Here is a 72089-nt window from a genome sequence, read left to right on the forward strand (position 1 = left end):
CAGCTAACATGTACGCGTCGTTCTTCCATTCGCTGTATCTCTTAGTTTGATATGTCTCCATCATCCTCTTGCCATGGTATGCTACGTTTGCATCATTAAGACAATTGTAAATATCAATTCATGACAATTAAAGATCCACGAAATTAGGAATTTAATGTGCGCACTTATTAACATTACAGCTCCAATCTCATATCCTATGGACTTGTGTGAACGTCTTTGGGTTGTTGATCGCTTGGAAAGGCTTGGAATATCTCATTATTTTCAGTCTGAAATTGAAGAATATATGAATTATGTTTACAGGTATAGTTATTTGAATAATAGACTGTATGAGGTTAATTAAGCCGGTTTCGGTAGCACGTAATAGTAATCAAAAGTTTCATTGGATCATCAAGACATTGGACTGAAAATGGCATTGGTTGGGCACGCAACTCGGAAGTTCCTGATCTGGATGATACTGCCATGGCATTTAGGATTCTAAGGTTACGTGGACGCGATGTCTCTTCGGGTAACTATATAACACAAGATAATAAGAATCTGCAAACAATTCAATTGATTAACTAGCAGATTATTCTTAAACAAATTATTCTGTAATTTAACAGAAGTTTTTCGGCATTTTGAGAAAAATGGCGAGTTTTCATGTTTCTATGGACAATCAAACGAAGGAGTTACCGTTATGTTTAACCTACTTAGAGCATCCCAAGTATCATTCTCTGGAGAAACCATTTTAAAACAAGCTAAACAGTTTTCGTCCAAATTTCTACGCAATAAACAAGCTGTCAACCAACTTGCTGACAAATGGGTAATTGCCAAGGACTTGCCTAGTGAGGTACGTCCAACCAAAAGTGGTTCTCATTTGAAATTTTATTTTTGAAAAAAGTTACTACAACAAAAATACGAACTTATTTTCGTTGAAATTATCGTTCTTAGGTTGGATATGCACTAGACATTCCATGGTATGCTAGTTTACCTCGTATTGAAACAAGATTATACTTGGAACAATATGGAGGGGAAAACGATGTTTGGATTGGAAAAACACTCTACAGGATGCCAAATGTGAGTAATAACACTTACTTAGAGCTTGCAAAATTGGACTATAACAAATGCCAGGAATTGCACCAGATCGAGTGGCTTAATGTTCAGAAGTAATTGACCAAATATTTTTTTTGCAAAGCGCTGTAAATTCGCGAAAGGCAAATTTTGTTCCCTGACAACATAATTTTGTTTTATTTTTCATGTGCAGGTGGTATGCAGAGTGTAACCTTGGATTACTAAGTGTGGATAACGAAAAAGGGCTGCTCCAGGCATATTTTCTGGCTACATCTTGCATATTTGAGCCAGATAGGTCAGCGGAGCGCCTTGCATGGACGAAAAGCGCTGTCCTAATCGGGGCAATTACAACGTGTTTTGAGGGGATCTCAAACGAGCACCACAAAACATTTGTCCAGGATTTTATCAACAAGATTGATCCAAACACATCAAGCATTTCGCAAGAAAATGGGGATCATCATTTACTAGTTCTGATGGAAGCTCTAGTCTGTACTCTAGACCACATGTCATTAGAAGTACTTGTTAATCACGGAAGAGACATCCACCACCAGTTATGGCACGCTGTAAGTTACCGAAATTGATCAATTGATTTATCAATCAGACGATTATTCTAAAATATAACCCTTTTGTCTTTGGGGTGGATACTGCGTGCAGTGGGAGAAATTCTTACTACTAGATAGCAAAGAAGAGAGCCAACACTATGAAGCATACCTTTTAGTACAGACGATAACGCTGTGCACCAGCCACTCACTTCTATACCTGGAGGAAGATCGGATCTTATTGTCTAATCCTAAGTATGAATGCCTTGTCTCCCTCGCCAACTCTGTCTGTTACCGCTTGCTGCGGAGATGTAGTCAGCAGAGTCTCACCCATGAAAAAGGTACCAACGGCACAATTGTCTATGAAGAAGAGGAAGATGAGTTAGATGCAATAGAATCTGGAACGCAGGAACTCGTAAAGTACGCCTTCCAAAATTCCGAGTCTGACAGCATCACTGACCGTGAAATCAAACAAACATTCCTTAAAGTCGTCAAGAGCTACTTTTATGTTACACACTGCTTGCCTGAGACTATTGATCTTCACATTGCCAAAGTGCTCTTTGAGAAAGTAATTTGATGCATGCGTCTACAATATTGGTTGCGAGTCTTGTGACCATGGTGATGTAACTTTAATGGCTTGTTTCATTGAAAACATAGTCTGTCTGCAGTTTGCACTACTTATGTTGAACTATGAAAGAAAAGGTGAATGAGATTTTTATTAATTTTTCATTAAAAAAACAAATACAGCCAGACTCTGTAAATATGCAGACATGACAGTCTGTTATTACAGCTGAGCTGTTATTGTCAGTTACGGGACTTGTGTGTTTCACACACTTACAAGACTGACTCAAACTATAGATGACTTTGTTGATGTTGTGACTCTATTGATGTTGCTGATTCAGTAGCTGAATCCTTACAATCCCCCTCAAGCTGATACTGGTGTAAGCATAGAAGCTTGCTTGTCAATAATAGAAAAATAGAGTGAATTAAACCCTTTGTGAATAAATCAGCCAGCTGTTGTGAAGAACTAACATAGCTAACCTTCAAGAAACAAGAACTAACAAGCTCTCTGATGAAGTGATAATCTATTTCTATATGTTTAGTTCTAGCATAAAAGACTGGATTTGTGGACAAACAATTTACAGAAATATTATCACAGTTCAGAGTAAATGGAGTTTCAAGAGGAATACCAAGCTCATCCAGAAGAAATAATATCCAAACTACCTTTGATGCAGTAACTGCCAATGATTTATACTCAGCTTCAGCTGAGGACTTTGAGATTGTAGGTTGCTTCTTTGAGGACCAGGAAACAAGAGAATAGCCCAAAAATACACACATACCTGAAGTTGATCTTCTTGTATCAGGGCACCCATCCCAATCAGAGTCTGAGTATGCACATATAGAAGAAATATCTCCTGCAGAAAGCAATACTCCTGAGCTAAGAGTACCCTTCAAGTACCTTAAAATCCTCTTTGCCAGTAATAAATGTTCATCTGTAGGAGCCTGCATAAAATGTGCCACATAGTTAACATTGTAACTAATATCAGGCCTTGTCATTGTAAGATACTGCAGTCCACCAACTAAGCTTTTGTACATTGTGACATCTGATAAAGGGATTCCAGTAGAAACTGACAATCTTGGTCCCTTAACAACATGAGCCTTTGAAGGCTTGCAGTCAGCCAAATCATACTTCTGCAACATTTATATTGTATACTTTTGCTGAGTCAGTAATAGTTGGTTAGAATTATTCTTAAATGCTGCTTCTATTCCAAGAAAGTAGCTCAAAGTCCAAGATCCTTGACTGGATAAATCTGCATAAGATACTGTATAATCTTCTCAGATAAATCCTTTGATGAACAAGCTAATTAAGATAATATCATCCACATAGAGTAAGAGAACTTCCATTATATCTCCATGTTGATAAATGAACAAACAATAATCAAATGTGGATCTGAAAATCCAAAGTCCAATAAAGAGCCACAAAATCTCTCAAACCAAGCTCTAGGAGCTTATTTGAGTCCATACAAACTTCTTTTAAGCTTGCACACATAGTCTGGATGTTGTTCATATTCAAATCCCTTTGGTTGTACCATATAGACATCTTCCTCCAGAAATCCATGAAGAAAGGCATTACTTATATCCAGCTGTTTAATAGACCATTGTCTTGTAGGAGCTATAGTCAAAACAACTCTAACAGTTGTAGCTTTAACTACATGACTGAATGTCTCTGTATAATCAACTCCATCCAGTTGGTTGTACGCTTTTGCCACAAGTCTGGCCTTAAATCTATCTATAGAACCATCAGCCTTTAACTTGACCTTATATACCCGCTTATTTCCAAGAACATTATAACTTGGATCATTAGGTACTAGATCCCATGTATCATTCTCCTTTAAAGCTATATTCTCATTCTTCATAGCAACTTGCCAGTTTGGATTCTTGATAGCTGTCTTGTAAGATTTTGTCTCAATAAAAGAAGTATCCATAGCAGCAAAAGCAGAATATACTGGATACTTGACAGCACAATGAGCAACAAAATCAGATGACAAGTGCTTAACTTTTGAATTACCAGTCTTGTATCTTGTAGTCATAAAAGTATTAGAAGGACCAGATGCTGAAGTAGATGAAGTATTCAATGAAGAATCAATTAAAGACACATTCTCAGAACCAGAATTATCCTAAATAACTAGTGAGGACTGAGAATTAGAATTATCCTCAATAACTAGTGAATACTGAGAATTCTCATCAAAGGGAAAATAACGTGCATCAAAGTTCACATGAACAGATATGTATGTCTTTCTACTTTTCAAGTCATAACATTTATACCCTTTATGAATTAGGTTATACCTTAAAAATACACATTTCACACTCTTAGGACTGAGTTTATCTACTCTATAAGGTTCCAAATTTGGATAACAACAGCATCCAAAAACTTTGAAAAAAGAATAGTCTGGCAGAGTGTTAAAAAGTACTTCATAAGGAGATTGAAAATGCAGTACCTTTGTTGGTAGTCTGTTGATAATATATGATGTTGTTAAGAAGGGGTCATACCAAAAGTGTTTTGGTAGAGAAGCTTGAAAAGATAAAGTATTTCCCATCTCTGTGATACGTATATGCTTGCGTTCAGCTATACCATTTTTTTGATGCAGATGAGGACAAGAAACTCTATAAACTATCCCTAACATATCAAGAAATTCTCTGAACTTTCCTTTTACCAACTCCAAAGCACCATCACATTGAAAAAATTTGATTGAAGCTGATAATATATTCTCAGCAGTAGCTTTGAAGTGTTGGAAACAAGCCGAACATTCTGTTCTATCCTTCAATGGATAAATCCAGTTAAATCTTGAGAAGTCATCAATGAAGAGAATATAGTATTTAAAACCCAAATTGGAAGGTGTTGGAGATGGACCCTAGATATCACAATGTATCAAGCTTAATGGATTTATTGTTATTCTTTTAGATAATGAGAAAGGGAGTTTATGATTCTTACCCATCTGACAAGCTTCACATAAACATTCCTCAGTTTTGTAAGTTGAATTGATGAAGTAGAAGCAATTTTGTTATGGATCATCTCAGAAGTATGTCCCAATCTCCTGTGCCAAAGTGAATTATTTGTAGAAGCTGAAGTAGTAGCAGTAAGAGCAAAAGAAGTAAGGCCTTCCATAGGATACAAATTGTTCTTAATTTTTCCTTCTGCTAAAACCTTTCTAGTTTTGACACACTTAATTTCATATCCCCATTCAAAGAATTCCACAGAAACTTTGTTATCCTTTGTGAACTTAGCTATTAACAACAAATTCTGCTTGATAGTAGGCACATACAAACATCATCAAAATGAAATTAACTGTGATTAGTATCAAGCAGAATATTACATGTTTTCTCAATGGCTAACATAGTGCCATCTCCTACATAATTTTGTCGGTCCCATCATAAACCCTTGCATTGCTCAGTAGATTAATATATTTAGTCAAGTGACTAGTTGCTCCAGATTCAGGTAACCAAACAGAACCAACATTGCAATCTGAGCTAGTTAAGGATATAGAATTCACTTGTATTAAAGCAAAATCTAGTTGAAGAGTATTTGTAGCACCATTACTCTCAGCCTTATCCTTGCCCTTTCCAGAAGAAGCTTTATTAGGAACATACCTAAAATGACATCTATTCCATGTATGACCCTTCTTCCGATAAATCTGGCACTCAACTTCACTGAAGTCATGTATCACATTCTTTCTTTTATTTTCATTGTTAGCGTAGCGCTCCCAAACCTAGCAGCTAACTAATCCAAAAGACTAACTATAAAATGAGGCACAGAGGATCTAAATCATCTATTTAAGAAATAATTCGGAAGTTCTAAAACAAAGATTAACCCAAATCTAAACCCGCTCTGAATTAAATATAAGAACTCCTCTCATATGATACATATTCAATAGTGTGTTGATTTACAAGTAAAATATACACAAGATAAATACAACGGAAGCAAACTAACGTTACTAACTCCTCGAAGCTTTCTTCGCCACGTGCACATCTTGATCTGTATCTGAAACTGAAAGTGGGAACGGGTGAGCACATCATCCCTAAAAGGGGTTCCCAGTAGAAATAACATCCAACTTTTAAGTAATCATTGGCATGATTTAGAAAACAATCCATGTCTTCCCAAATATTAAAAGACAACAAACACACTAAATTAAACAACATGTATATGGAACTAACTCCTTCTTGCAGATAATTATTTATGTGGTGACATTTACACACCGGGGTATCGGTGACAATTACACACAACTCATTATTTATGTGGTGACATTTACACACCGTAATATTGGTGACAATTACACACCTAGATAGTCTGTGGGTGACTGTAAACACCCGTAATATTGGTGACAATTACACACCTAGATAATTTGGGTGACAATTACACACCCAGATGTGCATAAAAGTATAAATGAAGGAGCGTATCATGTATACTACAGACGGAAATTCTTATTTCTCATATCTATTCATAAAGACGAACAAAGCATTAAAGATCCTTTCGAAGCAATGGAAAGATTAAAAGAATCAACAGAATTTTCGGAATTCAAAATTAAACAATGCGCAGAATTTAAAATCAGACAATGCATGAATTTGTTAAACATAAAATTTTGCAAAAGAAAACAACAATAATCATAAAAGAGTTAAATATTAATTTCCACCTCTTTTGATGACAAGCTACACATACCTCGAGATCCATGATCCACTGGTTCATCCTTTGAATCGATCGTTGTTAATAAAGACTAACTGCAATTGCAACTTTAATCCATACTCTGTTCATCTTATCACATTCATCTACATCTTATTCTCAATCAAACTCTCTAGAGCAAACTCAATTTCATATAGTAGTTAAATAACAGCTTCACTACTACTTCCACTTCCAACTCCAGTTCCATACACACTACTCTAATTCATACACACACACTCAGCTCAAAAGTTCTGCACCTCAGCTCAACACAGTCAAACAAAACACAATAATACCATCACCAAAACCCAAAGTAACAGCATAAACTTCTCCACCAGATTAATGCCACCACCATTCTCAATTGAATATCACCACCAGAACATACATTTCCAAGACCTCCACCAATTATCCATGACTCATGTACTTTAGATTATTTAAACACCAGTTCAAAACTCCATTCCTGTAACACTTGAATATCTATATCAGTTCCCTGTAACTTAACATATATCAAGACAACAACCAAAACCTCATCCCATACTCATCTTGCAAACAAAATTCCATCGGCAATCATATAAACCATACAACAACACCTCTTATTCAACACCACCATCACCAACAACAGTTCCCTCGTAACATACCCACTTAGGTAATTGAAGTCAGATTTCTTCCTTCCTTTGACTTCATCACAAAATCATCACCACCCAAATTTACTAGATCAGTTCAATCAATTCTCAATAACCTTTATTACTCTCATCCATCCTCAGAAGAACTCTTCTTAATTTCTGATGCATCACCGAAACCCTAATCTTCTCAAATCGCATCTTCAAAGAATTTCAGAAGAAACCCTAATTGATTCTTCAAATCTTCACTAGATCTTGTAATTCATCCGCCAGTTTCTCATCCATGTCCTCAACATGCAAAACCCATCTTGAAATTCTTGATTTCATCTTCAATTTCACTCGACCCCTAAATCAAGCTTAGAAACCCTAACTTCGACTTACAAAAGCAATTCTATCTTCTCCTTCCCGTGCTCAATCAACCACGAAAACATCACCTACTACTTCCATTCTTCAAGTTACAATCTTCTCATGAATCGTCCATAACAAATTTGAGTTCAATTCTATGAAAGTGAAACCCACAGAGATAAAAGAACAGAGAAGAAGAAAGAAGAGAAGAGAAGAAAAATGAATTCTTCTCTCGATCCATATTTGGGATAAGACCAAAGTTGATTACTGGTACACCCAGCAGAATGGATAAGGGAAGCCCAAAGGTTTATCTGAGAAATGACAATCTCACCCTTCATACTATGATAAAATCTTCTTCATCTGGTATCCGATTGATACGTTCGAGTAATCCATCTCTCATAACTTTTTGAGACATATCTAACGATACTAATTTCGTAGCTAGATCGTTGTTAGATTAATTCATATCAATTAACGTTCTTGTTATACTAATCGAGTCATTAGCGACTAAATCGTATCTTGATCATCGCTAGACCAGTCAAATAACATTGACGAGCTTGAGGGTCTTTATAGTTAGACTTAGACGTTGAAGCATTATGAGAATTATTTTTTTTTGCATAAAAGGCAGAACTTTGATAATCAAGAACTGATGAGGATTCATCATCTCCTACTTTAAGCCACTGCTCGTGATGTAATAGTCTTGAAATAAGATCATGTAATGAAAAAGCATTATCCCTATTATGAGAAGATATAACAAATTGTCTATACACCTTCCCTAATCTCATTAAGGCATACATGACAATATCAGATTCATCTACAATTTCTCCTATTGCAGCAAGAGAATCAGTAATTATTTTTATGTCATCAAAATAAGTAGAAATACTTTTAGTAACTTTCTTGATGGAATGAAGTTGACTACGAAAAAGTGATTTCTTTGCTGTAAACTTTTGAAGAAATTTGCGTTCTAGAAAAACCCAAATGTCTCGTGCTGAAAAAACACCCAATTATCCATCGAGAAATCGCTTCATCAAAGGTAGCATTTAAACAAGACATAATGAACCTATTCATCTTGCGCCAATGAAGATATAAAGGATTTGGCGTAACATCACCATCAACTTCAACTGTTTCATGTGGTTGATTTACACTACCATCAACAAATTCATATAAATCTGTCGTGATGAGAATAGACTCAAACTGATTTTTCCATATTAGGTAATTCGATCCATCATCTCGAAGTTTGACAGAAACAAAATTAGTGATGTTCTTAAAAGGTAAAGCAGAAGACGATGATGAATAAGACATTATTGGAAGGATTGAAACAAGGTAATGTGTAATGAATCAAACAAAATCCAAATCTTGATATCAAGAAATAATAGATCTAGAAATCAGAGTCTGAAAACTTTTGTTGTAAAGATTGATATTAGAAATTTTAAGAGATTGTAGAATTGTGTAATTGCAGCGGAATGAATTTTGAGAGATTTTAGGATCAAAAGAAATGAAAGAATCAAGATCTTCCTTAGAAGACTGATACCATGAAAGAAAAGGTGAATGGGATTTTTATTCATTTTTCATTAAAAAACAAATACAGACAGACTTTGTATATATGCATACATGCAATCTGTTATTACAGCTGAGTTGTTATTGTCAGTTACAGGAGTTGTGTGTTTCACACACTTACAAGACTGACTCAAACTATAGCTGACTTTGTTGACGTTGTTGATTCAGTAGTTGAATCCTTATAAACTAGTTATTTTATGTTTAGTTTTTGCTCGGTTTTGTACTTAGTTTTATGATTTATATATATCTTTCAAGCTTAATAATAAAGTTCACTATTCCAATGAAAATAATAAATATAAATCCAATAAGTCTCAATGGACCGAGCAAAAAAACAAATAAAAAAAACCTGCCACACACGATTCATGTGGATCCCTGCTAAACTCTCGACAGGCGGGGCCCAATGGAGCCCAAAAATCCAAAATCTGTGAGGGGGAAGTTTTTCTCATTGTTTCTTTGAAGGTTTGTCTAGAATTGCTGATATAAATCTGGTAATCCTGTCAGTGATGCATCTCAGATTTTCAAAGAACTTGAAGACTAGAAGTAATTTCATGATGTAACATTATGAGCGATCGAATCGGCAGGGCAACACTCTAAAATAATCAACACATTTTAGTGTTTATTGGAATTATAACATGTAGCACATCATATGATTCATATCATAAGAACGGTTTTTTGGGAACCACTCCATTTTGGAGGCGGACCATGATATTTTTTTAATAGGTCATTTGGAAGTAAAGTGAAAAACTCTTTATCCATATATTTACTTTAATGCCAAAATTACCGTTCTATTTAAATTATACATATATTTACTTTAATGCCAAAATTACCCTTTTCTATTTAAGTTAGATTAGTGAGTTAATTAAGAATGCGCGATTGGGGGATATCAAAAATAATTGGGAGATAGAGGAAAAGGACAAAAACTGGATCCAAATATCAAATCAGGGTCACTCCTTATCTAAGTATTTTACCTAATTTATAATCTAATCCTCATTAATCAGGGATTAGTGTTTAATTATAATTAGGAAAAGTCTTAAGTATTTTTTAAAAGATTAGTGTGTATTTTTATTTGTATTTGGGTGAGTGATGTGAGAGTAGAAGGAGGGAAAAATATTTGAGAGAGAACTTTTTTTGGTGAAAATGGAAGATGATTGTGAGGAGAGAATTGCTGCTAAGAGGTTGAAAATTTGGTTTTTTTTTGTTTGAATCTACCATTTTTGCAGCTGAAAAAGCTCGGTGCCGGAAGCAGCCATACCGGCATGGTATTCATACTACGTCCATGCCGGCCACTCGATATCCGGCATGGTATGCAACCAAAAAATCTACGCTGGTACAAAACTATCCAGGGGGTCCGGGGGGCGTAGCCCCTCCTGGTCGTGTTCGACCATATTCCTTTTTGAAATTTTTTCTGGTTTTAAAATTCAGAACTTATTCCTTTTTGAAATTTTTTTGGTTTTGATCAGTCCACTGCTGGCATTGATAAGATGTTCTCGAGCATGCCAGCACCATTTTCCGGCATAGGATGTTGCTTAAACTTCTTTGCCGGCACATGATGTAAGTTATCCAGAAAATGAAGAAAAAAATCACTTGAGTACCGGCATTGATGGATTTCTACCGAGCATGCCGTCACCATTTTCCGGCATAGTATGTTGCTTAAATTTCTTTGCCGGCACATGATATAAAGTATCTAGAAAATTAAAAATAAAATTTCACTTGACTACCGGCATTGATAGATTTCTATTGCGCATGTCGGCATTTAGTTACGGCATTGAATTTTAGTTACCAAGCATGCCGGCAGCGTTCTCCGGCATGGTCTTCTTCATCATTTTCGACATGGTCTTCATCACTTCCGGCGATGTAAAAAAATATAGTTTCGACATGGTCTTCATGACTACCGGCATGATCATCATCACTTCCGGCATGGTTTTCATCACTATCGGCATGGTCTTTATCTATACCGGCATGGTCTTCATCACTTCCGGCATGGTCTTCATCATTTCCGGCATGGTCTTTATCACTTCCGGTATTTCTCCATCATTACCGGCATGGTCTTCATCACTTCCGAATGTAAAAAAAAAATCGTTTTCAAAGTGAGGAGTCGGCAGAGAAGGAGAAGAGAATTTAAAAGGGAATGGGGAAAATTTAGAATTTGAAAGGGAGTAGGGAATATTTAGGTTTCAAATCCCTAATCCTAAAAGAGATTAATAAGAAGTGAAGATGGAAATGGGGGTATGATTTTGTTTTTTGATGTTAAATTTTTTGATTTTATTTTGAGGGAAGGGTATTTTAGTATTTTCCCCCCAAAATCACCCCTTAGCAGACACTATGGGTTGGGGGAAGTAATTTATATCCTCCAATTAGTTTCAATATCCCCCAATCGCGCGTTCTTAATTAGTGAGTTGATTTTTGTTTGAAAGAAGAATTATTGAGAGGGGGAAGAAGAAGAAAAGGATGAAGAAGAGGGTTTTGGAAAAAAAAAATTGATCTTTTTTTTACGAGGCACAAGAAGAGTATGGTATTTTTTGTACTCACAGATACTTCAAATTTAGTTAATGGTGCTTGAAATGGCCAAAAGATTCCTAAAAATGATCAATTTACAAATCGATCTCGGTTCGGTTAAAAAAAAATCGGCTACGATAGCTGAAGAACAGGTAGCCGAACTTATCTGTATATGTAGTTCGACTAATTTTTCAGTTTATGCAGGTAGCCGAACTTAGCTTTAATTGAATTTTCACCGCCTGAGTATTAAGTTCGGATACCTTTTTCGCGCCGAACTTCAGAAGATATTTGTTCGGTGTGTTCGCAAAGTTGACTATATAGCCGAACTTTCTTTTCGGTTTAGTAACCAAAATATTCAACTTAGGCGAACTCAACATTTTCTTATACAGACAGGAGTTCGGTTAATAAAAAAAATTACGACTCAACTGAACCCAACATTTTCCTATATAGGAAGAGTTCGGTTAAGAAAAAAAGTTTTCAAGTCAACCGAACTCATGAGTTCGGTTAGGAACAATTTTTTTTCTTAACCGAAGTGTTCTTCGTGTACTTCTTATACGAAAATTCGGATAGCAAAACTAGGTTTTTCTAATAAGTCTCTTAACCGAACTACTATCTGTATCTTCCATCTTCACCATATTTTGATGAGTACTACTCGAATTTTACAATCAAAAATGAATTAAAAGTAATGTGTTTGTGGGAAAAGAGAAGAAGATGAAGAAAAAATAATTAAATTCAGGAATTCGGTGACGAATAGTAACAGCTAGAAAATGGCTATGATTTTGATTTTTTTATGTTTTGTTATTGATTTATAATAGGTAAAAGTAACAATGGCCCCCCTTCAAAATGGAGTGGTGCCAAAATTACGGTTCTATCCTAATTGGTCCTAAGCTTAATGGTTCTGGTTTTGACTGGGTGTGACATCTAAAAGGTTGAAACCTGTTTTGAAGCATACCGAATTTTTTTGAGGCATACTAATTCATTATCCCATCTGGGGTGGGTTTATAAGGGGTGTCTAAAGGTAGTGCAATTACCTATATATCCTTAAATAATTTAAATTACTAGAAAGCATCCTCAAAAACCTAAAATCAAAAATCAAAATAACCTTTAAACTTAAACATCTTGGACTCCAATTCAATCAAGCAATTAATCAAGCAAAGGGAACATGAAACGAAGTGAGCGATGTTGGAGTGCGAAATCCAAATTTCAATTGCTCTCAGATGTATTTTAGAATGTAATTTGTAACAAACACTTCTTGTTTTTGATTGATTTTATTTTGTTTGATAGATAAAATATGATTTCAAAGATGAAATTAGGGTTTTCAGAAGATTAGTTCGGCTGATCTTGGAATATCAATTTTGAGACGAACCTAGTATATGATTTAGAGAAACACTATGTTCGGCTAATGTGACTTTGTTATATTGTGTTCGAATCAGCCGAACCTAGCCTTGTTCTTTGTTTTAAATTTTCAGAAGATCAGTTCGGGCGATCTTGGAATATCAATTTTGAGCCGAACCTAGTATATGATTTAGAGAAACATTATTTTCGGCTGATGCGAATTTGCTAGATTTTGTTCGAATCAGCCGAACCTAAATTCGTCAGTTACAGAGTGAAGTTTCGGCTGACAAGTCATTTGGTCAGTAGATCTAGGTTTTAAAAATTCAATTTTTTAACAGATTCAACTTATAAAAAGGACATTAAACCCCGTATAGAAGTCTACCTCTGATTTGAATCAAACATTTTGGTCACTTCTAATCACTAACATCTCAACACTCAAGTTTTTTCCACTTCTTCTTCTTCCTCCTCTCAAAAATCCCAACTCTCTCACATAAATTTGATTTCTCTACTCATTTACCACTAATAATTTAATTTTTAATCAATCCTTAAAATTCCTAACTAAACAAGCCTAATCATAATCGTTAATTATGTAAGGGTAGTTATACCATTATCAAAAAGGATAGATAAAGGATGATGTTATTTTTTATTTAGTGAGCCTATTTTGGCAGTATTTGGTATGCCTCAAAAAATTTCAATATACCTCAAAACAGGTTTCAAAAGGTTCTAACTATGGTGACTGGGCCTCAAGAACTAAGCGAGGGCCGTGTAAAGGTAGACTTGCCGGAGCCAGACCCATATATAAACAATTTTTCTCTGCCAATTTGGGAATTCCAAGTTCTACATACAAGAAGGCACATACATTCAGATAGGATCCTTGAGGTCTGTGTCCAGCAAAACAGTCGAATTCGCAAACAAAACCTAACAAAAGCACGCTACTGCTACTCCAACTACTGGTGCTCTACGTTCCACATGTTTTTATGATTCTTGCACTACAACGATTGGAAAAAAAACAATAATGAAGGCACGAAAAAGGAAAATTAAGTACTCTCTTCTTTCTTTTTCCGGGTTTTATCGACATTTTGTACTGGAGTCATAGAGCGTACAAGACATTATAAAAAAAAATATATATATAGGTGAAAAGAACTCATAATTGGTTCTGTTTTGACTGGGTAAAATAGGCCCGTGTAAAGGTTGCCTCACCAAGGCCTGGCCTGAATACATTATTTGTTACCGGGCCTAAAAATTTAAGATAGGCCCGTAAAGGTAGCCTCATCAAAGCCTGGCCCGAATACAAAACAATTTTACTCTGCCAGTTCCAAGTTCTGCAAGCAAAAAAACAGTACACTATCTGCTACAGGCATATTCTACTACTAGTACAAGGCATATTCTTCAAGCTCTATGTCCAGGAAAGCAGTCTGAATTTCGCGGGTGTTTTACGTTTCACATGTTTCATGACTAAAACACTACCGCGATTCAACAAAAAACATTAATGAAGGCATGCGAAAGTACTCGCTAAACTAAAAAAAGTTTAACTAAGAAAATGAAATTTTTTCTTAAAGAAATGGTTATACCAGTAGACAAGTTTATTGGCAGACAATGGCCATAGTCATTTACATAATTCCAACGGAATCAAAGAGAAATACCAGATTACCTGAATCGAGAACATTGATGTTCCTTTTCTCTTTCCTTTTTTAAGTTGATACTCTTAGGCTCGTCCATTGCAATGGTGGACGACCCCGTTTTCCTGTTTTTCTTTGCGCTTCAAGTTAACGGAATTTAAACCCCATATTCGGATAGTCCTGTCATCACTTGCTGATGCCAACATGTGAGGGTTCCTAGGATTCCAGCTTACACAGTTCACTGATCCAGAATGCCCAGGTAATTTTTCTAGCAGCTCACCAGTGCCTCTGTGCCATATATAAACCTGCAGCCAATGTTTACTCATTAACCTCAAAATACAGAAAATGCTTCTGCTTTAAAGAAATCATAAAAAGAATGCAGAGTGGGAAAAACTAAAAAAAGAATGTAGAATACGGTGAGAGAAACCCGAAATTCAGAAAACCCCTTTGAACTTGGGAAAGAGACATTACCTCATCAAGAGGAATATGATGATGTTGTCATAAACAACTTACAGATAAAATAACAGTACACATAAGGTGACTTTTGAATCATGCATTCGCAAAATAAGTGAAATGGCCAATTTTAACTTTATGTCTCGATCCCTTTTGTTTGATGTTAATCGGGAGTAGTGTCTGAATCTCATGAATCATTTCAATTTGAGCTTACCAACGGACTGCATGAGGCATGACACACTAAAGTGATATTATGAAGAGACATGGTTTAAATCGTCAAAATTACCTATACTAGTCATAATCATCCAAGGACTACAGGGTGTAACTACAGTTGCAAAGATAACCGTCAATACAATCTCTAGTGTTTGATAATCTTTGTTTTAACCATTAGAAATGAAATCATACCTGAGAATCTTCACTTCCACTGGCAATGAAACCTTGCTCAAATCCACCAAAACAAGACCTGATAATAAATCGGCTGCGTTTGTGACCTTTGTACTTGGAGACGAGCTTAAGATCACCCTCAAGGCTCCATAAATGTACCTCTTGGTTAAAAAGATCAACCAACAAGTACTTATTATCCCTAGATAATGAGAATGACGTTATGACTTGATCCTCTTCAATTAGTTTCTCAACTTTAGCTACTCTATCAAGAATCAGTATCGATGTTTCTCTACATATCGTTATAATTTTTTCCCCATCACTCGTCACGGCCATGTCCGAAATTTTAAGAGTTCGCTGCCCTTTCCAACATTCAAGTTCGTTTCCATCCAGATCCCACATGCAAATGCTCTTATCTATTAAACCAGTGAATATTCGGTTTCCATCAGGATGCCATTCACAGGAGACAAAGCTAAGGCCTGATTTTTCGTAAACCTGAAGGCATTCACCCGAATTCACATCCCAAAGTCTGATGACGTCCTCTAATCCGCATGTGAGGATCTGACGGCTGTCAGGGCTCCATGAAATACTCATAACGGGTCTTTGATGCCCAGTTAGTTTGTGCTTCAATGTCACTACACCATCACCATTAACCTGAATTATGCAAAAGATACATTGCTTGGTGTCATATACATTGCCTGATAGACAAAAGATAGATTGCTTGATAGACAAAACATTGCTTGATAGACAAAACATTGCTTCAATGTCATATACATTGCTTGATAGACAAAACATTAGTTTCATGGATGAGTGCAATATACATTGCTTGGTGTCAAGTGATAAAGATGGCTGAATTATGCAAAAGATACAAGGTTCGGTCTGTTTGCGACATTATTTCAAGTTTACAATGGACTAAAGGGACCTAGGGAGTGCTCAAATTGCTAATTTTGTTACATGTAATTGTGACATACCCCAACCTAGAATTACAAGCATTGTTCGCCGGGTTCCACAAGCAGCTTTACATGTGACAGAAGTACTCGGAGGTTAATTCACTAAAATTTTCTATTTTGGTGAAATATGTCAGGAATGAGTTTCCTATGTGATCAGTCAATTACACTATTTCATGAGACTACTTATGTTTAACAGGATTCACAAAGTAGACTCCAAATACTTTAATCAGGGTGAATGACCAAAGAGAAAACAAACAGCAACATGCCATTTCTGACAAGAGATATGTGCTCAAAATAATATTGAAGCATGATGGTTACCTCCCAAATAATTGCTGATCGATCATTGGAAGACGAGGCCAAGTACTTCCCATCATGTGAAAATAGCAAAAACCAGACTTCGTCATTATGAGATTCCAATACCTATGAAATCGTAACAGAAAAGCTCAGAACAATTCTACACAATCTAAATAGAAAATATGAAAAAGATACATAGAAGATAAAGACAGAAGTTCGGTAAAAAGATTATTTCTTCCTCTCCTGATAGTTTTATTCGTATTTACGTAATATATCGTATTAAAAAAAGGAATTTATAGCGTGGCGGTGGTAGCTTAACTTAGAGGCACTGCACAAGAACTCTACAGGCTTTCATTTGATTATTAGACGATAGCTAACTTTAATGACAAAAGGAAAGTGAAACCGGATAACTTCGTGTACGTCAAATGAGTAAAAATCACCAAGTAATCAGTTGCACAAAAAAGACAGGGAGACGAGTGTAAAATGCACTGAAATGCCTGTGAAATATAAACTAAATTCGACCATTACTTAAATGTATGTCTAAATGCAGTTTCCGATCTGACTCTCCAAATGACGGTAACTATTCCTAGATGAAGTGGCAAGTGAAACTGGATGACCTCATGTATGTCAAATGAGTAAAAATGACCAAATAATCAGTTGCACAATAAAGACAGGGAGACATGTGTAGAATGCACTGAAATGCCAGTGAAATACAAAGTAAATTCGACCATTACTTAAATGTATGTGTCAATGCAGTTACCAATCTGACTCTCGAAATGAGAGTAACTATTCCTAGATGAAGGCTTCGTCTTAAACAAAACATGTCACCCCTAGCCTAGAAGCATGCAATTTATAAAACACTTTACTACAAGAAGACATTATCACATGTGCAGAAGGTCGAAGTCATGCTGTAATTGTTCATGGAGCTACAGGAGGTACAATCCCAGTGCTTCCTTATCTAAATAGGGTCTCCTGAAAGTTTATATAGGCTAAACGATGAAATTATTTGAGAAGCATCTGTTACTTCCTTCTATACCTGAAACCGACTCGCTCTGAAATGGATGATTTTTAACTAACAAAGAATATGGCACAAACCATCAACAAGATCCACTCACAAGTTTTCAATTGAGGAAGTATTTACGAACAGAATGTAAAGTAAAATAATCATTTTAGATCATTAAGCATTGGTGACATTTATTTCAAACATTCATAACCATCTAACTTCTCCATAAACACGGAGTAACATTATGCTTACATGTCATTCATGATAAACATTATGTAAGGTTGGAGAACATTAAAAATATCAAATACAAGAACGGCGAATATTAGTTCCCACCTGAGAAGTGCGAGAAGGAATCTGATCTTTTCCACATTGATGATCTGAGAACAATGATAATGCACTATCCAAAGAGTTATGAAACACACAAGATCCGCGTTGCACATTGAGGGCCTGTTCAACCAGATTTTCCAACCTTCTTTCGGGTATCATAACTGCTGGGGGTAGCAATTTCTGTAGTTCCTCTAAAAGTTTTGACCGGGACTTACCACTTACTACCTCCCCATTTGAAGAACCTACTAATTTGGGCTGCGAATAATAGACAACGCATGAAGCAAGTTCATGTACTCGATTTACGTTGATGTTAAGAGGTGTAATTTCAGTCCTCAGAGTCTGCAGAGCCTCTATTACTCTTTCTTTACCAAGAAGTTCAAAAAACTTCTGCTCCAATATCAAGAATGACGCGGACTTTAAAGTACTTTCTTCTAAAATACCAATCTTACGCAATGTAACCACACTTTCCTCCCAATTTCCATTGAGTACTTGCTTTCTAAGAAGACCCACCAGAGAAGAATGTAATGGTATCCCAGACTCCTCCTCTAGAAGAGATCCACTATCCTCATACCCTAGAGAGTATAATGCTTCAGTTATAATCCTAACAAATTCCATTTTTTTAATAATTCCTTTTGAGCCAACCATCTCTTCGTCTCCCCCATCAGAAGGCAGTGGTCGAGCCATTGAGTTATACAAAGAGCCGGTGGCAGGCTCCAAATGAGATGAATTATTTGCGAGTCCCCTCTTACCTCCTAATGAAACTTTCACGCGTTTCGTAGGTGGTTCATCGTCCTCTACACCTCCCATGAAATGCCCAAATCAGCCCATATATTCCACGAGTGAACGAAATATTGCCTCAACAGAAGTAATGTTTCAACTCAGATGCCTCCCCGTCCGGTGAATAAGAAACAATCAAATCAAAAATGTAGTCCTGCATAAACAGCAAAGCTCACAAATCTCAGCAAGACTACAGTTTCAAATTAAGCAAGATTGTAAACACAAACAACAACGCGAGAGACTGAAACAGTTAAGCATCAACATTATGTTCTCATACAACATATATCCAACTGCGTGTTCAAAGGCAACAAATAAAGTCAGGTCTTATCTTGCAACTACAATCTTATCTTGCAAATACAATCAAGCTGCAACTGGATTAACTAACAAACATCGAACAAGCCCATACATTAGTGCCAAATTCAGTATATGAATTTTATAAACTCAGTGACAATATGGCGGCATCATAAATTTGGGCATCAACTTAACAAAATCCAGATAACCCCATTTCATTACAGTTATTGGATTGACTAATTATTCACTCAACATTTAGGGTTCTTATTAAAGTCCATCAGTCAGACAACAAAACTTGTAGATAACAATCACATCTTTATCCAGTACCACACCAACAAGTAAACAACTCCAATAAGTAAAACAACTCTTCCAGATAATCTCAATATAAATCTCAAAACATCAAATTAAGAAGAACCCATGATTCAAAAACCAGATATCTAATCAATTATAAAGAATCAAAAGAAAAAGAACAACCCCCAAATTAAAGAAAAAGAAAGAAATCAAACCTTGAGCAGATGACTGAACAATAATGGAGAGATTTCTTGGATCTAACCTTGAAAACCCTAGAGAGATTATAAGAAATCGAAGAATTGAAGAATTTTAAGGGGTTGTAGGAACCGACAACGGTAGGTCAAAAAACAAAGAAAGGGATCAATAAAGGATAGGGGAAAAACAAAGAAGACCAAAACCCTTTGGGAAAAAAGCTTGTCTTCTTCTTCTTCTTCTTCTTCTTCTCTTTTTATATTGAAGAGAAGAAGAAAGAATGAAAATTTATTTATTGAGGAATCTTGTTTGAGAAGATGATGATGATGATGAAGTGAAGAAGGTGGTGTTTTTGGGCAGTGAATGAATCTGAGAGAGTAAAAAAAGATAGAAAAATGGGGAAGAAAGGAGATGAAAATGGGTGAGAAAAAGAAGAAAAAGCCCACTTGTTTATTTCTTGTTAGGCTTTTATGCCCATCATCAATTCATCATCATCCAAACCATCACGTTACTTGGGGGCAAGTAAGTTAAGTCACGTTTGTTATTCATTTTCTCGATTATTCCATAAAAATTCGGGTGTTAACGAGTTTCGAACTGGTCAATCACTAAGTGGTCTAGTGGTTGGCATGCTCCTTCCCATTGCGGAGATAAAAGTTCGAACCCTATAATTGCCAAAATCCACTCCAATTTAAGGAGTTTGGATGTAGTTTAGGGACCACTAGTCTACGGTATCAAAAAAAGAAAAACGAGTTGCGAACTCCCATGGATGAAAATGTAATTATTATTTTGAGCTGGAAGTTTTATAGAAGTAACAAAGCGACAAATATTCTGCTATTACATTATTGACGAGTTTCGAAATCGTTGGAAATGTAATTTTTACTTTAAGCTGGAAATTTTCTAGAAGTCAAACCATCGGTTTTGGTGCAAGTAAATCTGTTAAGTCACGTTTATTATTAACTTTTCTCGATCATTTGATAACATTTCCGTGTTTCGAACTCAGATAAGTCAATCATTTAACATAAATCGTCGGAAAAACAACTCAAAACCATATTATTCTCACGTTAACTATAAAAGGAAAATGATGAACCCTTTTATAAAACTGCAGGCAGGGACGGAGCTTAGTGTAGTTCAGGGGTGGTCCCCGCTTCCCCTGTTTCCCGTTAATTCATTATAAACCCTTTGGAACTTTTGTTATTTAGAAGAAAAAATTGTTAGTTAGCCCCCTTGAATTTATGTTTTGCCTAATTTACCTCCCCTGAAAAACATTTATGGCTCCGTCCCTGACTGCGAGTCCAAAATACCACCAGATCCAACGAGTTTCGAACTCACATGAATGAAAATATAATTGTTATTTTGGGATGGAAATTTTATAGAAGTAAAAAAGCGACAAATATTTCGTTATTTCATTATTGACGAGTTTCGAAATCGCTGAAAATGTAATTCTTACTTTGAGCTGGAGATTTTCTATAAGCCAAACATCACTTTTGGTGCAAGTAAATTTGTTAAGTCACGTTTATTATTAGTTTTTCTTGATCATTTTGATAAAATTTCGGTGTTAGTGAGTTTCGAACTCAGATAAGTCAATCATTTAACATAAATCGTCGGAAAAATAGCTCAAAACTACAAAACCATCTTATTCTCAAACTAACTCTAAAAGGAAAATGGTGAATCATTTTATAAAACTGTGGGTCGAAAATAAAAGTCATCAGATACAGTAGAAAACTTGGAGTCATAACTTGTTAAGTTTTTATGCCCATCATCATTATCTAACCCATCACGTTTGGTGCAAATAAGTTTGTTAAGTCACGTTTATTTTTTATTTTTTCAATTATTCGACAAAGATTTCGATATCGTTGAAAATGTAATTTTTATACTTAGCTGGAAATTTTGTAGAAGTAGAAACGATAAATATTTCGGCATTAGCGATTTTCAAACTTGGATTGTATTTTACTTTGTGCTGATAATTTTGTAGAACTCAAAAAATCATAAAGATTTCAGTGTTGACGAGTTTTGAACTTGGATCGTTGAAAATGTAATTTTTACACTGAGTTGGAAATTTTGTAGAAATCGAGAAACAATAAATATTTCAGCATTGTCGAATATCGAACTTGGGTCGTTGAAAATGTAATTCTTAATCTAAGCTAGAAATTTTGCAGAAATGGAAAAATGATAAAGATTTCGGTGTTGACGAGTTTCGTACTTAGAACATTGAAAATGTAATTTTTACTCGGAACTAGAAATTTTGTATAAAAGAAAATCCGATAAAGATTCCGGTGTTGACGAGTTTGGAACTTAGGTAGTTAAAAGTGTAAATTTTACTATGAGCTGGAAATTTTACAGAAGTGAAAAAATGATAAAGATTCCGGTGTTGACGAGTTTCGAACTTAGATCGTTGTTAAAAAAAATTATAATTTTTACTCTGAGGTGGAATTTTGTGGAAGTAAAGAAAATGATAAAGATTTCAGTGTTGACAAGTTTCGAACTTAAAGCGTTGAAAATGCAATTTTTACTCGGAGCCAAAAAAAATTGTATAAGTAAAAAAAAATTACCGGTCGATAAGAATCGTAACACTAGCAGGATTTTATGTACATTCAGTATTGATGCTAATGAGGTAGGTTTAAGTCATATTTTCGACTGTTAAAATCAATGAGGTAGGCTTAGGTTGTTAATAAGTATATTTTAGGTTGGGATGAGATCTAAATATAAATTTTAAAGCATTAAACATTTTTTGGGTTGGATGCAGAAGTCACGAGGCAACTTTGGGTGGGTTCAGATACAGACGCTATATCACGAGGTAATGATGGGTCACAAGCCTTTTAATTTACCCAACAAGTAAATATGTGTCTTAGAATGAATTATGTCATAGTGAAGAATTGTAGTAGGTCACAATTAATATTTGGTTGATTATTTATTTCATTAATTACCTCCATTTTATAAGTTCTCCTTTGTTCAAATAATAGAATAAACTAATTTGGTTGATTATTTATCTCATTAATTAACTATTGTCTAGTTATTTCAATTGAAAGCTTTCGCTTCTTATCATTTGGTATCAAGAGCTTTGGTTTGATTCTCAAGGGAAAGTGGTGGTGAAGATACTTATTCTTGAGGTGAACACTATTAATCTCGTTATCAAGTATTTTGGGTTGATTATCATGTTCTTTGGTAGTATTTTCATTAGGTTTTTCGATCCTGCATTAAATTTCACTATGGTTTACAAAGGAGAAGTTAATTTGGGTAAGATTCATTCAAAGGATGTGTTAATGAATATTGTACATGAAGTGTTTGATAATATGTATCAAAGAATGAGAGAAATTTGTGAAGAATATTATTGGAAACTTATAAGTCTCCATAATCAAGTAAGGATTCTACCTAATGATTGTGATGATGTAAACGAACTAGATGTATCAATTTTGGTTGGTGGATATAAGGATGAACAAATTTCCCACAAGGTGTTTGATAAAATGTCTCCACCAAAATTTCATAGTTATTTGAGTCATGGAGAAAATGAAATTTGAGGTGTTATTCTAATATATCAAAATAGCATGAATGGGGATCAAATATTTGATTATTTTACTATCATGGACCAAATGTTATCATGTAGAAGTCAAGAGAAAGAAGAAAATAAATCAGTATTGTGTCCCACATTTGGAAAGGTACTTAGTGACAAAATAAAAGATGGGGAACCATTGTATGATATCGAATTGGAAGATATTATATCGAGGAGATCTCGAGGAAAATTTCAAGTATGTGATGAACCGACAATTACCAGAAGCCAGCCTTCACTCAAGCTACAACAAAATGGGGAGTCAATATATATTGATCCAATTTGGGCTTTCATCGAAGATAAGTTCCATCGATTTAGTCACCGTGCAATGTTGAGAAAAATACTTGGTGTTTCTTTACTACTTGGGGATCCTCTTAACTATGTCCACAAGAAGCTAGTTTGGTGAGTAACGACAATGGAAGGTGTAGAGGTAGAATTTTCTTCAAGCAAGGAAGAATACCAAACACAAATGGAGAATATGCTTTGAAGAATTCGAGGAAAAATTTGTTCAAAGAAGAGGAGGAGGATGTATTGTGGATGTCCCATATCAATACGGAAGCACCATTTATATCTCATCTTTAAAATACTTTGAATATGTTGCATACGCCCTTAGTCATCTAGAATACATAACCAGTTTGTCTAACTTAGCCTGTGTAAGTGGCGGTCTAGATTTATCCTCAGAATAGATAAATTTATGGCTAATCCACAAAACACACCTTTACATACGTTTCAACCGTGTCAAAATGTTACCTTCAGAAGAAAAATAACGTGTCAAAATGTATTCGTGGACGGTTAAGAAAGATAACGTCCAGCTCTTTGATTCTTTTTCCTTCGTAGATTCATTACTCATTTCCCCTTAGCGGCTCATAACAAATTCACAAAATTCAGGGAATAGGGAGAGATAGAAAGAGATGAGGTAAATGGAAAAAAACTTGCGCTCAAACCTCAAAGAATAATTCCATAATGTTAATTATAATGTAGCTTCAAAGAAGGGAGAAAAAAAATACGAAATTTGTTTAACTTATATTGTAAATATGGGGTGTAAATACTAACTTAGCGTTAATGTTCAAAACATTCTTTATGTTTTTTTTCCAAAAAGAGTACCACATTCGTATATTTTATGATTTTAACATATGAAATGCATTTCGTAAGTTATTTGATTAATATGATAATAAATTAAATTAAGATGATGATATGAATATTTTATCGGGTTTTGTTATGATAAATTTTTAAAATACAATGACATGGTTGGAATGCCATTTTTTCGAAATTTTAGCGTCATTTTTCCTTGTCAAACTCAAATGACATCACGGTTTCCTACAAACTATCATATCTATGCTAGATCATTATTTTATCTTTTGTGATTATTGTGACTTTGATGTACCAATTTATTATATTTTGACTAACTTCATAGGGAATCACACCAATTTCCTCATTAATTTTGTAGAAAATTTCAAATAAAAATCTTAGTTTTCAGTGCCTACTCAAGTTAGATTAACAAGAAAGGATCCATTGACCACTAATGGATTAGATGGTTTCAGATCATTGTAAAATTCCATCAACAACAACTAGTTTGTCGATATAGGAGATATCATGTGAAATGTAATAGTCTTGGAAAGTGCTTGAACTCGCTTAATTATTCTTATATTTAGAAGTTCGAGTACTTTTGTATGGAAATTGGAATTGCATGCAAGGTTTATTATCATTGTAAAAATTGATTGATTTACTCTGTATAACAAAAGATGACAACAATCCAGAGGAGACGTCAATGAGACAGTTGGCTGGCGAGATTGGACTTACCATTAAACAGGTTAGGAAGTGGTTCTACAATAGACGCCACAGGGAAAAGAAGCGCCTAGAGAGGCAACAACTTAAATTAGGTACTTAAACCACCTTTAAGTTTCAGTGTAAGTGTCTTTAGTTCAGTAAACTAGTATATCTTTTACTTTAATAACCGGCGTATTAGATCATATCCAATGCAAGGGGTCCAGGTCATCCTATGTGGAGGTATTATTTTCACCTTTTTAATTGTGAGTCATTATTAAATGACAAAAGATGATGAAGGTAAAACTTTTTAGCTAAAGTTCATCTCCAATCCTCAAGGTATCATCTAACACTTATTGTTTAAATTTACTTGCGGGTCATTACTAATCTAGACTTTTTCCTTTACCCCACTTAGCCATGTCATATTTTTTCATGACCTTCACCTTTGCATTAGAGATGAAAATCTGGTGGAAAAAGTTTTAAATCCTATGTGATATGAAATTTATGATCTTTACCCTTTGCGGAGATACTCTTAGGAGTGTAAGCCTTTATCTTTATCTTTGAGTCACTAGGTTAAGTCTTATCTTTTACTTGAGTTGTTCCTATAAGTACAACAAACATGTATTGTTTCCTAATTTTACAGTCTAAAGGATAGGAAAAATAAAGAAGACCAAACCATTAGACAATAAAGCTTGTCGTTTTCTTCTCTTTTTTATTGAGAAGAAAAAAGAATGAAAATTTATTTATTAAGTAATAATTAAGTAACCTTATTTGACAAGATGATGATGAAGAAAGAAGTGGAGAAGGTGGTGTTTTTGGGAAGTGGATGAATCTGAGAGAAAAAGTAAAAAAACAAAAGATAGAAAAATGGGGGAAAAGTGATGAAAATGAGTGAGAAAAATAAAAATCAAAATCCCACTTGTTTATTTCTTGTTAGGCTTTAATGCACATAATCAACCAAACCATCACGTTTGGTGCAAGTAGGTTTGTTAAGTCACATTTATTTTTCTTTTTCTCGATTATTATTCGATAAAGGTTCCGGTTTTAACGAGTTTCGAACTCATATCATTGAAAATGTAATTTTTATTATGAGATGGAAATTTTATAGAAGTAAAAAAAATGATAAAGATCTCGCCACTTTGGTGTTGACGAGTTTCGAACTTTGGTCGTTGAAAATGTAAATTTTACTCTTAGTTGAAAAATTTGTAGAAGTAAAAAAAATTGATAAAGATTTCGGTGTTGTTGAGTATCGAACTTAGGTTGTTGAAAATGTAAATTTTACTCTGATCTGGAAATTTTGTAGCAGTGAAAAAAAACGATAAATATTCGGTGTTGACGAGTTTCAAACTTAGATCATTGAAAGTGTAATTCTTACTCTTAGATGGAAATCTTGTAGAAATTAAAAAAATGATAAACATTCCGGTGTCAACGACTTTCCTACTTGGAACGTAGAAAATGTAATTTTACTCTAAACTGGAATTTTTATAGAAAAGAAAATTCGATAAAGATTTCGGTGTTGACGAGTTTCGAACTTAGGTCATTTACAATGCAAATTTTACTCTGAGCTAGAAATTCTGCAGATAATGATTTTGGTGTTGACGAGTTTCGAACTTCGATCATTGTTAAAAAAAAAAAGGTAATTTTTACTTTGAGCCGAAATATTTATGGAAGTATAAAAAACGATAAATAATTCAGTGTTTACGAGTTTCGAACTTCAAGCGTTGAAAATATAATTTTTACCCAGAGCCAGAAATTTCATATAAGTCGAACCAAATTACCGGTTGACATAAATCGTAAAATTTTAGATTCGTATTTTTGTACAATTAGTGTTGATACCAATAAGGTGGGCTTAGGTCGTTAATAAGTAAATTTTGGAGTGTTGATATCAATGAGGAAGGTTTAGGTTGTTAATTAATAAGTGTAATTTAGGTCTTAAGTTTCAGATCTAAATATATATTTTGAATAATTAAGCATCTTTTTGGGTTCAGGTGCAGACGTGAAATCATAAGCCAACTTTGGGTCACAAGCCTTTTAATTTACCCAACAAGTAAATATGTGCCTTAGAATGAATTATGTCATAGCGAAGAATTGTAGGTCACGATTTGGTGATGCTCTTACACAAATACTAATAAAACCACCTCTAAGAATGACTGACCCTCAATCCTTGGTGGGTATCTAATGTTGGATATTTTCAATACATATGCATTATGTTTGCCGCAAAATCAAGAGAAAATAAATCGTTAGTATAAATAAATTACAAAATTTTATAACTCATTTAAAATAACACACATGTATCATATATATGAACACAACTTGCAAAAATTCGGGTAAATGAAAGAAAAAAAACATCATGAGATAAATCATATTCAGGTTGTTAACAAGAAAAATCAACACATATTGTTAATTCCAACCTTAGAGTCAATATTTAAGGACTTCGACATCATCAAAGATCAAACTTGTTGTTGGTTTAATTATTTTTTCAAATCTCATAGAACAATGGCTTACTCATGTTTAATGCTACCTAATAAAACTACACCAAGAATGAGCATGCATCAATAAAAAAAATGTAATTAGAGAAATTAACAATTCCTTTAACAATATATAAACCACGAAGAGAAACTAGAAAAGAATAAAAAATATGGAAAGCAAATCTCTTAGAAAGCAAGAATTTTGAAAGATCAATTTTATTTAGTTTCCTTATTCCTTTGGCGGAATCCCTACAATTTCTCACTCTAGTTTAGTTATTTATGGACTTAATGATGCAAAAAAGATGGTTTCCACAAAGTTTATTGGATTTCATATTCGAACATAACCCTCTGTAGATAATAAAAACAAAGTTGTGAGGTAACAACGGATTCTACTACAAAATTGTTGGGTTTTATCCTTCTATAACACCTGAAGAATAAATATTATAATACCATAATGGAGTTCCGGAGAAGGAAGAAAAAAAGAAATATCTATAACTTCGTTTCTAAATATGGGAGGCAAAAATTAATACTAACTTAACACTAATGTTTAAATCGGTTTTTTATTTTTTTTCTCAAAAATAAAAGTATTTTGTTAATAAATGAAATGCATATTCATAAGTTAGTATTGAATTACTATTGTAATAAAATACATTAAGATGTACTTTATCAATTTTGTTATGAAAGTTTTTGAAAATATATTTTGTAATGCTTATGTAATTACACATAAAATTTGAGGTAAGATAACAAATTAAAGATGTTGTTATTGTGTATACATGAGTGGATCGAACTGGAAAGATGTTGTAAGAATTAGGTTAACGATAAAGGATGGTTGTCGATGAAAAAACCTTCACGATTTCCTAAAAACTATCATATATGCGCTGGATCATTCCTTCATTTTTTGTGATCATTCTAACATCAATTTACTTTTTCTTCTTCTGAAACAGAACTAGATTCATGTACAATCACATTAATTTTCGCATCAGTATATATAAGTTCAACAATATAAATTTGAGTTGATTAATTATATTTAAGTATAAAGCACACCATTAAAGTTTTTTTTAGAGTACCTTGTTCTAAATATATACGTGACTGAAGTAAATACAAATAACATACAGTTAAAGATTACCAGGTTTAGTTTAAGGATCAAAGTCTTTATATTCAGAGCGATCTTGAGTAGGTAATCTATTGTTCTAAAGGTACCTCCATGTTACCAGCCTCAAACATTGAGGATTACAAAGCAAGGGAATTGATGACATTTTAATAGGCCGAGTTGTTCCACCTTATCATCTGCCAAAACAAGTTTCATGATTTCATCATCTATTTAGCAGTTTGTATATCACAATATCCAATTCCTAACGTTTCAAGAAGTGGACTGCTTGAAAAGAGTCGAGTGAAAAAATTTACACTGGCAACATAATCCCACAAAAATATAGAGTTTTAAGTTTTGGTAAACTCATTGATTCAGGAACAATATGTACAGAGGTACCTTAAAACATTAGTATCAACTTTTTCAGTAATTTGAAATTAAGTAATCTAAGAAGAATCTTGTATGTATAATTATCACGTGCTTGACTAATTTCTAGTGTTACTTCTTGAACGTTACGCTTAATGGCTTCTTTACTATATCTAGAAAGACTTGGTGATATACTTACACATTCATTAAAGTAATACCATCTGCATCTCAACCTAAACCATTGAATTTGAATGTCACAATCGTCGCGGAGCAGTAATATTCTATCGATTAAACCATCCACCTTATCTAACATATCACCGTCCATCTCAAAGTTTAGATAACGTAGAGATTATCAAATATTATTCCATCCTTTAAGATAAGAGGAGTTTGTACGACATGTTTTGTATTTGTAGATGACATGATGTTGTGAATCGCGATATCGAGTGACTTGTTGATTCTATCAACTTCTTCTTCTTTATTATTATTATCATCAGAAGAAGATGGTAATAATTTTCTTGTGTTTGTAAACTACAGGTAAATTCTACCTCAAACAGATAATTTGTTCTTGTAAACAAATTGAAAGAATGACTGATGTTGATGCAAAAAATCCAAAATAAATAAAGTTGGGTAGCTTAGTAACAGATAGGATTCAAGAGGCATGTTTTCAGTTATAGTAATAATTTAAAAAAAAAAGTAAAGAAAATTCTTAGAAGGTGTGTTTCTTACAAAAAAACGAAAAGAAAATCCTCTGTTTTTTAATATTACAAAGTGACTACTAAAAATTCCTTCATATCCCTCGTTATATTTTAAAATCGTAGATTTATTATTTTGAGAGATATCTAAATATACTTTTTTAGAAGAACATGTCAAAAGTTGCGTCAAAATATGTGATATTTTGGAAGACCTTGGAGCTAAGGTTTTATTTTTATTCTAACAACTGAACGAAAAATATCAGTTACTTCAAAATTTCTTTGTAAATTAATCTGGATAAGTCAAATATTTTCTTCAGAATAAAATTAGGTGATAAAGCTTGTGATGACATTGCTGCAATTTTGAAGATGAAAGAGATGAAGCTGTATGAGGAGACCTGTTCACAAGACAATTATTTCCAGACTTCTGCGGATGATTTTCAAGTTGAATTGGGTTCAAATTAATATTGATGCATCTATATTAAAACAGGTTTAACTAATGCTGGGGTTGCTTTGATTTTGTACAATCATGCATGGAGTTTATTGAGCCCAAGCTGAAGTTATGGTGCTCCAAAGTGGGTGAAGGATTTTGGTCTCTCTTAGGTGATCATTGAAGGATATAATCAAGGAAAGATACATGGTGTTCATCGGGAAGATTTAAGTCTTCTAAAAAAGTTTCAGCTTTAGTTCTCTAAATAGTTAACAAGCTTTCCAAAACAATTCCAATAAGTATTAGAAATCAAGTTTAGTGGGAGTGTCATCTAAATTTTCTTAGTAGTATTCTCACTAAAGACTAAATGTAAATTTCTGGTAGTCTTGTATCTGTTTTTTTATCATTCAATCCTTTCTTGTTTTGCTCGAAGAAAAGAAAATCATTGATAAAAAATGATATTAGTGATAAATTTTTAGAGAAATAATACCAGTGATATGAATACAAAATTCATCATCAATATGTATTAGATTCTTTATCGGTCCAAGACATAAAATTCGTAGCCCGAGACTCAAAGAAGAGGACTTCTTCATGTAACTAAATGAAATAACGGGCCATTCCTATCCTAAGCTCGTTAAAGCTTCTTTAGGGCCATTTCTCAGGGGCCTCAACGAAACCCGGGCCGACATTCTCTTTATATACAACGGCTAGATATCCCCTTCTCCACCTTTTATTCATCATTTTTCTTCTTTCTCATCCAATCGAAGTTCTTAAAAAGCAAGCAAGAATCGTTCTTTCGATCAAATAATTGTTAATTACTGTACAAATAATAAAGGGTTTCTGTCAGAATTAGAGAATTGTACTCCAAATTACTCTATTTTTCTTCAAGAAAATCAGGGTTTCTTCAATTCATCTTCTGAATATGAAGAAAGATTTTAAGGGTTTTAGTCCTATAACACCTCTAAGAGTTAAATCATGTCCATGTACACCATTAAAACCTACTCCTTCATCATCAGAAAAGAAGAAGACAATCTCTTCTTTAACCAATTCATTTCATTCTCCCTGTAACAAAGTTCCTACTGGTGATTCTCCTTACGTTAAAGCTAAACACGTTCAGGTAAATTATTTCGTTAATTTTTGATGGGTTTTGTTTAATTCTTGATTTTAGCCCTTTCTTGTGAAGGTTTTTGTTAGGGTTTTGTAATCTTTTCTTTCAGGCATTTTAACAAACAGTTTGATTTTACAAACCCTTGTTTTTATTGTTGATTTGATTGCAGATAATCGAAAAGGATCCAAGCAAGGCGATACCACTATTTTGGTCTTCCATAAATTGTGGTGATAGAGTTGATAGTGCAGTGTTAGACATGGCTGTTGTAATGAAGCAACTGAATCGTGCCCAAGAAGCGATAGAAGCGATTAAATCGTTTCGTAGTCTGTGCTCTCAGCAAGCTCAGGAATCTCTTGATAATGTGCTCATTGATCTTTACAAGGTATATTATCTTAACTGTCTCGTTTATAATATTGTTTGTATTTTTATTTTTTCGCCTTCAAATTTCTTGGATGTACATGAAACTTAGTAGTAACCCTCAGATTATGTTGTTGCCTCTGGTTAACCAGCTTTCATGAGATGTCTTGTCTGCACTTATTGATTCATGCAAAATGCTTGTGAAAATCCGCCCCCAATATGTAAAACTAGGCTACATTTTGCTGTATCTCTTAACCTTACAATTCTTCTGCGTAGAACGTACTTTCTCAAACAATATCTAGGCCCTCGCTGTATTTCGGCAATGCCAACCTTAAACCATTTAAGGAAATGGGTATATATAAAGTAACTGACTGTTGTATTGAGAATCGATTTCTGTCTACTAGTGTTTCCTTTATACAGAAATTTGTTTTAAGAGTGATATCATGTATAAGTACTGTTTCCATTTATGACATTCGATCTTTTTATAAAAATAGAGAGCTGGTAGGATCGACGAACATATCGAGCTCCTTCAGCATAAACTCCAGCTCGTTGAAGATGGTGCAACATACGGTGGGCAACGAACTAAGGGCAAGAAGTACCTATGCTCCATTGAGCACGAGAAGTCAAGGTAAATGTTACAAACCTCTAACATGTTCGAAATGTAATTTTCTTTGTGTTCTTTCACTTATTGGGGGCTCTGTATACGTAGGTTATTAGGGAACTTGGGATGGGCTTACATGCAACTGGAGAACTTCCAAGTTGCCGAAGAATTGTACAGGTATGTTAACTATAACTCCTGAGCATATCCTAGTGGTTGCTTTTCCTTTTGTAACCTAAACTATTGCGTGTGGTGTCTATGTATTTCTCAATCCAGGAAAGCTTTATCTATCGAGCCAGATAAGAACAAAGAATGCAATCTTGCCATCTGCTTGATGCACAAAGGAAGAATTATGGAAGCGAGGTCTCTGCTTCTAACTGTTAAACCTTCAGCAGCTGAGCGTGAGTTATCTGATTCCTATATTAAATCATTTGACCGTGCTACCGAGATGCTGTCTGAGCTTGATTCAGGTCGACTTCTGAAACCACTTGAGCAGAAGAAAGACGATAATATCAAATTGGAGACTCAGGCATCTTTTACATCTCCAGTCAAAGTGAATTTCAGTTCACCGGTTTCTTCCAGATATGGAGATCAAGAAAATAATGAGCTTGGCGTAGAATGTGTAGAAAATTTAAAGCATCAAAGCCATGTGGTTGGTGTAAGAGGTTTGAAGCATTCAGATTCACGAGTTTCTTCTACTACTAAAGTTCAGCAGACTGGCATCAGAAGATGCTTAGATAACTCACATCCAAGAGTGTCACCAGTTAGTGGGCAGTATCAAAATCATGGGTTCGGAGGAAAATGCAGAGCTCATGATTCACATTTAAGGGTTTCACCCAGTAATGGACACCATCAGAACCATGGGTTTGGAGGAAAATGGAGAGAGGAGAATTCTCATTTAAGGGTTTCACCAAGTAACGGACAGCATCAGAACCATGGGTTCGGCAGAAAATGTAGAGAGGAGGATCCTCATTTCAGGGTTTCACCAAGTAATGGACAGAGGAGAAATCATGGGTTCGGCAGAAAATGGAGAGAGGAGGATTCACATTCACAAAATCATGAGTTTGGTGGAAAATGGAGAGAGGAGGACTTAAACAAAGTTGAAAAACCAACTCTTGTTGAGGAATATTCTGGTAGTGAAACTACTGATAGTCTGATGAGCAGCACCCCCATGAGCCAAGAAGGGATGAATGGCGCAGATTCTGGTTTTGGAAACTGGAAACCTTTCAATTCCGCTAAGGGTGGGAAAAGTTGGGCAGATATGGTTGAAGAAGAGGAGGAGGAGGAACGTTTAAGTAGATTCAGCGACTATTCTGCAAATATGGTTGAATCAGTCAGTGACTGGAGCAGTGAAGATTCGAGTTACATGTCTCAAGAGACTCGTATTACTTCAACACGACTATCAGTTGATAAATGGTATGAAAAGAACGAAGCTGTTTACAGCAGTGACAATTTGAATTCCAAAGCTACTGCCTATCATGAATTATCATCAGCGAAGGATATAGAGGATCATCTACAAAGGAAGTTTGAAGCAGTTGATATTGATGGAGAATTCAGAAAACCAGCAGCTCGACGTTCTCTATATTTTGATCAGAAGCAGGAACAAGAACCCTCTGTGCAGAATTGTGCAGGTAATCCAAGTACTCCAGATTGGAGAAAGAATCAACACTGTTAAGAAAAGATAGGCTTCATGTTTTTGAGGAAATCACTTGTCAGGATAGTATCTGTATCTAACAGGTTTGATATTTCGTTTTGTATAGACATATGCATATATCAGGATAGTGTCTGTATTTAACAGGTTTCATATTTCGTTTTGTATAGACGTATACATAATTTTTCATAGTAATGTTCTACTGTAAAATCTGTAGCAGTCATCTGTTTCAGAGAGTCTTCATGGTTCATCGTTAAGTTCTGTACAGATTAGCAGTCAATAAAAAGTTGGTATATTACTTGAATCACTCAATAATTGAAATACTGATGTTAGTTTCAGATTACTATGTAGTGTAGATGTAGAAATAGCAAATCCGAGCAGCAGCAGCTTTATTCTTGAATTCTGCTGCTTGACCGCTAGAAATCAAAAAAGGAAAGTATGTTTTAATTTTATAGACGTGAAATAAAAAATGTAAAGCGATGCACCAGCCGGGAATCGAACCCGGGTCTGTACCGTGGCAGGGTACTATTCTACCACTAGACCACTGGTTCTTGGTGTCATAAAGTTTCATAATTATTATTCGACTGCTGGGAACAGAAAAACCATAAGTTTCATTGGAAAACAGAATTTGAAATGATTTTTTGAAGAATAACTTTTTGTGAACCTTGCAATTGGATATCATAGAAGCCTGGATAGAGCCCATGGATGTAAGAATTTGCCATTCCATTTCCAACGGATGTAGTGAACGAGAAACAAAGAGCCATCTAAGCAACAGCTTTATTCTGAATTCTGCTTGAGTTAAGCAACCACCAAGTCCCATTCCTTGGAAAGAACAGATGAAAAGTCAAGGCTGCAATAAGAGGCTTGCCTGTGGAAGGATGGTGCAAATGCTTTACATACACTTGTTTACACGGTGTGTACATCAATAACAAAAATCTGACTGCATTTTGAGCGGTACACTAACAGTGACTTTGATGTCAAGTATATTGTAACCAAACATATGTCAGCAGTTTGGGCTACGACAAATCATCTCAAGTGCCAAGCAACTATCAAAATATAAACTATCATCTAGTCTTTGATGTCAAGTATAATGTAATCTATAGAAACCGTGTTTCATTGCATCATTGTTATTTTAAAATTATCATAATTCCGTTTATATTAGCTTGGAATGGCGGGTTAGGTTCCTTCCCTAATTAACAATAATAGGGGGTCTTAAGTTATCTTCACAATCACAAACCATCAAGTAATAAAACTTTGAAGTACTAGTCAATTTTAAAAACACTTGACAACCATTATCATATATCGATCATGGCAGCAGCTCTTAAGAATATCTTCCTCATTGCTGGTTTCTTGTTCTTAGCGTCCATTGTATTTCAGTCAGTGTAAGTATATATTTATCTAATTTGGCTTACTTTAAAAAGACTGAGTATATTTTTTTTCATTTTTCAGTCTTTTTTATGAGGGATCAAATTCAACTGATACATATATATTTTTGGATGACATGTAGTAGTACTGTAAATGCTTTTTATCAATGGGAGGAGATCGACGGTGCAGGTGGCTGGTGGCATTATGACTCTGGAGCTTGTGGTGGGAAAGAGGTTCTTCGTTTCCCTCCCATCAGCTGCAACACCTGTGAAAGTTCTTGTCACGGTCTTGATGGACTACTTGGAGTTAACTGTGCTAGGTGCCAAAATTATGCAGAATCTCCTGACACTTACGAGTGTACGTGCTATGTCCCTGAAAATTGAAGCGTCCCGAATAACTTCGGTTGCTTTCTTACAACAACCATGCTAGGCTTACTAGCTCATGAGCTGGTGGTTGTTGTTTGTTTTGGCGGATCTGCTGGAACATTATATGTGGTGGTGTTTTGTATCCGTGTAACCTAATCAAAGTATGTAGCTAACTGAGAAATTTTGAGACAATAAATTTCTTGCTAGATGCGATTTACTAATAATCTCCATATCTATCAGAGATCAATAAATAATAACAGATCATGTTGGTGTTTGTGTTTAATTTTTTTTTGATCTCTAATCGACAGAAACTGACGACATTGCACGAACATATACAATTTTGTCATCTCTGTTCATGCTAACTTCTCCCATTAATTATATATCTTCGCTGCAGATTTGATTTCTATATTCGGATCTCAAAACGAACTCTCTCAGACTCATTTACTTTTATTTTGGATCCAAATAAGAGATGATTTTATTAAAGAAAGAAATGAACCATGTCACAAGCAAAATGACCACCAAACACCAAATTACAACAAGAGAGAAATGTGGAAATAACAAATTTGATGTTCATCACATGAATTCATGGATATATGGTTCACCGAACCCCAATCTCGATCTTGAAATATCAAACTCTAGGAAACCTATCTGAAGTGCACCGATGACAATGGAAGTCGTAGGCTTTGAACCTCCATCAAGAAATCCCACGCAGTCTACACTATCCTTAACTCTTACTAGATCAAACAAAACGATCTTCCATACACTCTTGGGAAAGATGAAAGATACACTTGGTGTCTCAATTCTGTGAAACATATTCACCATAGGCACGGTGGATGAGTTGAAACATGTGGTAAAAGGCGCAACAAGAGAAACCATAGTAATGTTCAACGAGGTACTCGAATTAGCGTTATAGCGTTCAACCCATTCTGTATAAGTGTTAGTAAATGCCTTGTAAATTGATGTCTCCATCGTAGTATAAGGAATCCGAATGTCGATCTTCGTTCCTCCGATTCCTGTTTTCTTGTTGATAGATAATAACTTTTTGTTTATTGGTACAGATATACCATGTACCTTGATCGATCTTAAATCAAGGAAATATTCTTCCTTGCTTTTTGGGTTAATCAGAAGCGGTGTGTAAGTTAAAACTCTCTCTGTAAAATCTTCAACGTCAGACATATAATGAAGGTAAGGTCCGCCACCAAAATAAATCTTACAATTGATTGTTCCTACTATGTTTAGTTTCTTTGTTTCAAGAACAATTTTTGGTTGCAATCTGTCTTTAGTCTCTTCTTATGTTACCCACTTGCGCAACAAGTGATTGTTCCTATGGTTTATTTGCTGTCAGGGTGCTTGCTTTCTGTTACTGCGATTTATTAAGTCGAGGAATGTATGTCATTTGATTGGCGGTGAAGCTCGTCTTAGTTGTGGCAGAAGCCCGGTGGGTGGTTTTGTAGCTTATTTACCTTCGTTGGCTGTTCTTTCGATATACAACACAGGTGTGTGTTTTTCGTTTATCTAAATTTAAATATAAATCTGATGTATTGCTTTGTGCTCTGGATTTCAGGAAAGCCAAGAGGATTTGAAAAGGGAGCTTATTTTCTGTCATAGTTACTGGGACAACTGAACTTTTAACTTTGCTTTTAAGGGTTTATACCAGATTTTTGTTTCTTTGCTTTAAAAGAATTTTGGTTTGCAATCTCTCTTTCTCCTTCTCTTATGCTTCCTTTTCTCTTTCTTTGCTTTATTATGTTTTTTCTGTCAGGGTGCTCAAGTCCAGTTATTGGGGTTTATTTGTCTGCGGAGGTTGTCTTAGTTGTGGCAGAATCCCGATGGGTTGTTCTTGTATCTTATTTGGCTATTTTTTCGGTATACCACACAGGTGTGTATTTTTCATTTTTATAAATTTGTGCTCTGGATTCCAGGAAAGCCAAGGGGATTTGGAAAGTGAGCTTATCCCCGTCATAGTTGGATGGATTGGTTCCTTATTGGGATGTGAAACGTCACCATAACTTTTAACTTCGCTTTTAGGGGTTTATCTCGGATTTTAATTTCTTTGCTTCAGCAAGAATTTTTGTTTGCGATCTGTCTTTTGTCTCTTCTTATGATTCCTCCTTGACTAGCAAGTGACTGTTCCTATAATTTATTTACTCTCAGGGTGCTTGCTTAAGATATTACCAGCAGTAGTTGCACAACCGAAATAACACCTGCGAGGCGATGTAACTGGTGTTTCCTGGCTATCAGGATTAGAAGTAACATTCACAAGATCTGAAATGAGCTCACCTTTGACTACTGAACGAGTTACCGGGTTATTTATGTAAAATGCTACAAGTATTTTTAGCAGTGCCATTGCAAAGTTCACGTGTACTCATCACTGGTTTGTTGGCTAGAGTGCATTGGGGCGACCTGCAACTGACTGGTCGGTATGACGATGAACTGTATCCTTTATGGCAACTTAGCCAGGATAATTTTCCCACCAAGATCGACCACTAGTTTTACTTCGGCTAGGGGAGTTCCTTGGTTGATTTTGATCATATATTGGAGAGTTGATGGATCTCTCTCAAGATCAAAGACCATATTGGCATGTTTAGGAATAGTTGATGTAGGTTTCTGAGCATTAGACAAAGAAAAAAAGACAAACAGAAGAAGGAGAAGAAAATGTGTAGAAGAAGAAGAAGAAGAAGCCATGGGATTTAGAAGATGGTGATGAAAACTAACTAGGGATGGGATATATTTATAAAGTAAGTGACCATGGATGCCTTCACCAGCTTCAGAGAAAGAAATACAGCTTTTGGAACATGTGAAAATTGTGTTACTTCGATTATTATACTATAATTAAGTTAATTAACCAAAGTACATACATCGTACTGTATGTATCAGCGAATCTTGTACTTTTGATATTAAATGAGATCTCTTCTTGGTTGCAACGCAGTCAACTTAGGTTGTACCTTATAGCGGAGCACGTTCTTCATTAATTCAATCAAAACTTGTTAGCCGACATCGCGGTACACGCATAGTCATGGACATGGTAACATTTCTACACTATAATCTAAGCAGCAAGCACATGGGTAATTATAATTTTGTATCAGTTTTAAGGTAAAACAATAATACAAGGGGTGAAAGTGAATATTAGAGTTTGCGAGGAATTGATTTCGACAGTGAGATGTATCCTACTACATCTCTAACTTCCGGTTCCGGTTCCAGTTCCGATGCTAAGAGGCGTAGTATAGATATAGCAAATATCCATCCAAGCAGCAGCAGTAGTTTTCTTCTTGAATTCTGCTGCTTGACCGCCAAATCGTAGATTGACTTTACATAGATATGGAAAAACCCCGTCAAAACAAAGAGTAAAAAAAATAAACATGCACCAGCCGGGAATCGAACCCGGGTCTGTACCGTGGCAGGGTACTATTCTACCACTAGACCACTGGTGCTGGATGTTGCAATTCCATTATTTAATTTACTCGATGTAAAAAGAAAACCAATCAGAGCCAGGGAAATCTTTGGAATCTCTTGGGAAAACTGTTTTTCAGAAAAGGCGTAACTTTTGGCTGGGGATAAAACTAGAGATTTCAGCGATCTTACTTCTGGAGAAGCAAAACAACCTCAATGTTTCGCCTGAATACGGGATTTACATGATTATCCAAGGGTGGTTAAAGCGTTGGATTTAAATCATTCTAAATCCAAATGAGATTGCCCATTGGTATTCAAGGGGGGAATAAGCAGTAAACAGAAGAATTAACCTTTTTTTTTTCAACAACCAAACGTAATCTCATTAATTACTTTTTTTTTTTTTTTTTTTCAAAAGCATATAAAAATAGCCGATTGAATATTGCCAGGAAGGCTCGTATGGCCATAAAGATGTCTTCATTAGGAGACTCATGCTAAAGGTATTAGTAGTTAAATTAATTAAATAATTGAGAGTAGTTGTTTAGTCCTCTTAATCACTGAGCTATGCTCATCTGTATTAATCTTATTCAGTTTTATATCTCCATCCTAAGAAGAGTTTAGTTTCTTTGTTACCTACTCCTAATTTCTTCATTTAACTTTCTTCAATTCAGAACCATTTTTCTCTTTTTCATATTCATTCCCTCCTAATTTGATTATGGCTTTGGATGCAGTTCTTGTTAATGGAGTGACCGAAATCATAAAGAAAGTACTACCTATTATTACTGAGCAGATTACTCTGGCATGGGGTGTAAAAGACGATTTGAGAAAGCTCAAGGAAACCTTATAGTCAATTCAAGCTCTAATTACTTCTGCTGAGGAAAAACGAGTAAATGATCCTACTGTTAGACTCTGGTTGAGAAGGCTTAAAGACGTTGTTTATGATGTTGACGATGTTATGGATGATTTCTTGTATGCGCCGCCTTGAAATGGGAAGCCAACTTAAACACAAGGTACGAGACTTTGTTTCCAATCCACTTGTATTTCAATTCAAGATGTCTCGTAAAATTAGCGGTATCAATAAAAGATTAGATGGAATTTACGAAGAAAATATTAGGTACTCGTTGAATGCTAGTGGTTTTCACCCTGACCAAACTAGGGAGCAACCTAATCGTCTAACATCATCGGTGGTAGATGATTCAGTGCTTATAGGGAGGGATGATGCAAAATCAGACATGGTAAAATTTTTGTCTGACAAGTCGTTACCACCATCATTATCCATTGTGGGTATGGGTGGACTTGGCAAGACTTCACTAGCTCAGTTGGTCTACAATGATGAGTCCATAGGAAAATACTTTGAGCTAAAGATGTGGGTTTGCATATCTGATGATTTCAATGTCTATAAGATCTTACAAAATATCTTAGAGTCCATTACTGGAGGCACATGTGGTGATCTATCAAATGTTGATGTCCTGGCGAATAAGGTTAAGGAAAGGTTGGCCGGTAAAAGGTATCTGCTAGTTTTGGACGATTTGTGGAACGAGGATATTGATGATTGGGAAAAACTAAAGAATGTTCTTGGCTTCGGCAGCAAAATCTTAGTCACTACACGTAACCAAAAGGTTGCAGATGTTGTTGGGGGTAAAATTTACAATTTTAAAAAAATTATCAGATGCTGATTGTTGGTCTATTATCGAAAGGAAAGTAATGTCTCAGGGTGGAGCAGTGTTGACTTCAGAAATGATACTTATCGGCAAGGATATAGCTGAAAAATGTGATGGTTTACCACTAGCAGTGAACTCTCTAGGAAGTTTAATGTGTTCGAAACGAAATCAAGGTTATTGGCTATCAATTGCAAATAATGATCATTTGTGGAGGACACCAGAACACAAGAAAGTCATTTCAATATTAAAATTGAGCTATGATAACTTGTCTTCACCTTTAAAACAATGTTTCTCATATTGTTGTATTTTTCCAAAAGACTGGGTAATAAATAAAAGTACATTAATTCGACTATGGATGGCAGAAGGATTCCTGGGTAATATATCTTGTGAAGATCTGGGAAATGAATATTTTGAGTATTTGGTGTGGAGTTCGTTTTTTCAGGATGTCCAGAGAGATGATGAATTGGGTGACATTGCAACATGTAAGATGCATGATTTGGTGCATGATCTTGCAATGAGTGTCCTAGATACCAATGAATTTGGAATTGCAAAGTTAAGAGATGGGATGGAAGAAGTTCAACAAATTCGTCGTTTACAAGTGCTATTTGATAACGGACCATGTTTGGCACCTCCAAAAGTATTATCAAACGTGATGAAGTTGCGAACCATTATTGCTCTTAACCCAAGGAATTTTCTGCACATCAAATATTTCATTAATTATAGGCGTCTACGAATATTATGTGCACTCGGTGGCTCGTCTTATCCATGCTCTCTCTCTTGTGGCCTTGAGTTTTGCAAACTATGTAGTGCTTCTTCGGTTACTAATCTGAAGCATCTTACGTACCTTGACCTCTCAAGCATCAGTTTATCTCCTGAAGTGTCTTTAAATCATTCTTACAATTTGCAAACACTGATATTTCGTGGATGCAAAAACGTTCCCAGCTGGCTTCTTAGTAAAATTGGGTCTTTGAAGTGTTTGAGGCATGTCGACATTTGTCGGTCGAATATTGACCTCATACCCGAAAATATTGGGTTGTTAAAACATCTTAGTTTCCTTAATCTTTCATTTACATCAATCTCAAAATTACCAGATTCAATCACCTGTATCAGTAGTTTAAGAACTTTGCGCTTCAGTTTTTGTTATAAACTAGATACATTACCTAGAGAGTTAGGAGCATTGACTCGATTAAGGTGTCTTGATTTGAGTAGTACTAAGATCAAAATATTGCCTGAATCATGCATTAGCAGCCTCTGCAATTTGGAGATAGTGAAACTAGGTAGTGTGTGTCAACTTCCCAAAGAAGCTCAGAATTGGCCAGAATTGAGAATTTTTACACACAGCAGATATGAGGTATAGAAAGTCTCACTTGCCTTGAAACATTAGATTTTTACATTGTTAGAGAAGAAGCAGATGTCGGTGGAAGTGGCATTGAAGAGTTAGCAGGCTTAAACTACCTTCAGGTGTTAAAGATTAGAAAACTTGAAAATGTGAGAGGTGGAATAGAAGGTGCGAAGGGAGCAAAGTTAAAGGACAAGCAACACCTTCGAGAGTTGGCTATGTCCTGGTGTTGTGATGACTATGATGAGAATAATAGTAGTAGCTTGGTGTTGGAGAGTCTCCAGCCTCACTCAAACTTGAAGAACTTACGTATAGAAGGATTCTCCGGTTTAAAGTTTCCGAAGTGGATGATGTGTTGTTCGTCCCCAAATTACCTCCCGAATATGGTGGAAGTAAGTTTAACATATTGCAACAATTGTGAGAAGCTTCCAGCGCTGGGTATGCTCCCATACCTTAGGGTCCTTTATATTTGGGGAATGGAATCAGTCAAGGGTTTAGGTGAAGAGTTTTATTTCCAGGATGAGAATGAAGAGAAAAGCATAGTAGCAGTAATGCAACAAATCAGAGATACTCATTATTCCCTTCGCTTGTTGAATTGAGTATCTATTTGGAGAACCACACCGATAACTTCGTTTTCTTCCCTTAAAGAATTGAGATTAAATGGTACCTATGATGATGCAGTTAACTCATTGTTCTTTGGAGAATATTAAGGAAAGTGTAATACTTTCCAAGACCGAAGTGGTCAGTCTATGGAAAGTATTGTCCATGTAAGTCATTAATGTGAGACTGATAAGGTAAGTGATATTTTAGGAAAGTGTGGTCATATACTAGGAAAGGATTGTCCATGTAAGTCATGATTTTGAGACTTATAAGGAAAGTCTCAAATCCGTGTCTTAGGAAAGTTTTGAGTCTCAAGTTATCGGTCATGTATAAATATCTATAGAACTACTATGAATAAAATTAAGGAAGGAATTTACCAAAGTTTTAACATGGTATCAGAGCCGGTTGAAAACTGAAAAAAAAAATAAATCGTTGAGAATGGGTGGAGATGGAGAATCAAGCAAAGACAAGAATATAGATTATGATACGCAAAAGAAGAATCCAGTATATCACCTAGGATTTGCGAATGGAAGAGGTGGTAGAGGACAAGGAACGGGCAATCAGGTTCGATCACATAATCTAAATATATCAGAGACAAAGCAGTCAAATGGTCCATATTCCTCAGACGGCTCAGATTTGATGGGAGTAACCGCAACACAACTCAGACAGGTGCTTGAGTTTTTGAATGCAAAGAAAAATACGTCCCAACTTCAAGGTAAGCAAACTAAACCGAATTGGATTATTGACGCGGGAGCTACAAATCATGTCACGTGTAGAAGAGATGACATGATTGATGTGAAAGATATTGTGGAGTGTACTGTTGGACTCCCAGATGGAAAATATGCACAATCTGAGAAAATAGGGACTATTATTCTGCAGGGCGGTTTGAGACTTAATAATGTGCTTTATGTGCCTCAAATAACTTGTAACCTAATTTCAGTCACACAACTTATTGATGAATTAATGTGTACGGTACAATGTACTAACAGTTTATGTCTTATACAGGACCGGTTGACGAGGAAGGTGATTGGAATGGGTGAACGACAAGGTGGACTGTATATTTTCTGTGGTGTGCCTCGAGTTGAAGTTATGGGAGTCAGTGGAGAATCATATGAGCTGTGGCATCGACGAATGGGACATCCATCAGAAAAAGTATTGCAAAGGTTGCCGGGTGTGAGTAGATTGAAGAAGCATAATGAAGTTTGTGATATTTGCCCAAGAGCGAAACAACATAGGAGTAGCTTTACTAGTAGTCTAAGTAAATCCAGTTGTATTTTTGAGTTGATTCATATAGATTTATGGGGTCCTTATAGGGCTACATCGTCTTGTGGAGCACAATATTTTTTAACAATAGTAGATGATTTTTCAAGAGGTGTGTGGATTCATTTACTTCCAAATAAAACGGCAGTTGAACGAACGTTTCTTGATTTCATTGCTCTTGTGAAACGACAATTTGATAAAGATATCAAAGTTGTTAGAAGTGATAATGGTACCGAGTTTAATTCATTACGTGGATATTTTAAGACTAATGGGATAGTTTTTGAAACATCGTGTGTAGGCACTCCGCAACAAAATGGAAGAGTGGAGAGAAAGCATCAACATATATTGAATGTGGCAAGGGCTTTGAGATTTCAAGCCAACTTGCCAATACGGTTTTGGGGATAATGCGCATTGACAGCTGCGTATTTGATTAATCGTACTCCTACACCTATTCTGGAAAATAAAACGCCGTATGAAATATTGTTTGGAAAGCAACCTCCGTATAATCAGTTGAAAGTGTTTGGATGCCTGTGTTATGTGCATGATCAAAGTAATAAAGGTGATAAATTTGCAAGTAGAGGAAGGAGGTGTGTTTTTCTTGGATATCCGTTTGGTAAAAAGGCATGGCAAGTATATGACTTGGATGAAAGAAAATTTCTTGTGTCAAGAGACGTCCAGTTTTGTGAGAATAGTTTCCCATATAAGAATGAAACATCTGTGTTGCAGCAGCCAACAGTTTCGACTCGCAACGAGAGTGTTCAGCCTGGTCATGATTTTGAGACCGAGGTGACTGGTGTATCAGCTGAGACTGATCAGCTGAATCCAAGGTTTGACTGGAGTGATGATGAAGACGTAACAGCGACAACAGGAGAAAGTGTGGCAGTACCAGGCGTAACTGCGACAGCAGGAGACGCTGTAGGCATACCGGGCGTAACTGTGACACAAGGAGAAGGTGTAGCAGTTCAAGATGTGACTGCAACGGAAGAAGAACGTGTAGCAGTTCAAGAGAGATCTGACATTATGAGTCCGGGCAATGATGTTGCAGTAGAAGGTGATATGGGTAAAGGAAAGCGTACGAAAATTCCATCGAGTAGGCTTAAGGGATTTGTGACGCACACCACTCGAGAAAACAGTCCATCTCATCTTCATTCATCACAATCATCCTCCTCAGGTACACCGTATCCTTTGACATATTATGTTAGTTGTGATAAATTTTCTAGACCGTATAAGAAATTTCTTGCAGCTATAACTGCGAGTTCTGCACCTCGCAACTTTAAAGAAGCAATGAAACATCCAGGATGGAGGAAAGCCATGGAGGAAGAAATACGAGCACTAGAAGAACAAGATACCTGGGTTTTGCAAGAATTACCGGAGGGCAAGAGAGCACTAGGAAGTAAATGGATATATACAGAAAAGTATGATGAAAATGGGAATTTGGTTCGTTTAAAAGCAAGATTGGTGATCTTTGGAAATCATCAGGTGGAAGGCTTAGATTACAAAGAGACCTTTGCACCTGTAGCAAAAATGACAACAGTGCGCACTTTTCTAGCTGTTGCAGCTATTAAAAATTAGGAAGTACATCAGATGGATGTGCACAATGCATTTCTACATGGAGATTTGGAGGAAGAGGTGTATATGAAAATACCACCTGGATTTGCGAGAGGTAATCCTAATATGGTATGTAGAATGAAGAAATCATTGTATGGTTTGAAACAGGCTCCACGTTGTTGGTTCGCAAAACTATCAACACCTTTGAAGAATTATGGTTTTTGGCAATCTTATTCAGACTATTCTCTCTTCACTATGATCAAAGGAAAGATGCAGCTTAATGTTTTGGTGTATGTGGATGATTTGATTGTTGCAGGAGATAATATAGTGGAGCTAAATAAATTTAAAACATATTTGGGACAGTGTTTCAAGATGAAAGATTTGGGAAAATTAAAATATTTTATGGGCTTGGAGATAGCTCGCAGTAAGCAAGGCATTTATGTTTGTCAACGGAAATATGCATTGGACATTATTATGGAGACGGGGTTATTGGGAGAAAAACCAGCAGAGTTTCCAATGGAAACTAATCATCGTCTAGCTTTGGTAACAGGGCCGTTGCTGATTGATGCAGAAAGGTATCGACGACTGATTGGAAGATTGATTTATCTGGCTGTGACTAGACCAGATCTAGCTTATTCTGTGCATATTTTTTCACAGTTTATGCAGCATCCAAGACAAGAACATTGGGAAGCTGCACTTCGGGTAGTTAGATATTTGAAAAAGAATCCTGGGCAAGGAATTTTTTTGCGCTCTGATAGTAGTCGAAGTTTAAAAGGCTGGTGTGATTCAGATTGGGAAAGCTGTCCTTTGACTAGACGATCGTTGACAGGATGGTTTGTGCTTCTTGGAGATTCACCAGTGTCTTGGAAGACCAAAAAGCAGTACACAGTTTCTCGGAGTTCAGCTGAAGCAGAATACAGATCTATGGATGCATCTACTTGTGAATTGAAGTGGTTGAAGCAATTACTAGGTGATTTGGGAGTTTGTCATACACAGGGAATGAGTCTTCTTTGTGATAGTCAGTCGGCATTGTATATTGCTCAGAATCCCGTTTTTCACGAAAGAACTAAACATATAGAAGTGGATTGTCATCTCATTAGGGATGCGATAGTACAGAAAATTATTTCTCCCTCTTATACGCCTACGGGGTTGCAGTTGGCGGATATCTTCACCAAATCATTAGGACGAGTTCAGTTTCAAGGTCTTTTGTCCAAGATGGGCATTTGTGACCTGCATGCTCCGTCTTGAGGGGGTATTAAGGAAAGTGTAATACTTTCCAAGACCGTAGTGGTCAGTCTATGGAAAGTATTGTCCATGTAAGTCATTAATGTGAGACTGATAAGGTAAGTGATATTTTAGGAAAGTGTGGTCATATACTAGGAAAGGAGTGTCCATGTAAGTCATTATTTTGAGACTTATAAGGAAAGTCTCAAATCCGTGTCTTAGGAAAGTTTTGAGTCTCAAGTTATCGGTCATGTATAAATATCTATAGAACTACTATGAATAAAATTAAGAAAGGAATTTACCAAAGTTTTAACAGAGTAGGATGTCTGACTTCTCTCACATCCATTCAAATATCTTCTTCCCCGAATCTTATATATTTACCACCTCTGGGCGTACTACTCCAATACAACACTATTCTTCAGTCCTTAGAGATTATGTACTGCGTTAATTTTCAAGGTTCTCGTGATGATGATGATCTAAACAACAACTGCGATAACAGTTGTTTTCAATCGTTGAAGTTAGAATATTGCCCTTTCTTGACGTCTCTACCGGATTTACGATTATGTACTTCTCTGCGAAAATTAGAGATCTCCCGATGCGACAAACTGAATAAAGAGTCGATACCCTATGATCTTACGTTTATTGATACACTGGTTGTTGATTTTATTCAAAGAGACGAGAAACTAGGATATCCAGATGTTATTGGCGATATTAATTTGATGGAGAAGTAGAAGAAGTAGATCTTACGTTTCTTAATTCCTTCCTGCAGCTCATGACTCCATTGCTACCACCAGGTGCGTAGTGCTGTTTTCTCTGTATATTATTCATGTTATTATTAACTTAGCTTTATAAATATTCATGTCATTATTTAATTCATTTAGGTAAATTGGATGTCTAAGATATGTAAATCACCGGGTCTGATGGAACGGAGAGGCTAGTAAAATTGGTGCAGGGGATGCAACACTGTAAAGTGTCTAAATATTTATGAAAACGGATCTTTGTTTGGAGATTTAATTACTGGTGGAGGCTCAGGTGGTTCTCTTTGCATAGTAGGAAGAAACTGGCTGTGTATCATCGAACAGATTTTAGAGGTAACTTCCTGACTCCTCTGTTAAGAACAAAATTGAGCTGACTGAAAGTTCGAGACCTGACTTGTCCCATCCAAATTGCTTCTAACTAGCCAAAATCATGTGTTTTTCTTCTATCAAATTCTTGTATGTTGCCTTCAAATGATGAATAATATCAAATATTGGGAGGTCCATTTTGTTCCTCGTAGACATATTAGATTAACACAGTCCATACAGAAATATGTGCATGCATGGCGTCCAGGCTAAATTCTCTCCCTGATGAGAGATTGTTATATTCCATCTCGTTGTCTGATTAATCTTATTCATGATACTTATAGTGCAGATTCTGCAGAAGTACAAAGCTGCCACAAGATCATGCCATTTGTTTTTGAAGGTTCTTCTCCAGGTGCTGGAGAATTTGTGTAACTGAAAATTCGCCGCGGTTTTGCCACCACCAGTATTCGGCAGTGAATTCCACACCCTCAGTGGCCAATGTATGATGATTTGTAAGAATCTAGTTTGTCATTCGTTTGCTCAATCTTGAAATAGAAAGTTGGCATATCACTTAATCCAATCTTCTGTAAATCTCTATTGGTTCTTCTCAAAATAATTAAAAAAAAAAAACAATAATTAAGCCCACAAGGCAATGACTGACATACAAGCACCCCCTAGAAAAAGTGAAACAAAAGATCCTAGGTGAAGTTTCCAGTTGTCTTGGAGTTTATGGTCCATAACAGGTCCACCAATGCCATATAGTTTATGGTCCATAACAGGTCCACCAATGCATCTTATGGTTCATACTCCCTTGTACAATTAGAGCTGTAGGACTAGTCCCGCTGTAAGATTTTGATACTCCAATTCCAATTCCGATGCCAATAGGTGTAGTTAACGAGTAACAAACAGCCATCCAAGCAACAGCTTTCTTCTTGAATTCTGCTTGAGTTAAGCAACCGCCAAGTCCCATTCCTTCAAATAATTGATGAAATGTCAAGGCTACAATAAGATGCCTGATCGTGGAAGGATCGTGAGAAACACCGAGTGCAGTTCCTATTATCACAGAGTGCACCACAATTCCCAAAATTAGTCTTAACTTTATCACACTCAAAATTGCAGTTTAAGAGACATCGGGAGAAGGCGAGAAGTGATTATGAATTACTTACTCCCCGTTCCTTTTTAATAGGCTGGTTTCCTAAAATAAATGTTTCAAAAAAGTAGGCTGGTTTCCTAATTGGGAAAGTCAAATGTTACTTTCGTTTTTTGGGACCACTTTTCTCTTGACTTCTTTTGATGACAAGTGTGTTGTGGACCATTTCACTATACTTCTTTTGCTGACAAGTGTCATAGGGACCATTTCACTTCACTTATTTTTATTGTCATGAGCACCAATTTCAATGATTAATTCTCTTAATTTCCTTAATTTTCTCTAAAAACAAAACCAGCCTATTAAAAAGGAACGGAAGGAGTACATGAGTAATGATTTTATGGCGTCCTCTGATGATAATGATACATGTGCATGGCCATGTGTTGCATGTGTATGAACTTCCACCTGACCTTCAACTCTGTTTTCTATATCTCCTCCTTTAGATTGTGTCGTTTGGCCATCTGCTTTATTTGGCAACTCATCCTTAGAATCTTTTCTCCTAAAGAAACCCGTTAAAAACGATTCCGCCATCAATGTAACCATGGCAGACGTCATGGCAATGCAAAAGGCAAGCGAAAAATCACCCCATGGCTTTTCATTCAAACAAGGAGATGTTAAATCTTCGACAGAGTCGGGCAAGATATGTATAAACCCCGTTGAAAGTAGAACACCAGCAGCAAACGCTTTTATCAAGAAAAAAATATGTCCATCTGGTCGTAAAGCCGGAATGACTGTTTTACCTATAATTGGAATGCAAACGCCAACTGCACTAGCTAAAAGAATACTGACAACGACAATGATTTTGTATTTTAGAGCTACATGGGTTTGCTTAGGATTAACCTGCTGTTCTTCAGCTTCGCATGTGCATCCTGCCGATGCTAAGACTGGGTTCGCAGAAGTTAATAAGAACAGTATTAGTATAGCTGCTCCTAATGAAAAGAATCTTTCCCCTTAGAGGCCTTGACAAATAAAGCTCTCACGTTAAACGGTGATGAAATCCTCGTTTCCTATTGGCCTAGAAAGGCCTTTTCTAATGCAAAAGCTATGGTGAGGATACTTGGCATAACTCTATTGGTTCTAATAATTAAAATTTGGTTACAATCTGGATACATCAAATATTTAACTGTCTGTTAGTAATCGTGTTGAAAAAAAAGTAGGTGGACAATACTTATGTTAGAATTTAAACTTGAATTATTTAGTTACACCACACCTATACTTAATTGTACTTTAGTAAGGGTGGACAAAACTTACGTCCAAGCCGTTTAATAAATAAAATAATAAAAAAAACGTGAAAAACTTAAAACGTGAAACTCTTGAAAAGGAATTCCTGTAAAAAAGAAAATCCTTAACACACTAAAAAAAGGAAATCAGTTGAAATGAGGAGTTTGTTCCCAAAAAGGAATTGGCCTTTCTTTACATATATATATATATATGTATGCAAGTCGTAATATTAAACCATGCAATTACAGAGCCTTTGATCATTAACTTAAACCTAAATCATGGAAGCCTTCGATCATCATCAGCTCAATCAAGTTTCGGCAGTCTATACACAGAGAATACAAAATTGTTATTATGCACTTACGCAGTGAAGATTTTATTTTAGGAGTTATCCATCCGCCGTATGTGCCTTTGGTGCAAGGTAAATTAGAAGACATAAGGTAAATATTTGCACGATAACTAGCTTTGGGTTATCTATCATCAAAGAATGGCCAAGTTGGATTGATGTATGGTGATTCTCCGTTGAGTTGTAATTTGAGTAAAATCTTGTTGCCCCTCACTTCCAATTTTTCTTGAGGTCTTTCCAAGTTAATATCATATGTTGATGAACCAAAATCTTTTATTTCACCACCATTAAATACCTCAACAAAAATTGGAGATAATGATTTGCATTCTCCTTTCTCTTGATTTCTACATGATAGAACTAATCCATAGTAGTGAAATAATTAAAGATTTGATCCACATTCATGCCATCTTGATAGATTGGAAGATTACCCACTATTAACTTCTTAGATACATATCATCAAATACTTCATGTACAATATTCATTAACACATCCTTTGAATGAATCCTACCCAAATTAACTTCTCTTTTATAAACCATAGTGAAATCAATATAAGATTCAAAAACCTAATTTAAAAACACTATCAAACAACATAACAATCAACCCAAAAATACTTGAGAAAGAGATTAGTAGTGTTCACCTCAAAAGCAAATATCTTCATCAATCACATCTTTTCCCCTTGAGAATCAAACCAAAGCTCTTGATACCAAATGATGAGAAGCGAAAACTTATAATTGAAACAAATTGAAGTTGATTACTTGAAAAGGATAAATAATCAACCAATTTAGTTTCTTCTACCCTTTAAATAAAGGAAGAACCTAATAATGGAGATTCTTCTCAAATAACTTACAATTTCTACCCAATTAAATTGGAAACTATAAGATTATGAGAGGCATCTATTTGATACTCTAAAATTAGATGATCTAATTGCACCTAAAGATAACAATTAGGTTTGAAAGAAGAGAACCTCTCATTCTTCACACAATATTCTAAAACCAAAACCTCCTCCTTTAGCCTTATATCTTCTAATTTATACTAGCACCAAGGGCATACTTGGTGAAAAAGCGGGGGTCTAACAACACCACCCAATATTTCGCTTAGCCATATGTATAGACTAACTCCGAAACACTTTCTAGAGAATCAACTAGACAGTCAGACTTTAAATAATTAAAAGTATCTCAAGGAGTTAATATCTCTCTCTTGTTTTGAGTTACTCAAGCTAATAGAAATCAGCGAGTCTTTAATCAAACACAAGGAATAACTTGGACGGTACCAAAGACCAATTGCCAAGGATCAATCAATGACAATCAACAACCAAAGGTTGGATTATACTAATTGATGATCTAAACACACAACCTGTATTATTTCAATTATAAAGATAAAATAATATAATGCGGAAACTGAAATAACACATACACCAGAAATTTTGTTAACGAGGAAACCACAAATGCAAAAAAACCCCGGGACCTAGTTCAGATTGAATACACACTGTATTAAGCCGCTACATACACTACCCTACTCCAAGCTAACTTCGGACTGGATTATAGTTGAACCCCAATCAGTCTCCCACTGATCCAAGGTACAATTGTACTCCCTACGCCTCTGATCCCAGCAGGATACTGCGCACTTGATTCCCTTAGATGATCTCACCCACAACTCAAAAGTTGCTTCGACTCAAAATCGCAGGCTTTGACAATAAACAAATCTATTCCACACAGACAAGTCTATCAAAGGATCAATCTGTCTTCCACAGAAAAACCCTAAAGTTTGTTGTTCCGTCTTATGATAATAATCAAGGTGAACATGAACCAATTGATAATCCGGTCTAATAGTCCCGAAGAACATCCTAGATTAATCAATCACCTCACAACAATCTTAATCGTATGGTAGCGAAACAAGATGTTGTGGAATCACAAACAATGAGACGAAGATGTTTGTGATTACTTTTTATATCTTGCCTATCAGAGATATCAATCTCAAGCCAATCAATATGATTGTACTCGTACGATAGAAGATGCAAGATCAGATCACACAACTACGATAAAAGTAGTATCGGTCTGGCTTCACAATCCCAATGAAGTCTTTAAGTCGTTTAACTTGGTTTTAGAAGAAGGAAACCAAAGGTTAAAGGAGAACCGACTCTAGCACGCAAACTAGTATCACACGCAAGGTTTGGGTATTAGTTTTGCAGAGTTGTTAGATGTCCCCTTATATAGTCTTTCAAATCAGGCTTTTTCCTCGGTAACAAAGCAATCAATATCCACCATTAGATGAAAACCCGATTTAGATTCAAGCTAATATTTCTCAACCGTTATATCGAAAACTTAGCTTGGGATAAGTAAATTTCATCCTTATGTTGTTGAATTTGTAATCCTAAGAATAATTTCAATTCACCAACATTGCTCATTTCAAATTCTTTAGCAAGAGAGACTTGAAAATCCTAAGCAAGTGGGTGATTTTGGATCTCTGTGCACTCGATTGTATATGGGCATTAATTATTTTTTGATATGTATGACTTTATGTTTTTGTGTAGTTAAAACTAAAAAATTTCATCTTTGAGTAAAGTATGGAACTGTTCTTGGTTATGCAACGATGCATACTAATTTAGAGCTGGTCTGGTGGCCTTATCTCCTTGCTGCAACTTGACTAGAGAGAAGACCCAACACGGAAGAGCAGAATTGGAAAGACAAAAAAAAAAGAGATGAATTATTGTATAGTCCTCATGAACCAAAGGAGCTCCCCTTGTATATGTTGACCATAGAAACCGTATAAAACTAGTGCAAGTGTAATGATATACATGACGTTGTTGTCTTAGTGAGAGCAAGTCCTATCCACAAGTAATGGACAAAGAAAAGATTGTATTCAAGGAAAGGAACGATATTACAACGTTCCAAAGTGGAAACAGAAGAAAAAAAGACACACTGAGAAGGATGTCAAAGGTAGTGCAAGTGTAATACATAAGATATGCATGACATATATGGTTGTCTTAGTGAGAGCAAATTCTATCCACAAGCAATGGAAAAAGAAAACAAGAAAAGGAACGATATTCCAGCGTTCCAAAATGGGAACAGAAGAAAAAAATGGATGATACCCTTAAAAAAAGAGTGAAACAAAAAGAGAAAAGGTAAAGATACACTTAACAAAATGGATTATTGTACGAGGGAGGTTTATTTCATATCCCTTTAATCCTTAATATTTGGGAGCTCAATAGGACGCCCATCTGGCGTGCACCAGTTACATACTTCGTAATCAATAATATTTGGTTGCTCGAACCCCAATCTCGACCTTGAAATATCAAACTCTAGAAAACCAATCTGACGTGCACCAATGACTATGGAAGTCTTTGGCTTTGAACCTCCATCAACAAATCCCACACAATCAACACCTTTTTTAATTCTTACCAGATCATACAAAGAGATGTTCCATACAGTATGGGGAAAGATGAAAGCCACACCTGGTGGCACTGAATTGAATTCTGTGACAAGTGGCATGGTGGATGAGTTATAACAGGCGGTAAATGGCGCAACCGGAGTAACCATAGTAATATTCGGGGTTGAATCACGCACTTTGGCGTTAGCACTGTTATAGCGTTCAATCCATCTAGTGTAAGCTTTGATAAACGCCTTGTAGATTGATGTCTGCAAAGTAGTATAAGGAATTTGAATGTCGATCTTCGTTCCTCCCATTCCAGTTTTTTTGTTAATGAACAACAACTTTTTGCTTATTGGTACGGTACCTCCATGTACTTTGATCGATTTTACGTCAATGAAATATTCTTCTTTACTTATCGGATTAATAAGCAGTGGTGTATAAGTTAACACTCTGTCTGCCCAATCTTCATAACCATACAAATAATGAATGTAAGGTCCACCTCCAAAATAAATCTTACCTCTCGTTTGGTTTAATTTGTCATCCTGAATGTTGTCGTGTAAATCCAGAGCAAAAATTCCGGAGAATCGAAATCCAACCGCAAATTGTGTAACGAATGAAAGAGCAGATGAACGCCCAAGACCAGCCACTCCATTAGCACCTTTTGCAAGTCCACGTGAGATATTAACAGCAGTGGCACAACCAAAAGCACACCGGCGAAGCGAAGCAACCGGTGTTCCCAAGGTAACGTTGCTATCTTCGTTAGATAAAACAGTCACCAGATCCGACACTAGCTCACCTCTGACCACTGAATTTGTTACCGGATTACTTGTGTAAATGCTGCAAGTATTTTTAGAAATACATGTACTGTTCAGTGGTTTGGTAGCTATAGAGCATAGCGCTGACATGCATTTGACAGGTCGAATCGGTGAAGAGTTGTAGGCACCCTTATTACAAAGAAGCCAGGGTAATTTTCCACCGAGATCGACAACTAGTTTTCCTGCAGTTAAAGGAGTTCCTTGGTTGATTTTGATCATATATTGGAGGGTTGATGAATCTCTTTCAAGTTGAAACACTATACCACGAGAAGAAGAGGAAGGTAATTGCGAAATTAAGAAGAAAAGAAGAAGAAATTGAATAACAGACAAAGAAAAATAATAATAAGAAGCCATGGATGGAATTTGGTGGATCACTATGTATCTAGTTGTGATTATGATAATGAAAACTACATACTACAGGCATTGGTTTTAAATCATTTGTTATAAAGAATTAATGGATCAGAGAGTCAACTTATAAGTTTGGACGCATTCAATTTTCGTGTCTCCTAGTCGTGATCATGGAAATATCAACTTGGCGGTTATCTATAATTTTGGTGAATCGATATTCAAAGAGTGGACCATGACTTCAGAGATATTTAGTGGTTGAGTAAAAATGGTTCTAAGTTGGTAATAAAAATATTCAATCGATAAATGGGATCTGTTCCTCGTCGTGATACAATCTTCAACCTGGTTCTTATCTACAAAGTTGGATAATCGGATATTCAAAGAGTGAACCACACAATTCATTTATATTTGCTTTGTTTCATTATTACTTTCCTCACAATCATATGCTGCAAATTCATTATTTCAAATGTTGCAAATTCATTATTATAAATTCATATGTTGCATTATTATAAAGTTTACCCCTTCTGTTTCAAAAAAAAGAAAGACAATCATATGTTGCAAATTCGATCCACAGTCGATTTGGATCTCAAACAAATTCTCTGACTCTTTTATTTTGGATCCAGAGAGATTTTATTAAACGGAAGGAATGACAACATGGGTAGAGTGCTCTAAACAGCAACAGAAAATTAAAGTAAGCAAACAGAGAACAAATTGAACAAGAGAGAAACAAATACAGTCTTTCCTTAATTAAAATTCTCTAAGATTTGGCTGCTGGAACCCCAATCTTGATCTTGAAATATCGAACTCTAGGAAGCCTATCTGACGTGCACCAATAACAATGGAAGTCTTAGGCTTTGAACCTCCGTCAACAAATCCCACACAGTCGACACCATCATTAACTCTCACCATATCAAACAAAGAGATGTTCCATACACTTTTAGGAAAGATGAAAGCTACACCTGGTGGATCATTATTTTGAAACATTCTGACTAGAGGCACCGTGGAAGAGTTAAAACATGTAGTAAAAGGCGCAACCGGAGTAACCCGAGTAATGTTGAGGAAGTCATTCAATTCAGCATTGGCATTGTTAAAGCTTTCAGCCCATTCAATATACGCCTTAGTAAATGCCTTGTAGATCGATGTTTCCATGCTAGTATAAGGAATGCGGGTGTCGATCTTCGTTCCTCCGATTCCGGTTTTCTTGTTGATGGATAATAACTTTTTGTTTATTGGTACAGTTATACCGTGTACCTTGATCGATTTCACATCAATGAAATATTCCTCCTTACTTTTTGGGTTGATCAGGAGCGGTGTGTAAGTTAAATCTCTATCCTTCAAATCATCAAAGCCAAATAAATAATGAATGTAAGGTCCACCCCCAAAATAAATCTTACCTCCTGTTTCACCTGACTTTACATCGGTATTGATATCGTGTAAATCCAGAGCAAATATCCGGGAGAACCGAAATGCAACTGCAAGTTGTGGAACTAGAGAAAGAGCTGACGAACGTCCAAGACCAGCCACTCCTTTAGAAGTTTTTGCAAGCCCATTTAAGATACTACCAGTTGTTGCACAACCGAATGCACACCGGCGAGGGGAAGAAACTGGTGTATCCTGGCTGTCAGGATTAGAAGCAACAGTAACAAGATCTGAAATGAGCTCACCTTTGCGATGAGACAGAGTTACTGGGTTAATTATGTAAACGCTGCATGCATTATTAGCAGTACCGTTACATAATTCAAGTGTACTGGTTGGTTTGTTAGCTAGAACGCATTGGGGTGACGAGCAACTCACCGGATGGTATGATGATGAGTTGTGTCCTTTATGACAACTTAGCCAGGGTAAGTTCCCACCCAGATCGACTACTAGTTTTACTTCAGATTGTGGAGTTCCTTGCTTGATTTTGATCATATATTGGAGAGTTGATGGATCTCTCTCAAGATCGAAGATTATTCCAGCACGTTTAGGAATAGTTGATGGAGGCAGCAGCTGAGCATCCGATATAGAAAAAGAGACGAACAGAAGAAGAAGAAATTGAATAGTAGAAGAACCCATTGGATTTAGAAGATGCTGATAAAACCTAGTAAGCATAAGTTTTACTTATACAATGTCTGTAAGTCCACTTATGTACAATGCTAATAAAAACCTACTGGCTGCCAATTATGTACAGCAAATGGGGTGTTATTAATTAGATTATACTTAAACAATTTCGTGGGTCAGAATTAAATGCTGCGAAGAAATAAGAAAAGATTGGCACGTTCTTGGTCGATGTAAACTGACATAGTACATCCTGTAAGATACTACCTGTAGTTGCACAACCGAATGCACACCGGCGAGGTGAAGACACTGGTGTCCCCCAGCTGTCAGGATTAGCTGCAACACTCACAAGATCTGAAATGAGCTCACCTTTGGCGACAGATCGAGTTACCGGTTTTCTGATGTAAATTCTACATGAATCGTTATGGGTCTTTGCAGTGCCACTGCACAATACACATCTGCTTACTGGCCCCTCCGCTCGAGAGCATTCTGGCGACTTGCAGCTAACTGGGCGGAGCGATGATGAATTGTATCCTTTATGACAACTAAGCCAAGGTAATCTCCCACCAAGATCGACTACTAGTTTTACTTCGGCTAGCGGAGTTCCTTGGTTGATTTTGATCATATACTGGAGAGTTAATGGATCTCTCTCAAGAGCGAACATTATACCAGCATTTTTAGAAGTAGTTGATGTAGGTGTCTGAGCGTTGGAGAACGAAAACGAGATGAATAGAAGAACAAGAAGAAAATGAATAGAAGAAAAAGAAGAAGCCATAAGATTTAGAAGATGGTGATAATAATTAACTTGGCATGGGTTTCATTTATAGAGTGCATTTCAGTAACATGAAAATCTGCGGAAGCAATCAGTTTATGTATAGCAAATGGGGTGTTGTTGATTGTTTAGTTTATTCTTAATTAAACGTTTTTTTATCCTTTTTGGTTTTGATACTTTTTGTTTCTTAGCTCCAGAGGCGGTTGGACTCCTTAAAAGAATCCAGAAAGTCATACCCAGTAATATCATGATCTCCGGTTCGAGAGAGTTTGTTTTTAAAAAGATAAGCTTTGCAATTCAAAAAGGGCTTGCGGCGCAGTTTGTTGCTCGCTTGCCTACCATGTAAGAACTCTTATATTGAGTTAACTAATTAATAGTGACGTAAAAAAAAAGAAGAATTTTGATTGACATTCAAAATAAAAAAAAAATGCTGAGAAGAAATGCATATGTTTAAATGTTCTTGGTTGATGCAAACACCACTAGTAGACATGAACTTTGTGTTACATATATAGAATACTAATTAATCAGTGAGCATAGTGGATCAGTGAATTTTGTGAACTTATCTTAATTGCGATCTGTTCTTGGTCAAGATGCAATCAACTTGGTTGTTAATTATAAGGTGGTAAACGGAAAATTCAAACAGTGGAGCATGTTCTCCATTAATTCAATCAATGCACTTGTTAGCTTTAGGAACATTGCGCTACTCACAACACTACTTGATGCCAAATTTGCTATTTTCTACCATATAACTCCCAATTTCAAGGGAATAATCTTTTTCCAGAAAAAACTTTGGACCAAGAATCCTGATTGACATTTTTTGAGATCGAAAGATTTTGAGTCGAATGATGAAGTTTGAAATGAAATTATGAAGAACATGTACGTGTAGAAGGTGCGATTTTGGAGTTTAAATCAATTCAATTTTAGGAAAGGAATTCATAGCCGTTGGATGGACTAGCCGTTGCTGGATCAATCTGAACCGCTCGTCTCTGTAGAAAACGATGCTCACCTATGTTGCATTCGAGCCTCGGATTTGTGCCGCTCGGTCCATATTGAACCGATCGTAGAAGCGATGAATAAATCCTTTGATTTAATGGTTTGTTCATCCGTTTTAATGATTTGTCAGCCCCACTATAGGTGTATAATTGGCAAATATACTTATTTGTCGGTCCCGTTGAGTTGTTCTTTGAAACCTTGGAATTATTTATCCCCCTTGTCACCTGAATAATGGAGTATATTGTTATTCCTAATAACCGGGTTTGATTGCTTTATTCTAATTTTTAAATTATCAAAATAGGAAATTTTGTTAGTTAGGTTCCTTCCCTAATTAATAGTACTTCAAGTTTACATTATATTTTCATAAGAAAATTAAGCAAAACAGGGATTTGAATCCGGAGAGGCCGGGTTCAAAACATGAACGAAAGATCTAATTTAGAGGAGCAGTTGGCAAGTGGGGGTTATTGCACATGAAAATGTTTACGAAATGTTGCTCACATACACTTAATTTATAAAAGAAAATACAGTACTCAAAATAAAACAGTGCAGCCAAGGGAAGATCAACACATACAATCATCTTACTAGTACTGGCTGGCATAAAAGATAACCAAAATCTAGAACCCGGACATATAATTTGGTTGCATGAATCCTAATCTTGACCTTGAGATATCAAACTCTAAGAAACCTATTTGCGCAGCACCGATAACAATGGAAGTCAAAGGATTTGAACCTCCATCAACAAAGGCCACACAATGGACAGCATCATTCACTTTAAACAGATCCCACCAAGCAACATTCAATTGATTCTTAGGAAAGACAAAAGAGAGACTTGGTGGTGATATACGAAATCCACTGTAAAGCCAAGAAGGCAGTGTGGATGACATATAACAGGAGGTAAAAGGCGCGACAGCAGCAACCATAGTAATATTCTCGCTTTTAGCCCATTCATTATAAACCTTTATAACGGCTTTGTAGATTGATGTCTCCAAAGTAGTGTATGGAGTTTGAATGTCGATTTTGGTCCCTCCGACTCCAGTTTCCTTGTTGATGGAGATCAACTTTTTGTCTATCGGTACAGTTTTACCGTGTATCTGGATTGATTTAAGATCCACGAAGTACTCATCGGTACTTTTTGGGTTAACCAAAAGTGGAGTGTACTCTAAAATTCTATTTGTATTACTCTCCGAAGAAAAGTCAGGATGAATGTAAGGACCACCCCCAAAGTAAACATTATTACTAAACCCTCCTGATAATTCAAGAGCGAATATGCGAGGCAAACGAAATCCAACAGCAAACTGTGTTACTACAGAAAGAGCAGATGAACGACCAAGACCAGCCACTCCTTTAGCACCTTTAAAAAGTCCACTTAAGAAATTACTTGTAGTTGTACAACCGAAAGCAAACCGGCGAGGCGAAACAACCGGTATCCCCTCGCTGTCATCAGGATTAGATTTAACAGCCACACGATCTGACATGAGCTCTCCTTTGCCAACGGACTTAGTTACTGGGTTACTTGTGTAAATGCTGCAAGTTTTTTTTGGAAGACATGTACTATTGACTGGTTTGCTTGCCAGAGAGCATAGAGTTGTCGTGCATTTGACCGGTCGGATCGATGATGAATTGTAGCCTTTATGGCAACGAAGCCAAGGTAACTTTCCACCGAGATCTAGAACTAGTTTCATTGCAGTTTGAGGAGTTCCTTGGGTGATTTTGATCCAATATTGGAGGGTTGACGAGTCTCTGCCTAGATCAAACATGATATTAGCAGGTCGAGAAAAAGAGGAAGGTAAATGAGAAACAAAGAAGAGAAGAAAAAGAAACTGAACTAAAGACGAAGAAGAAGCCATGGGAATTAGAAGAAGATAATGAATTGTGGTTATGATTATACTAATTAGGCATTGGTTTTATTTATAGAAGTGCCGTTGCATTTTTGATGCTGAGAATGAGTATTGGAGATCGTAGGTGATGCAACCACCACAATTCAGGATGGCGTCACTCACTCTAGTTGTCAACTGTAATTCTAGTGCGGTGCCACTTGCGGATCAAACTCCAATGGCTAATTAATATTACTTAATTAACTAAACAATTAAAGACTGCATTACTAATTAAAGTCAGGTTCTGGGAACCTGAAGCTGACAGCGAGAATTAATTTTTGCTACTACTAGTAATTAAATTGCCCTGAGCTTTATCCTATATAATTTTTGCTATCAGTACTCTATCTGACAACATTAAGATTTGGCATATTTTATTCTATCACTGGATTGTGATCTCTAGTATAATTTTCTAGGTCAACTTAAAAGTCTAGACAAGACAATTAATGGTCGAGTAAAGAATGAATCACTGTTTTTTAATTATTCCCGAAACAACTTGGGGTTATGAACTGACTAAGTTCCACGCATGACCGGAGCCAACCCCCACCCTAAGGCTAACTCCTATGAGTTAGATTGAACTGCTAGATTGGCCAAAAAGTGTTGCAAATGAAGAAAAAAATGTGGGAAAAAAGTTAACGTTACTTCTGGATACTTCTCTCCTAACATTTACTCGTAGTTCAACTATCAGCGAGATAGAAACGCTGAATCATTCAACGCTCAAAAAATGATACAAACGCTCAACTATTCAGGGCTCCGTGATTTTAAAGTAAATGTCTGCGACAAATATACACCCTCTGATGACATTTATCACACATTTGGTACCTAGTCAGATGTTATACAATTAATACATGAAATCCTCACCATCCAAGTTACACGTGTAAACATACCGACTCATCAAGGGAAGTTGTCGCCTAATCAAACAACTTGTGAGCTTTTAAAACTGTTTGACAACAATAAATTCTTGATACTGACAAGGGGAAAGTAATTAATCAACTATGAAATGTGATGGTTATACACTAATGATATCATTCAGTCAACCAATTTATTGGTCAAACGCTTTTTGGTTCAGCGTTAGGCGTTGTTTGGTTCAGCGATCCGCTGTTAGATTAGCAATATCATATGATTTAGGAGGTTGTCCTAGCTGACGTGGATGACCAATCTAACAGCTAGATATCTAGCCCATAGAGGTTAGTCTAAGATTTTAAACTCTCTTAGACTTGTTTAGTGATTCTAGTGATTTTTCCGGCATCTAGTGATGTTTGCCCCCTCTTAGATGTTTATGTTGTTTAGTGATCATTCAAAAGAGAGGATATTTGTGAGCGGACGTATTATAGTTTCTTTATATGCTGGTAAGGGAGGATATCTGTGAAGGAACATATTATCTTGTTGGTCAAATGAGAAGAGAAGATTTATTAAAAGAAAGGAACCGTGGGTACAAAATACCGCACACCTATCAGTTATGCGAAATGATGTCCATGATGATTTAGCGAAGACATCCGCGTGTTAATTATCTAGAATGGCGCATCAGATGACGTCACCTAAATCACAAGTAAAGTGTGAAGAGTCGTGCAATAATAAAGAAACTGTGCGTCAATGATAAAGTATGCGCGACATTGTCGCACGTCAGATCCGAAATTAGGGGCTTTATTAGCTGTCCTCCACTATGTAAACTCCTATATAAGGAGCCGAGCGACCCTGTATTAGGAGAGATCTTTTTGAGAGCTAAGACAAGATATTTAGGAGAGAGAAAGATTATTTGCTTCCCAAGTTAGGCTTTTCTCATAACTTTGTATCTGAATTGAAGATTTTAATGAAATTTCTTATGATTCTTATGATGATTACTTAGATTGTTCTATAGATTTTACTAAGGGTGTGGCTGTAGGATTTCCTGCAACTACATTTTGGCGTTAGAAAAGAGCTCGGAATGATATACCCTGTTGGTTAATTTCTTGAGAATCTTAGAGAGTTTTAGAATTTCAGATCTAATAAATTCAACCAAAAGTTTCAATCTTAGAACAACAAGTTCAGATCATTGGTATAGTTTTCAGTTCATTGAAGAATACTATTTCTGTTGTTGTCAAGAGAAGATTTTATTTTTAAAACAAGAAGAAGGAAAGGTGAAATTGTCATATCTGTACAAATGGGCGAAAGAAAAAATAACTTCCAGCAAATCCACGAGCAGATCCAACAGAAGAACAGATGCAAAAACCAAGCAGGTGCTGAAACAAAAGATAAACAAGCGGAAGAAATAAAGATGGTTAGAGCGAAAGAAGGAGGCAGAAATATACAATGTAATTCAATAACTAAAACGAATATCTCCGATGCAGATTTCCACGCAGGAATAACAAGAAGAATACACAAGCGAGATTATGAAGGAAGGAAAATCATGTCGGGGAATAAAGTGTCTCCCTTAAAGAATGGGAAAAGATGAAGATAACATTGCAACGGATGAGATCCCGGAGGAAAACTTAAGGCGAACAGATTCCTTGGTGGTCACAGTAACTGCAGAGCGAACAAAATGAAGTGAAGGAGCGAAAACATCAGAAGAATGAGTGATAGATTGAACCATGGTACATACAGGAAGTTCAGTAGATATTTTATTCTATCGTGCGTTCAAAGGTATGGGATACAAGGATGCGGAGATGACGCGCTCTACATTCAACATTCATGGTTTTAACAAAACGGTAGCAAAACCAAAAGGTGAGATAACCATGCAAATACTATTGGGAGAAATAGAAAGGCAGGTAACATTGTGCGTAGTTGATGTAGAATCACCATACAACATGCTATTGGGACGACCGTGGGTACATGCGATAAAAGACGTAGCACCAACTCTCCACCAGTGTGTGCGATTCCCAATACCAAGTGGAATAGGAGAGATCAGAGGAGATACTAAGAGTGCAAAAATCTGCGGTCAAATAGATGTAAAAAATTATGAAGGACGCATAAAGAAGCGAAAGGATAGATGGAGAAAAGAAAGAGAAATAAAGAAGGAAGAAGAACTAAGAATATACATGATAAGAGCACAAGAAGGAAAGGGAATACCAAGTGAACTTCCAAAGAAAGAAGGCGAACCGACGCACAAAATAAAAGAACCCACACCATTAGGAGAACCAAAGGCGAATTTCACTGCAGCGGAACCAACAAAAGACATCAACGTGGGGACAGAGGAAGAACCAAAGATATTAAAGATTGGAACAAAAATGGACACAGAAGAAGAAGAAAAAACAATTAATCTCTTGCAAGAATATAAAGATGTCTATGCATGGAGCATGGATGAAATGCCGGGAATAGACCCCAATGTTGCATGTCACAAATTAGACATCAACAAGAACGCAAGGCCATCCAAGAAAAGGATAAGAAAGATAGCAACAACATATCATCCTCAAATAGAAGCGGAGTTGTAAAAATGTTGGATGCGGGAATAATCAGACCAGCAAAGTACCCGGAATGGATAGCAAATATGGTGGTAGTACCAAAGAAAAATAAAGGAATATGAATCTGCATTGACTTCGGTGACCTGAATAAAGCGTGCCCGAAAGACAGCTTTCCACTCCCAGATATACCCCAAATGGTAGAGGCTGTATCAGGAAACGAAAGATTATCATTAATGGATGGATATTCAGGGTACAATCAAATACCGTTGGCGGAAGAATATCAAGAACACACGGATTTATTCACACCAAGAGGTTTATATTGTTATACTCGAATTCCCTTTGGTTTAAAAAATGCAGGTGTGACATATCAAAGAATGGTAGAAAAGTTGTTCGCGAAATGGGTACATACGACATTAGAAGTTTATGTAGATGACATGCTCGTGAAAGTAAAAAGGCGAAAGACCATGTTGAAAACTTGATAGGGATATTTGAACATATGCGGCAATATAAGATGAAGATAAATCCAGCGAAATGTATTTTCAGAGTAGCAACAGGAAAATTCTTAGGTTATATCGTATTTTCGGACCCAGAAAAGGTGCAAGCGGTTCGTGATATGCCATCTCCTTCAACTGCAAAAGACGTACAGAAGTTAAACGGGCTACTAGCCTCATTAGGGAGGTTCATTTCGCGCTCATCTGATAAGTGCAAACACTTTTTGAACATCCTAAAGAAGGGGACCGAATTCGAATGGACGGAGGAGTGTGAGAAAGCACTGCAAAGTATCAAGAACTATTTAATGAATTTATCTATTTTGCATAAAGCGGAACCAGGAGAAGAGATATTGATATACCTAGCGTCAACACAATATGCATTAAGTGTTGTATTGCTTCGCTTAAATCAGGGAGTTGAAAAGCCAATATATTACATAAGCAAAACATACAATGCCATAGAGAAGAATTACTCAAAGATTTAAAATCTTATTCTTGCATTAGTTTATGCAGCTCAAAAGCTCAGAATTTACTTTCAATCCCACAAGATTAAAGTTTTGACAAAAGTGTCAATTGAATCAGTAATGAAGAATTCGGAAAGATCAGGAAGAATAGAAAGATGGAATGCACAAGTAGGCCAATTTGGGATCAAATATGAAACATTATCTTCACCAAAATCAGAAGTTATCATAGATTTTTTGGAAGAATTTCCATTAGAAGAAAATGAACACGTAGAAGAGATGATGGACATAGAAGAAGAACAAGGAAATCCCAAAGACTTGCTCAGACATCATAACTCAAATAAATGGGAGATACTCGTGGATGGATCTTCAAATGGATAAGTAAACGGAATTGGAATAGTATTCATTTCACCTAAAGGAGCAAGAATGGCTTACTCATTCAGTTTGGAGTTCGCATCCACCAATAAGGAAACCGACTATGAAGCAGTGGTACATGCATTACAACTAGCAATTGATATGAAGGTAGAATACACTAGAATAACAAGTGATTCACAATTGGTAATACGTCAAATAGAAGGAGTGTATAGTACAAACGAACCAAATATACAGAAGTACAAAAACCTCATTGAAGAACTTTCGGCAAAAATTCCAAACATAAGTTGGAGACACATAGGAAGGATAGATAACAGATTTGCAGATGCCTTGGAGTTCATCTCTTCAATGTTAACCGATCCAACCGCGAGGTATATAAAGATACAAACGCTCTTTTCACCATCAATAAAAAAAGAAGGAGAAAATGACGCAGACGTAATGATGGTAGATGAAGCGGTAGAAAAACATGCGGATAAAAACGCAGATTGGAGAACACAACTTCATCTATATTTGGAAAAATGAGAAGTCCCAAGGAATAGATTGGAGATGCATAAGTTGAAAAGTCGAGCAACAAATTATGAGCTGAGAGAAGGCGTAAAATCCTTCCTTGGACCATCACTTAGATGTTTAACGCGGAAAGAATGAATGGAAATACTAAAGGTATTACATTATGGAGACGCAAGGAACCATAGCGGAGGAATGTGTTTATCTTACAGAGCGAAGATACAAGGGTATTACTTTCCCTACATGCATGAGGACGCGAAAGAAGTATCAAGCCGATGCGAAGAATGCCAACATCATGGAAAAAAAATACATGCGCCTGGAGCGGCGCTAAACTCAAAACCAAGTGTATGGCCATTTGCGAAATGGGGACTAGACATTGTAGGTCCATTCATACCAGGAACCGGACAGAGGAGATATCTAATAGTTGCAAGAGACTACTTTACAATGTGAGCGGAGGTGAAAGCAGTACAACATATTCGAGATCGCAATGTCTTCACTTTCATATTTGAAAACATCATTTGCAGATTTGGGATCCCTCTACAATTAGTCTCTGATAATGGAAAGCAATTCGAGGGCGAAAACATAGAAATGTTGCTTAACGCGTTCGAAATACAAAGCGGAAAATCAACTCCTTTATATCCGCAGACTAATGGGCAGGCTTAGGCAACTAACAAAACAATTTTTGATATACTGAAGAAAAAACTTGAAGGGAAAAATAAAGGATGGTGTGAACAACACTAGTGGAAAACAGAAGTTTCGCGACCGTCAGGACATGTCATATATACGAGTTATACGACTAGTTTTAACCGTCTCTGATGGGGTCTCTGATAAAGCGTCTTTTTTTTGTACGACCCATAGCCGCAGGTCTCATAATAACGACTTATTTTAAGGGTTGCGAGGTACAGACCCTCGGTCATGGGTCTCAGATTTAAATTATAATATAAAAAAATATAGATTCAGATTTGCTGAAATGTCTGAATAGCTGAATCTGAAATAATCTGACTCATCAAAATCAAGTCAAGTTGAACTCAAGTCAAACAAAGTCAAAGTCAACTCAAACAAAGTCAAATGGAACTCAAATTAAACCCAAACTGAAATTCAAATTTAAACTCAAACTTGAGAATTCCACATTCATTCATTCATTCATTCATTTATTTTATCCATTGGGTTTAAAATTACACAAAAAAGATGAAATTTTGATTCAGAACAATACATGTCAAATCTAGCTAGCTACTAAGTTCTAACAACAAGATGCTAAACTAAGACAATAAGCAACAAATCGATTAGATCCTTCAATGAGGATGAACTTAGCCAATACTTCATAAATGATATCAAGTAGAGCATCCATGTGTTGTGTCCCTGGTTCACATATGACAAAGAACGTCGTTCCTGCAAAGCAAATAAAAAACATTACAATTGCTTCGTTTAGTTCATAATACACGGTAGAACAAAATAAGTTACTAGAGTATACCTCATATTCTTTCTTTTAATGTTGGAAGCACATGTGGGGTAATTTGAGAGATTAAACCTAGATCTAGGTCATGTAAACAGCAGTTGGCTCATCAGTAGCAGGTACGTAATCATGCAACAAGAGTGAAAACATAAATGAAAAAAGCAGGGAATTCAGGAAAAGAAAAGGACTATAACAGAATTACTTTTGTGGAATGCTTTTGGTATGCAAATACTAATATCTCATATTCGGTTTCACCTCTATGATATCACAAGGGCTTTCAGCAGCATTGAAAGAAATTTATGAATGTAATATGTTTGCAACAAAACAGGAGCTTCAGGGAAAGTGAAGGCAGATACAAAGAAATTAGTTGAATCCTTTAGAAACTCATGTTTTTCTTGTAACAACATCATAGGGTAATAATGTTCAAGCTCGTATCAACAACCAACATGTTAGATATATATATAGTGGAAATATGGAATGAAACCTTACCTGAGCTTCTCCATTCCAATACTCATCATCTCCAACAGTTGTCAAAATTGATGAAGCTTCATTCGCATTTGCAGTGAAGACAAATGGATCTTCCAAAGCATTCTTATTGGAGTCTGATCTAGAAATATAACTTGTACAAAAATATTGCTAAATTTAGCTGAAACTAACCTTATTCATTGCTGCAAGAAGTGTTGTTGTGAAAGTTTCTTCTTCACAACACCATTAAGAATTTCTAGACGAAGAGAATCAGAAGATGCCGAGGCTTGAACACTCCCTTGAAATGATTTGTTTTCACCATTGCTCTCATAGTCATTAGTAGAAGAGCGAATCTACAACACCAAAAATTAAAGGCAAGGCTCATTAAATCAAAATATAAAGAAAACAAAACCGAATGTGTTCTGAACAGAACCATTTTCCTGAATACTGTTCTTTAACCATTAGGAGTGAGGCCGTAAAATGGAACATCAAAAAACACAATGCATATATGAACTTCATTAAGGTTGCCCCATTTTCCTGACTACTGTTCTCTTAAGAACAGTGAGGCTCTTTGTGTGCATAGGAGACTTTGGAAATACCCCATTTGTAGGAGCAAGTCCTAACAATCCACATATCAGAAACTGAAATCATGGATTCAAGTTGAGAAAAAGTAAGATAATAGAGTTATGACAATATGGATGAACCAATGAACTAATATGATCGATATCTTAGTAATTAATTATACCATAAAACCAAGCAACAAAATGTCATAGTGGTAAGCATATGGCTTTTTTAGATTGAATTCCTTCTGTTGGGCCATCTGAAGAAACAACAGTGTGGTCGAAAAAGTAAAGAGCAGCTACCATTATATCTGGTATAATGGCAGCAAAAATGTAAGCCGGTGGGACTTTTCCCATATCCTGCAGTTTCGACATAAATTTCAGCCATATACAACAACTAAAAATTTAAATTTGTGCATGTACGTTGATCTAAGTAATTACCTTGATTACTGTCCAATGATATAACGATGCAGATTTCCATGGAAGAGGAGTATAAAGCCTTCGTGGAACTCCATATGAAACTTTGCTTGGAATACTTTATGACATTGATGTCCACACCACAACAATGAAAGGAACCCATAGTCTACAATAAAGCTTCCGAGGAATTCTGTTATAATAAATCAGTTCGAAAATGTTTTCAAGTTCTAAGTACTCTTATATAGAAGTACAAAGTTAGATGAGTTTAAAACGGTTCCAGACATGTGCCATAACGCCAGGACCTGGCCCTCCTGCTTTTTAAAGAAGTAGAGAGAAGTCCAAAGGTGTAGATTAGTCCCAACAGTCCATTTGTATACAGCCACGCACTGAAATTGATATCTTTCTTCATTTGGATTTTCAGACTTCGAAACTGAAAATTCATTAACCATTCCTTTAATGGCCTCTTGAATCAAAAGGACCGCAATCAGCACGCCAAAAAGTTCTCCAACAATCCTTGTAAATCTAGTGATGATAGTACAAGCATTGAATACTGCAAGGAGAAATACTCTACATTATTTCATTAAAAAGGAAAAACTGGTTTCTGTAGAAAAGCAAATGAGCTATTAAAATCAAGCAAACCAAGCACTTTTCCGTTTAACATTCTTTGAATCAAAAATTAAAAATGAGATTCAAATTGAAAGTAAAATTGAGATAAAAACCTTACATATCTGCCATAACCGCCAAAAGTTTAATTAGCCAGATACACAAAATTATGTCGACAAACTAATCATCTATACACTTCACAGCAACAAAGAACATGTTTCTGCCGTAACTCACAAAAATCTCCAAAATCAGATCCAGTGACAAAAATCCTCAAAATCTTAATACAAAAGTCACCCTGAGAGAGAAATGACACACTGAAGAACATCTTGAGTACGAGTAGATCTAATAATAATCTCAGTGCCCATAGGAGTAAATCTGATTTCAACAGCAAACCAAAAATCAGATTTCAACTCATCATTATCATTAAAGAAAAAATGAAAGAAACAAAAACAGAAATAAATGGAGTATTAAAATAAACTAACCTTATGAATCACAGAAAAATAGTTGTAATGAGTAATCTCCTTGGAAAATAAATTTCATTCGAAGAACCCTAAATTTCTTCATGACTCAATTAAGAAGAATCTATACCCTAGTTTCTTCATGAATCAATTGAGAAGAATCTCTACCCCCAATGATTTTGATTGAGAAAAAAATCGAGAGAAAGATAGAGATTTCGATCGGCTGTGAAAGAAGTTGCGAGAGAAAACTAAAATTGTAATGGAATATAGAGATACAGATGAGATTTTAGAATCGATGGAGTTTCTAGTTCGTGGTGTTCGGAGGATAGCAAATTTTCTTCTGCAGAGAAGTGAAGAGAGATAAAAGGCGGGTAAGGATAAGGAAGAACGGTATTTTTTCTTTGATAGGGAAGTGATAAAAACGAGAGAGAATTGTTACCATCCGACCGTTCTTTTCAGGAGCAAATCGTGACCATTGAAGTGTGGGACCCATCAGATCTGAATCGGGGGTTGGGGTCGTTACATCGGTAGTTCTATGATGGCAAAATAGTAATTAAATTTTCTAATTCAGAGACAACTTACTAGTCTCTCGGAATTTTTATGTTTTTTTACCGGATCAGAGACCGCTAACTATGATCAACTTATCGGATAAAGTCAAAGAGGGCCTCTGATGTGGGTCATTTAAATTTCATTTTCCACTAGTGCAAGTTCATAACGCAATATGGGCATACAGAACAATGCGAAGAGAAGCAACAAGATTCTCTCCCTTCTGTTTAACATATGGATTAGAAGCGATGCTATCAACTGAAGTCATCGTACCTACGACGAAAAAAGAAACATGGGAGAAGAATTTAAACACAGATTTGATCTTAACAAAGCTTGATGATTTAGAAGAAAGTAGAGAAATTGCTCTACAACATATGGAGAATTACCACAAAAGACTAGCCAGAGAATATAACAAGCGCGTGTTAAAGAACTAGAATTTCAACCAGGAAAGCTAGCATTGAGAGAAATACCGTTTTATCGAAAAGGAGGGGATGGAAAATTGGAATAAAGATGGGATGGACCATACACAATAAAAAGAATAGTCGGAAATGAAGCATATGAGCTAATGAATCCTGAGAGGAAGAGCACAGGTCGCAAGCTTGAACATCCATGCAACAGTATGTAACGGACGAGAAATTTTCCTTCTAATGAGTTGGTTTTCAACCCAATTAGCAAGGCAAAATCTTCTGGTACGTTACTCGAAAACTAAATAAAAATGTACGTTCATTTCCAAATCCAGTACTAATAAGTATCAAAGTCCAACAAGAAAAAATAAAAACGAAAAAAGTTAAAATGAAAATGAAAATCTCTTGTCGTGGCTCTGACTAGACGAATTAAGAGGTTAATGTACTTTTTGTTTAAGCAGCACTTTACAAGTAAGTAACTATAAAAGAACAAGGTCTCCAAACGTACACTAAAATGTTGACCAAACCATTTAGTCTATAATATAGAAAGTTCATACAGTTGAAATGAGTCAAATACAACAAGAGTTAATAAAATGAATCTCACCGGCTAGCGGGAAAGCTGAAATAAGATTTTCAAGCACTTGTTAAAAGCCAAGACATCACCGGCACATTTTAAAATTGATCAACATATATAATGCTTTTGTATAAAGTTGAGAACTAAAACATATGAAAATTTAATCTACAGACATTAATAGATGTACATGAGATGGTTAGCTCATACAATAGCGGAAAATGTACATGTGCTTGTACTGCATTGAAGACAAAAGTGAAGGAATTTCTTAAACAGTCTACACATCCGAAAATCCGTAAACCCCAGAATGAGTTTGCTGACAGTCTTGTACACAATAAAATATAATCAAAAGCATTGGTCAAGCCAGAAAATTAAACCACCCAGATAACCCCGTGATACACATATTCGACAAGCAAAGTTACCAAGTTTTGCTTAAGCTCCTACCCGTAAGCTCTTCCTAAGCTTACATCCTTAACCTCTCTCCAAAATCTGTTGGGGGAAAACAAAACAAAAACGGGGTGAGCGAATGCCCAGTAGGAGTTTTAACAGTGAAACATAATGCCTGCGAGAAAGATAATTGGATAGACAAGAACGGCAGATAAAATAATGTATAAAATGTAAAGCTTTAAACAATCAGTCAATAAGTAAGATTCAATGCCGCAAATAAAGATAAGTTACTCTACTATTCCTTTGGCAAACGCCATTATCAGGGTAATCCGATACCAGCCACCGTTATCAAACAAACGGTCTTCCGGGTTGCCATCCGTAGATGGGGTGCCAATTAAGGCCTGACGGTCCTATAGTAGAGTCCACTAGTTTCCAAATCAAATCAGTATTCTTCAAGGAAACATCCACAAAATCATCAAGTTATGACAACCTTAGAAATCCATAACTTCCGG

General features: G+C 35.9%; 6 protein-coding genes, 1 long non-coding RNA gene, 2 other non-coding genes and 1 pseudogene across 12 annotated transcripts; 3 read left to right on the top strand and 7 right to left on the bottom strand.

Moving 5' to 3' along the window:
* Window positions 1-2163, top strand: part of LOC113358327 — an 8815-nt pseudogene extending 6652 nt beyond the window's left edge.
* Window positions 2164-14654: 12491 nt separating this feature from the next.
* Window positions 14655-20150, bottom strand: LOC113312591 (WD repeat-containing protein 26 homolog). Its single transcript, XM_026561336.1, has 5 exons — window positions 19750-20150; window positions 18182-19106; window positions 16870-16971; window positions 15626-16255; window positions 14655-15072 (listed from the first exon to the last, which is right to left on the bottom strand). The coding sequence occupies exons 2-5, from the start codon at window positions 18980-18982 to the stop codon at window positions 14854-14856; spliced, it is 1752 nt and encodes a 583-aa protein (XP_026417121.1). The 5' UTR covers window positions 18983-19106; window positions 19750-20150; the 3' UTR covers window positions 14655-14853.
* Window positions 20151-30835: 10685 nt separating this feature from the next.
* Window positions 30836-34024, top strand: LOC113335446. The gene is made up of 5 exons (XM_026581491.1): window positions 30836-31191; window positions 31352-31564; window positions 32034-32167; window positions 32249-32317; window positions 32414-34024. The coding sequence occupies exons 1-5, from the start codon at window positions 30997-30999 to the stop codon at window positions 33810-33812; spliced, it is 2010 nt and encodes a 669-aa protein (XP_026437276.1). The 5' UTR covers window positions 30836-30996; the 3' UTR covers window positions 33813-34024.
* A 244-nt stretch (window positions 34025-34268) lies between these two features.
* TRNAG-GCC lies at window positions 34269-34339 on the bottom strand. Its single transcript has one exon. It is a non-coding gene; the product is annotated as a tRNA-Gly (tRNA).
* Window positions 34340-38878: 4539 nt separating this feature from the next.
* On the bottom strand, window positions 38879-38949 carry TRNAG-GCC. Its single transcript has one exon. It is a non-coding gene; the product is annotated as a tRNA-Gly (tRNA).
* Window positions 38950-39957: 1008 nt separating this feature from the next.
* LOC113358345 (putative disease resistance protein RGA3) lies at window positions 39958-40581 on the top strand. The gene has a single exon (XM_026601893.1). It carries the CDS (start codon window positions 39958-39960, stop codon window positions 40579-40581), a length of 624 nt encoding a protein of 207 aa, XP_026457678.1.
* Window positions 40582-55585: 15004 nt separating this feature from the next.
* On the bottom strand, window positions 55586-56893 carry LOC113358351 (basic 7S globulin-like). Its single transcript, XM_026601898.1, has one exon. The coding sequence runs from the start codon at window positions 56891-56893 to the stop codon at window positions 55586-55588; it is 1308 nt and encodes a 435-aa protein (XP_026457683.1).
* Window positions 56894-57026: 133 nt separating this feature from the next.
* On the bottom strand, window positions 57027-57650 carry LOC113358359 (basic 7S globulin-like). Its single transcript, XM_026601910.1, has one exon. It carries the CDS (start codon window positions 57648-57650, stop codon window positions 57027-57029), a length of 624 nt encoding a protein of 207 aa, XP_026457695.1.
* A 1604-nt stretch (window positions 57651-59254) lies between these two features.
* Window positions 59255-60487, bottom strand: LOC113358366 (basic 7S globulin-like). Its single transcript, XM_026601920.1, has one exon. It carries the CDS (start codon window positions 60485-60487, stop codon window positions 59255-59257), a length of 1233 nt encoding a protein of 410 aa, XP_026457705.1.
* Window positions 60488-66810: 6323 nt separating this feature from the next.
* On the bottom strand, window positions 66811-70035 carry LOC113312598. Of its 4 annotated transcripts, none has more exons than XR_003341686.1 (4): window positions 69694-70035; window positions 69333-69586; window positions 67185-69158; window positions 66811-67102 (listed from the first exon to the last, which is right to left on the bottom strand). It is a non-coding gene; the product is annotated as an uncharacterized LOC113312598 (long non-coding RNA). The 4 variants fall into 4 exon arrangements; XR_003341684.1 differs by having other exon boundaries at window positions 66826-68551; window positions 68633-69158; XR_003341683.1 differs by having other exon boundaries at window positions 66826-69158.
* Between the last annotated feature and the right edge of the window lie 2054 nt (window positions 70036-72089).

The sequence above is a fragment of the Papaver somniferum genome, chromosome 1 (genome assembly GCF_003573695.1).
Source record: "Papaver somniferum cultivar HN1 chromosome 1, ASM357369v1, whole genome shotgun sequence".
Classification (NCBI taxonomy): Eukaryota; Viridiplantae; Streptophyta; class Magnoliopsida; order Ranunculales; family Papaveraceae; genus Papaver; species Papaver somniferum.

What these genes read in the sequence shown, in the direction of transcription:
- LOC113312591 (XM_026561336.1), bottom strand. Translation starts at nt 18,982, where the DNA reads ATGGGAGGTGTAGAGGACGATGAACCACCTACGAAACGCGTGAAAGTT. An exon ending in TTCCTTCTCGCACTTCTCAG is followed by an intron (nt 16,972 to 18,181) that starts GTGGGAACTAAT and finishes ACGATTTCATAG; the next exon opens with GTATTGGAATCTCATAATGA. An exon ending in GTGGAAGTGAAGATTCTCAG is followed by an intron (nt 15,073 to 15,625) that starts GTATGATTTCAT and finishes CATTGGCTGCAG; the next exon opens with GTTTATATATGGCACAGAGG.
- LOC113335446 (XM_026581491.1), top strand. Translation starts at nt 30,997, where the DNA reads ATGAAGAAAGATTTTAAGGGTTTTAGTCCTATAACACCTCTAAGAGTT. An exon ending in TTAAAGCTAAACACGTTCAG is followed by an intron (nt 31,192 to 31,351) that starts GTAAATTATTTC and finishes ATTTGATTGCAG; the next exon opens with ATAATCGAAAAGGATCCAAG. An exon ending in GTTGCCGAAGAATTGTACAG is followed by an intron (nt 32,318 to 32,413) that starts GTATGTTAACTA and finishes TTCTCAATCCAG; the next exon opens with GAAAGCTTTATCTATCGAGC.
- LOC113358345 (XM_026601893.1), top strand. Translation starts at nt 39,958, where the DNA reads ATGTCTCGTAAAATTAGCGGTATCAATAAAAGATTAGATGGAATTTAC.
- LOC113358351 (XM_026601898.1), bottom strand. Translation starts at nt 56,893, where the DNA reads ATGGGTTCTTCTACTATTCAATTTCTTCTTCTTCTGTTCGTCTCTTTT.
- LOC113358359 (XM_026601910.1), bottom strand. Translation starts at nt 57,650, where the DNA reads ATGGCTTCTTCTTTTTCTTCTATTCATTTTCTTCTTGTTCTTCTATTC.
- LOC113358366 (XM_026601920.1), bottom strand. Translation starts at nt 60,487, where the DNA reads ATGGCTTCTTCTTCGTCTTTAGTTCAGTTTCTTTTTCTTCTCTTCTTT.